This window comes from Aricia agestis, chromosome 15 (genome assembly GCF_905147365.1).
Source record: "Aricia agestis chromosome 15, ilAriAges1.1, whole genome shotgun sequence".
Lineage (NCBI taxonomy): Eukaryota > Metazoa > Arthropoda > Insecta > Lepidoptera > Lycaenidae > Aricia > Aricia agestis.
This window is the reverse complement of record NC_056420.1, coordinates 5,956,639-6,028,727: the sequence shown is the minus strand read 5'-3', so window position 1 is coordinate 6,028,727 and position 72,089 is coordinate 5,956,639. Positions and strand designations below refer to the sequence as shown.

At 38.2% G+C, this 72,089-nt stretch overlaps 1 protein-coding gene and 1 long non-coding RNA gene across 2 annotated transcripts; both read left to right on the top strand.

The window, feature by feature from the left end:
• Positions 1-32,002: 32,002 nt before the first annotated feature.
• Positions 32,003-37,558, top strand: LOC121734458. Its single transcript, XM_042125070.1, has one exon. The coding sequence runs from the start codon at positions 32,003-32,005 to the stop codon at positions 37,556-37,558; it is 5,556 nt and encodes a 1,851-aa protein (XP_041981004.1).
• Positions 37,559-37,898: 340 nt separating this feature from the next.
• Positions 37,899-63,165, top strand: LOC121734230. Its single transcript, XR_006036680.1, has 3 exons — positions 37,899-38,071; positions 55,919-55,923; positions 63,152-63,165. It is a non-coding gene; the product is annotated as an uncharacterized LOC121734230 (long non-coding RNA).
• Positions 63,166-72,089: the final 8,924 nt, after the last annotated feature.

Genomic DNA, 72,089 nt, shown 5'->3' with positions numbered 1-72,089 from the left:
CATAATCTGTGAAAATTTCAACTCTCTAGCTATTACCGTTCTTGAGTTACTGCCTGGAGACAGACAGACAGACAGACAGACAGACGGACGGACAGACAACGAAGTCTTAGTAATATAGGGTCCCGTTTTTACCCTTTGGGTACGTAACCCTAAAAAGTGTATCAATTTAACTTCAACGCTGTAAATCGTTAGAAATGAGAACCTAAAAGTGCTGCTTTTCTGTAAAAAGAAAGTTCATTTGATAAAAGAATTTTATAAAATTCTTTTATCAACCAAAGCTATCAAATGACGCTCCTGTAAAATATAATGAATGCAAATTTCCCTAACGAGCCAAGTAAAACGTCTTAAAAGCATGCTTTGAATATTAAAGAAGAAATTATCTTTAAAAACAACTATTAAAAGTTTGAAGCTGTTTATGGTTACTTCTTGAATATTTCTGCTATCCTAGTGCTTCTGCTGCTGAGATTGTTATATCTTTGTTGAAGGTTGCATTACTAGCTCTTAGGAAACTAAGGTTGGGTTGCACCAACTAACTTTGACTATAACTGTAACTTTAACTATAACTTTAACTACAATGCAAAAAGTCAAATCTTTGGTTAAAGTTAAAAATGGACGCCATCAAGACGCCATATTTAATCATAACCATAGAACTCGACAAGGTTTTAAATGCACGTGGCGAAAAAAGGAACTAACGCTGTCATCGTACAAAAACGCAATTTTAAACAGTTCTCCTTTACCAGCAGCGCCTCCGCACGTTCATTTATAACCTTGTTGGACCAGCAGCTGTCATCTGTCAATTTCTCCGGTCAAAGCTAAGGTTAAAGTTAAAGCTTAATTTAGCCTTAGCTATAACCATTTTTTTTAATGAAATAAGGGGGCAAACGAGCAAACGGGTAACCTGATGGAAAGCAACTTCCGTCGCCCATGGACACTCGCAGCATCAGAAGAGCTGCAGGTGCGTTGCCGGCCTTTTAGAGGGAATAGGGTAATAGGGGAGGGTAGGGATGAGAAGGGAAGGGAATAGGGGAGGGTAGGAAAGGGAATAGGGTAGGGGATTGGGCCTCCGGTAAACTCACTCACTCGGCGAAACACGCTTTCACGCCGGTTTTCTGTGAGAACGTGGTATTTCTCCGGTCGAGCCGGCCCATTTCAGCCGAAGCATGGCTCTCCCACGTATCTCTCACCATAACTTTAACCTTAACTTTAACTTTAACTACGCCTCTGGTGCAACCCACCCTAAGGGTAGTATAGATACATCTAAGGTTACTTTTACAGACTTTTTGTTACGCGTCGTATTAGTAGTTGTCTTACTCGTATAATAATATGACAAGTGACATTTGTAAGAAATATCACTTGTCATATAAGGACGAAATATTGTGCAGCTTATTTATTGTTTTTAAATTATTTTATTTGCAAGAGAAATGTGACAACGACAAGCTTATGAGCGTATGTTTTAAATTTAGACGCCAATTTAAGTTTCATATATTAATAATAAATTTAGCAACATGAGAAATAAATATTGTTCTCACTTTCCGCCACCCTTAATTCATCAACAAAGTTAATATTTATTCAATTCATAATGGTTGTTTCCAGTTATTTCCGGTTTCAGAGTGAAGCTGTTGACGCGTAGCAACATGAGTAATTATAGCCATAATGATGTATGCGAACAATACATTAAGTTGATTATAGTCCGGGAGCCCTAGAACAATTTTTTTTTTATTACTATCAAGCTAATTTTTAACCCCCGACAAAAAAGAGGGGTGCTGTCTGTCTGTCTGTCTGTCTGTCTGTCTGTGGCATCGTAGCATCCAAACGGGTGGACCGATTTTGATCTAGTTTTTTTTGTTTGAAAGTTGACTTAATTGAGAGTGTTCTTAGCTATAGTTCATCATGATCAGCCTGCTCCGTGCTGAAAAATCGCGGTTCATCTGGTTCGTGAAGGGCCGATTGGCAACTTGCAGTCGTTTGGTGGGCTTTATTGCATTCTAGTTCGTGACATTTATGAATATTTACACATTTATGGAAAGTTGACCTGGTGTTGCAGCATCGCCTGGTAATCAATAGGATACCCAACTCCTCACCAAGTTAGAGCAATGGTTTCGTGTTTTGGCTTATTTTAATTGCGACAACTAGTAAGACGTAGATAACCAATAAATTTTTGCATGATGCTGCTGCAGCATCACCTGGATTCTATAGGAGCTAAGTGGAGGTTTCATGTTTGGACTCATATTGATGGCCTCATCCAAAAGGAAATTCCTAGATGGTATTCATTGGGACATAATATGATCCTGTTGATAAGAATTATTCTGCACTATAACCAACACAAGCTTAAAAAGCATGAAATAAAATTAAATTAAGAAATTTAAAAAAAAAACCCTCCAAACAACTTTAAAAAGTAATGAAATAATATATTTTACTGGCTTTAAGTTTCAATAATTCCTAAGTGTTAAGTGATATTTTAGTCCATAATAATTGTTGTCAAGGTGTGTCGGGGGACCGCTAATGTAGATGTTTGATTTCACATAACATTATAGTTTAAGGGTCAGTTTTCAGCAAACCAAATCGAGACAATCAGTGACATGGCGATACAAAATGCAAAAGACACTGTTGGCGGTCCCCCGAGACACCGTGACAACAATTATGGACTAAAATATCACTTTACACTTAGGAATTATTTAAACTTAAAGCCAGTAAAATATAATATTATTTCATTACTTTTTAAAGTTGTTTGGCGGGAGTTTTTTTAAATTTCTTAATTTATTTGTGAGTAGCTTCATGTTGATAAATCGAACAACATTTTTATTTGAAAAAAATCTCGAAAGTCGTAGCTAACAGAGATAGAAAGGATTTCATACTTTGATTTGATGGTTCTAAAATATGGATTGTTTTATTTGTAGGAAAATGTAACTATCAAATTATATAATTATTAACCTACCAATATACAAAAAAATCATCAGAATAGGATTCCGTTTTAGGGTTCTGTGATTAACAAAACTTGGATGACTACGGAGCCCTAAAACGGAACCCTTACTTATACCGATATAATACAGAATAACCGATTTTGGAAAAAAAAAATAGTATGCAAATACTTTGAGTCCCGGGAAAGGACCTAGGATACTTTTTATGTGTCATACCTGTGTCATAAACGATTTTCGACGCAACGGAATAGCGGGATTCATCTAGTAAAAAAAATAAGCAATAGTAAACAGTTTTATTTACTTTTATTAGTTGCTTGCTCCATAATCCCCCGGTAAACTAGGAAACAGGAAAGGAAATGGGGTGAAAGAGGGAAAATTGACACATAAGGAAATGAAACGGAAAATTGTCGAAGCTAAGGCTTTATGGGTCAAGTAATTGTTGACACGACTTATTAAGGCATTTGTGGTGGTAATTAGGTACAATCCATACTTCCATATCCGTACTTGTATTATAAATCCTAAAGTGTGTCTGTCTGTTACCTCTTCACGCTTAAACCGCTGAACCGCTTTTGCTGAAATTTAGCATGGAGGTAATTTAAGTCTCGGGAAAGGAGATAGGATAATTTTTATCCCGGAAAATGTACGGTACCCGTGCGATAAACGTTTTTTTTTTGTGTTCAAAGTAAAACATTTTGTGAATTTTTAACCTTCAAAGAAACTTTTTATTAATAATTTAACGCTATTCCATAAAATTATATTATTATTATGGAATAGCGTTCAAATCCATGCTGATACATCATATCAAGCTCAATAATATAAATGTGAAAGTGCCTGTATGTATTTTAACTCTAAAGAGTTACGCCTTAACCATTTAACTTTGAAAACTGGGAAAAAACATACGATAATTTTTATTCTAAAACGTATAAGATTACTAAGCAATAAACGAAAGTAAGCTAAACAAAGCAGCGGGAATCATCTATATTTTATAGTTTAAAATAACAGTAAAGTTTATTCTTCACAGCAAAGCTGAATTCTGATTTGCTTCAAAATGAAACAGCGGCAGAAATCACAAAAAACATTTCCAAGTGTAACGGAATTAAAAACATCCATTGTGTTATTTTAATTAAAAACATTTTCTTGAAATCACAACTGTATTCGCGTTCTTATGAAGTCTGGAAAACTTAGAATTCTTAAAATGGATGCTGATGTAATTACCTCAATATAAAATTCGGGGTGGAGAAAATTCGTGAATTTATATTCTGAACTCATAGTAAAGTCATTTATATACAAATGCGACAAGACCCAAGCCAATGTTTTCGTGCAATACTCAATAATTTTGTGAAGTTTCACCATGTAACACGTTCTTATAATAAAAATAATTCACTCTTTTTTACGAAGTCAACGACTTATTTTTGCTTTGAAGTCTCTTTAAGAGGATTCCACACCGCCCTTTTTTCCATACAAACGCTGTCCCCTGTTTCCTCCCTGGATAATGTTAGTAGAGTTATAATTTTTTTCCTGAATATCTACGGCCACTAATACAATGTCCCTATGTTTTCTTTTTTTTCATAATTTAATTATTAAATAAGATATGAACGTTCAAAAACCCAAAAAAATGGCCAGATTTTCCACTGTGTTCAAACGTCCAGAAAACAGATTTGGCTAGATTATACAAAAAAAGCAAAACATAGGAACACAGCTCAAGCCTTTTTTAAATCTTTAATGAAAAAAGTACTTAAATCGGTTAAGTTTTGGAGAAGGAATCAGGGGACAACGAATCGTTGATTTTCTGGATTTTCTGCAGTTGTCTCTATCGCGTTCTGCGGTATAGGCTTGAGGTAAGGGAGACAGCTATAGATATTACACGTACTTTTTTTTCATTTCTCTACCCCCTGTTGTATCCTCTTAATTCGGACTCATAATTATTTTTCCCACGCGTTATTCAAAACTCATTCATTTTGTCCTAGAAAATGTGACTACGCATCAATAATATTAAGAAGCAATTTACATTAACTATTTATTATGTTTATTTAAATAAAAATGTTTTTTTGTGTGTCTAAAATTCGAGCTTGAAACAATTTGGCTCATTTTAGTCTTCTCAGTTAATAGCCTAGTAAGTAGCCTGTATCCGCCCCCGCGTCTACTCATTGCGTAAAAATCGATCTAGTTCGTGAGATAAGAGCGTTTAAATAAATAAACAAATTTTTCAGCTTTATAATATTAAAACCTTCCCTTCTCTTCCCATCCCTACCCTCCCCTATTACCCTATTCCCTCTTAAAAGGCCGGAAACGCACTTGCAGCTCTTCTGATGCTGCGAGTGTCCATGGGCGACGGAAGATTCTTTCCATCAGGTGACCCGTTTGCTCGTTTGTCCGCTTATTTCATTTTAAAAAAAACTAGAATGACGTCCTAAATTCCCTTGTGCCAAAATTCGTTTACAGGAAACTTACATTATTCCAGGATTAAAATTATCCTATGTCCTTTCTCGATACTCAAAGTGTATCTACCTTTCAGGAATATCAGTTCAGTGGTTTTGACGTGAAGTGGTAACAGACAGACAGACACACTATAGATTCGTACGGATGCGTAGATTTAAACTTAGTTCAAATTCTTTCAAATTCTTTATTAAGCATACAATAATATACAATAGTATTTAAAAGCTAGGTAGCGTACATCATGTCGTCTAATCCCATGCTAAGTAAAAACTTGTGTTATGGCAATCAGACAACAGATGCACGCCGAACAATTTTATCCTAATATATATTCACACACACACAATCACACTACACTTTATCACGTAAAGTCTCTTTCGGCGACGTGATGCGCGCTTCGTTCGGGAGCCTCCCCCGGAACCTCCGGTAAACTATACCGGCGGGCCAGAACTCCTCCACCTCGAAGATGAATAAAACTTGAGTTGGCATTCTCACCACAAAGGAACTGAAATTCACTTTGTGGCGAGAGTGCAGACGCTCCACCCTCAAGGTGTAGGTGGTCTTCTCGCGGATGTAGTTTACGACGTCTTCGACCGTCATGGACCAGTGCAGGCGCGACACGTAGAGCGGCGTCGCGGGCACCTCGCTCCGCAGGCGCAGCTTGGGCACATAAGGTGCGGTGCCGCGGTGGTTGCGGACGGTGGGCTTCCTCTTGTTCCTCCTCTCCACCAGAAAAAAACCCTTCTCGTCGCACGTCCTGCTCTCGTCCCTGTCGAGTCGAAGATTTTCAGCCTTGCGGCCCTCCTTTGCACCCCTCGCCTTTGCCCGCGGGGGCGGTGCGGGGCAAGCAGCGACGCTTGCATAATTTTTCGATTGAGTCGATGGCCACAATTTCGTGTCGACGTCACGCGGTGACGCGGACGGCGAGCTGACGGCGGCGGCTGTTGCTGATCCACTCGATTTCGCTGACGTGCAAAACGGCGAGTCACGCTGAGCTCCGTGACGCATATTTATCGAGTCGATCGGATGCTCGGGTGACCTACATAATGAATTATTACATTTTAATTGTAATAATTCACTACGTAACTCACTGATGGTGGATTCCGAGGCATCCAATCTACCTCGCATCTCGTCCAGCTCTGCCCTCATGATATTGAACTTCTGGAGCAGGCTGGAGACGTTGACGTGGTCCGTCGATACCGCCGGCAGTTTGTGGAGCTGCTTGGCCACAAACACCGGCAATTCCGCAGGATTAGTCTGCTTGAGCAGGGAGATGATGTCCTGCAAGCTTCGCTCGCTTCCGTCTCTCCTCCGGGACGTCATCTGCGCTGTCTTGCCGAGCGCTTCGTACAGCACGAGCCTGCCCTTGCAGATCTCCTCGTTGGTGTAGGTGGACCTGCACAGCTGCACGATGCCATCTTCGTCCATGGTGTTGACGACGTGTTGTACGAACGCCAGCAGCTCGTTGGATACGAGCGCCATGGTGTCGGTGCAGCGGCTGTGAACGTGCGACTGGCGAAATATTAATTAATTTTATTAATATTTGCTACGTGTGTTGCTGAGCGGTGCGCGACCGTTCGCTACCGCGATCAAAACAACACTCCTACACAAATAAAATATAGCAGGAACTCGTTACATATTTAATTCATAAATGGCGAAGTAGAACTTTTACGGCAACGCGCCGACGAAACTAGAAACGATTTAAAATTTCAGAATCTCTTCGGTTCCGTCAATTTATTTTCGTATAAAATTCGTGGATGCAATTTCGACGCTATATCGCTACAAAATGGAGGTTTCCTGCAGTCTTTTATTTAGTGCCAGAAATCATTTTACATACTAAGGGCCTGTTTCACCACTTTCTGATAAAGTGGCAAATAGGCTATTCGCAACTTTTTTGACAGATTCTCCATACTTGATCTGTCAAGTTAATTGGTGGCCTATAAAAAATAGCCTTAAATCTTTGTTTTCAAACAGGTATTTTTCCTGATTTACTAAAAAGGTCTATTATAACACCTGTTTTTAAAGGTGGAGACAAAAATGATATTAGCAATTATCGTCCAATATCCGTTTTGCCGGCAATTTCCAAGATTTTAGAAAAGCTTCTGAATACAAGAATTCTAAATTACCTCAACAAATATAATCTTATATCCCCTTCACAATTTGGGTTTAGGCGCGGGATGTCTACAGAGGACGCAGTAACGACATTAAGTCAAAAAGTTACTCAACTGGTGGATAAGGGACATAAGTGTTTAGCTGTTTTCCTAGATCTTAAGAAAGCATTTGACACTGTTTCTATCCCTATTCTGTTACAAAAGTTAGAAAATGTCGGAATCAGGGGAGTTGCTTATTCCTTACTAACAAGCTATCTGAATAGAAGAATGCAAAGGGTAAAGGTCAACGACCATAATATCAGTGACGATATGGTGGCAACCTACGGTGTACCTCAGGGCAGTGTGCTAGGACCGACATTATTTCTAGTATATATTAACGATCTATGTAAACTTACCCTAAAAAATGCCAATATTTTATCATACGCTGACGACACAGCTATTATATTTAGTGAAAAAAAATGGTTCCAATTAAAACAATGCGTAGAGCACGGTATGAAGCAAGTAGCGGACTGGTTAACAAACAACCTTTTGACCCTGAACACATCTAAAACGAAATATATATGCTTTAGTACACAGAACCAAAGGCAACCTTACTCTGACTTCAGTATAAAAATTCATAATTGCAAAATAGACAATATAATAACATCTTCCTGCAACTGTCCTGTAATTGAAAAAACTGATAAAATTAAATACTTAGGGGTGATGATTGACCAGCGATTATCATGGCAGCCGCATCTTGAACAAGTTGCTAGTAGATTAAGAAAATTAAATTGGATTTTTAAAATCCTAAGACAAGTTACGCCTGTAACAATTACAAATAATACTAATTCACCGCGAAATATTCTAAAAGACATTTACACAGCTTTAGCAGAATCAATTTTGGTCTACTGCATTCCTGTTTGGGGAGGTGCATGCAAAACAAAAATACTAGAAGTAGAAAGGGCGCAACGTTGTTTGTTAAAAATTATAAATTTTAAGAGCAAAATAACTCCAACAGATGAACTGTATCGAATAAGCAAAGTATTAACCGTTAGGAAATTATATATTTTACTTACAATTCTAAAAAGGCATAAAACTATTAACGGCAGCCAAAATCTTATACTTGGGCGCAGAAATAGGATAAAAATCGAACTCCCTAAAGTAAGAACCGAATTTGCGATGAAACAATACGTTTATAAGTCTATTATAATTTACAACAAAATAAACAATGTGTTAAATATTACTGACAAAAATAACAGAGAGTTAAAAAAAATGGTTAGAGATTATCTAAGCCCCTTAAATTACAATGATACTGAAAAACTGATTGAATCATTAAAGTTGTAGATTAATCGTACTTACACATATAAAATCACATTCATAAACACACACTCTCGCACACACACACACACACACACAAACACACACACACACACACACACACACACACACACACACACACACACACACACACACACACATACACACACAAACACATACACACACCACATACTTACAAATATATTATATCTAAGGATTCTTTGCTATAATACATAACTGCACAATCAAGCATGAGTTTATTAGTTTTGAGCTAAAATTGTGTATTATAATTGTTAACTGTTTAGTATTTTCCTTCTTGTGTACTTAAAGTAGTTTTAATAATAACTTAAATAGTCTGTTTATAATATATAATAAGTGATTTCTGCGGTTTTTTAGGTATGGAAGAGCGTTGTTACCTGACACAGGCTAAGGCCTACTAGGTGACTTCAATCTTGTATCTTAGTAATGTAACTGTTTATAAGAAATAAAGATTATTATTATTATTATTATTATTATAAAAAATAGCCTATTTGTCACTTATCGGAAAGTGGTGAAATAGGCCCTTAGAGTTTTTTTCTCTTACACGAATGCAGAAGAAGGGTTACGAGTATGTTTTTCGAAAGAATATTTTACAAATGCGATACACAGTGTCACCAGACATCGCCATTCGCCACTAAATGACAGTCGTTTATCTATATACGTGGGAGAGCCATGCTTCGGCACGAATGGGCCGGCTCGACCGGAGAAATACCACGTTCCCACTGAAAACCGGCGTGAAACAGCGCTTGCGCTGTGTTTCGCCGAGTGAGTGACTTTACCGGAGGCCCAATCCCCTACCCTATTCCCTTTCCTACCCTCTACTATTACCCTATTCCGGCAACGCACCTGCAGCCATTTTGATGCTGCGAGTGTCCATAGGCGACGGAAGTTGCTTTCCATCAGGTGACCCGTTTGCTCGTTTGCCCCCTTATTTCATTAAAAAAAATACTTTAAATAATTTCACAAACTTAGAATTTATTATCTTACTCGACTACAAAAACGGGGTTATGTTTTCCAAAAAAAAATAAGAGAAGCGAAACACAATCATCAGACACCACTTACTCCAGACTTTAATAATTTATTTCATGTTGTCCCAGACTTTCTCCAAGAAAAAAATATTTAATCCTGAGGAGTAAGCACTTAATTAATACGGCACACTCGTGGTTACCTCAAGTCTTGTCTTAGCCCTTATATTTTCCTAGCCTACTTTTGAAGTATTCATATTTTAATATAATTAAAAAATGTTTTTCTTAAGCGTTTTGCTTAGCCAGGTTTTAAGAGGTATTTTAAAGTTTCATCATTTACTGGCGATGAAAAAAAAAGTAATTTGTGTAATTATTTATTTGCTTTCATTTTCTTCGTTTTATGATAACGCATGGTTATCTGAATTAGGGTATTCATATTCAGGGTAGCCTGCGGAGAACTGAATTGGGACACTATACGATCGAGAAATCAAAACATGGAGTTTTGATTTCTGTATTTGAATTGCGAAATGAAATGAGAATTTCCACGTTTGGATGCGTAAAGTGTCAGATCGTAATAAAACAAACATTAAATAGCTACTCATAGTAATTGAATATTCTTCATACCAAAAAATATAAGGAACAAAAATTTTGAACAAATGTTAGTCAGGATATTTTGATGACTTTATTTTAAGGTAAGTCTATAAATGTTTATTACTCGGTCCGCAATAAAAAGGTCCCGACATCAGCTGCTCTGCTCGTTTATTACGGATAAATGAGTAAATATTATACGGCACTTTGTAACGAGTCGTGTAGTTTTATTTACTTTTCGTTAAACTGCAGTTAGTCTAGATAAATTGAGACAGACTAAGACCGGCAAAACTTAGATCTGAGTTTGCGAATTAACCAATATTTTTCTCGTGGTATTTTCTAGGATTCCTTGTTTTGTTTGTTTCTTTAGTACCACAATTTTATTACACACTCAAGTTGTTGAGATGTAAGCTTACAAAATACAATGAATTGGAACTAAATGAAACGCTGCAATGGATTTTGTAATTAGCTACAGTGCTCCCAAAGTGATAAATCTTCGTAATTTTTTGGAAACTGTCGTATTTCCCGAGCGTCGGAAGAAGTCGCTGCAAGCGCTGTTTTAAACTTAACTTTAAGAAAAACAGCGCTTTGCAGCGACGTAGAGGTGCCTGACGTTGCTTGGACGTTACCACGGTAACGCCGCGATAGCTTCCCGGTGAGTTATATAGCACTCATTGACGGACCGGCAATAGCGGACAGCCACCGGCTATAATATGATATTTACTTATATTTCCTTTGAACAAGGTGCAAAATGCAAGTGCATTGTTTGGGGCATTTACGTTTCATAGATTCGGGTGTTGTCGTGATTACGACAGTTAGCGAAGATTTCCATGCGCATTATTAATTTGGGAATACTGTACTCAAAATTGATATTTTTTGACAGAATACTTGCGTTGTAAGTTACAGCGTGGTGCGATGAACTATGTTACAACTTGTAACATAGTTCATCGCACCACGTAACACTGGTGCTCAAGAAACCTGGAAGAGCGAGACATCGAGGATCCTAACAATTGTTTTGTCAAAGATATTATTTACACGAGATTATACTCACAACACCGTTGCGCCGAAATCCATTCATCGCGCGGGAAACCTTATTTTTTCCGGGATATATTTTATCCTTAGTCCTTTCCTGGGACTCAAAGATTCCCAAACTTCAGTAAAATTGGTTCAGCGGTTTGGGTGTGAAGAGGTTACCGACAGACGGACACACTTTCGCATTTATAATAACTCCCACACCGGTTTCGGTGACGGTGGCCGGTTTCATTGAAACCAGGCCAGTTACGCAGGAGTAATTTTATAGTGCCCAAGTGTGTGCGCGGTACACAAGAGAACTCTCTATTCCTTTAGTCTCATAACCTAGTGGGACAGAAGACCGACACGACCGGCGAGAGACCAGGCGCAGGACCGACTTTTTACATGATGGATCATCTTACTTGTCAGACAATTAGGCGATCAGCCTGCATTGTCCTAACCAAACTTGGAAATAACATGTTTACAACGCGGGAATCGAACCCACGACCTCCGAGTCAAGAGCCACGCTCTTAACCACTGGACCACGGAGGCGTTCGCATTTATGATATTAGTATGGATATTATACGTCATGCGGCGACCAGCGATGCAAGAGCCGTTAGTTTTTTTATTGCGTATCGTCACGTTACGTCATTTCAGTGTGAACTGACCCTTCCTAGTGTCTAAATCATAATTGTGACGACGGCAAGTGATATATTAGAATACTAGCTGTCACCCGCGACTTCGTCCGCGTCAACAAAATGTGATAAGACAGAAAATTTTCTACTCTATTACAAAGACAGCAGCAGCCTGTCTGTATGTCCGTTTCTAGGCTGTATCTCAAGAGCCGCGCTAGCTAGACAGTTGGCACTTTCATAAATTACGTTTTTCTATTGCCACAAAAACTTCATAAAAACAAAGTAACGTAAATATTTGAAGGTTTCCATACAATCTAAGGTTTATACGTGGGAGAGCCATGCTTCGGCACGAATGGGCCGGCTCGACCGGAGAAATACCACGTTCTGACAGAAAACCGGCGTGAAACAGCGCTTGCGCTGTGTTTCGCCGAGTGAGTGAGTTTACCGGAGGCCCAATTCCCTTCCTTATCCTCCCCTATTCCCTTCCCTTCCCATCCCTACTCTCCCCTATTACCCTATTCCGTCTTAAAAGGCCGGCAACGCACCTGCAGCTCTTCTGATGCTGCGAGTGTCCATGGGCGACGGAAGTTGCTTTCCATCAGGTGACCCGTTTGCTCGAAAAAAAAAACAATCAATGCCTGTATGCACGGATTTTTATGCACTTTTCACCAATCGATAAAATGATTCCTCGGGAGGTTCAGGCACAGTGTGAACTGACCCTTCCTAGTGTCTAAATCAGAATTGTGACGACGGCAAGTGATATATTAGAATATGAGTAATGGTAGACCGATGATATGTGGCAGCTGTGAGTGGCGTCTAATATTCGCCTCGTCAACATTATAAATGAAAGTTACATTATATGATGTCACGCGTGAACTGACATATAAAGCCTTAGATGTATATAAAGGATTGAGATCGTCACAAAAAGTGTCAGGAGAGGCACCCACGATGACTCCATCTCAACGGAATTCGATGTCAAGTATTTTATATGCCTCTAGCCTTATTAACTTTGAAAACTACTTTATAATGAAAATACAGCAATAATCTACAGTATATGAACGTTCCTTTCATAGTTGTTAATTTCCTATTTTTGTTTTTTATACTCATGATATCATCTTCCAAAGTAATACCAATTTATTTAAATTCAAGCATACATTCAGTATCTCCCTAGTATTTACAAATTACGGTTATTTGAAACATACGCCAATAGATGGACAATTTCATTAACTACATACTGGACGTTTGAATTTTTTAGGTCAATTTTGAACTAAGATAAGTAAAAAAAACCGACCAAGTGCGAGTTGGACTCGCGCACGAAGGGTTCCGTACCGTTATAAGAGCAAAAATAGGCCAAAAATTGTGGTTTTTGTATGGGATTACATTAATTTTTTATTTTATTTTAATATTATTAATAATTATTGAAGTACACATACAATAAAGGCCTTCGTGAAAATAACATGTGCCTACCTGCCTGCCTGTTGCCATATAGAGCAAAAAAGCCCGAAAAATCACGTTTGTAAAATTTTAATTTTATTTTGTTTTTAGTATTTGTTGTTATGGCGGCAACCGAAATACACAAAGTCTGAAAATTTCAGAAGTCTAACTATAGCGGTTCTTGAGTTACAGCCTGGAGAGTGGAGACAGACAGACGGACAGACGGACAGACATCGAAGTTTTAGTAATAGGTTGCCGGTTTTACCCTTTGGGTACGGAACTATAAAAATAAGATTTTGGCGCGATCTCGGCAACGCGGCAAATGTATGGTCAAGGTCGTTTGCTTAGGGGATGGCCTTAAGGAAGCTCATAATGTCCGGTCACAGTCACGACTAACGTCACGGACCTAAGCATTACTGACGTATTTCAAGGAATGAGTTGAAAAAACAAAACTGTTTCTATTCCATAAATTCGACCAATTACCGTAACTCAGAAGGACCATTTGTCACGGGACAAAAAACGACCCGGCACATGTCCGTCAGACCAGGGACCTATATCAAAACCCTGGTTGACAGGCTATATATAAGGACTTGCGGGTAATACGAAAACGTTCAACGCTTTAGTCCTTAGGATAGTTTTTGCAAGCAGCGATTCGGACACCTGTTTCTTTGCCATTTGCAAGCAAGCATTTTAGTTTTGCCTGTGTAGCATATCGCTACATACCACAGATATCAGAAACAATTAATATCTCTATGCTACATACAATAATAATATTATTTCTAGTACTTATATGCTAGCTGACCGGGTAGATTTTATGGCTGCCATCTTTATTTCGATATGATAAAATTAATAGCTAACTAAATTTTCTGAAAATCAGCCGTTTAGAAAGTTTGGTGAATTTTGAGAATTTAATTTATATTGATGTGACTTTACTTAATTTATTGTTTCACTGATTTAAGGACTGGTAAATCACATGCAAATTATCTGGTGTTACATTTAACTCTTAAGAAGCGCTTACACGGGCAACAATTGCGGCAATAATTGCCCGGCGACACAAATGGACCGATCTGGAGCAATAAGTGGAGCAATATGGAGCAATTTCAATAAATTGCGGAAATTATTTCGGCGATATTGCTCCAGATATTTCATATCGCTCAATGTCGCCGATACGAATTGACGAATATCCGGGCTCGTGTATGACAGTATTGCCACAATAGACATAACGACCAGTAGTTCGACTGCAAAGAAACGGACAGGTTTCAATATCTGTCAAATTCGTCGGGTTTCACTAGGATTATAAACGAAATGTGCCTCGCGCTGGCTGATATAATTCATTTTTAAATATTTAAAATAAAGATGTCAAAATTGAATTCTGCCAATTTTAATCGCATGTGCCAAAACACAAACAACAATACGACCAAAGAGGAACACGTCCAGCGAATATGTCATAGTTTTAAATTCGTAGGTAACAATTTAACAACCCTAGCGACGATTTTCGTCATAATACGTCAATTTCAACATCAGTTCTAAGTCGGCATACTTTATCATTCTGTCTACTCTGGTGCGCCATATCGCTCAACTGTATTGCGATGTATTGCGCAATATTGTTGCTTGTTGCCAAATTTTTTTGATGTAGTCGTGACGTCAAAGTTGACGAGAATTGACTGTAGTAGAGCAATTTTAGTTGCCCGTATAAGCGTACCTACCTTTATATTATACACTGCTAATAGTATCGTGAGTGTGTGTGTTTACTTGTAAGTAGTAGCGGAGTTTTGCGGCTTCTGTAACAAAGGATGTTAGCTTATAGGATGTTAGTTATATTACGTTACTAGATGACCACGGCAACTCCGTTGCGCCAAATTCGATTATCCCTATGTCCTGTCCCGGGACTCAAAGTATCTCCATACCAAATTTCAAAACGACAAACAGATAGACACACTTTCGCTTTTATGATAATAAAGTATACAGTGTGTAACAAAAATAAGAGATAATACTTTAGGGTGTGTACGTGTTCCTTGTAGAGAGTTCACTGTGAAAGTAGCAGCGCTGAAAGACCAATTTTTTTTTCACTTTTGTATGGGGAAACTCGTGACGCTCGGGCCCTTACCCATACAAAAGTGAAAAAAAAATTCGTCTTTCAGAGCTGCTACTTTCACAGTGAACTCTCTACAAGGAACACGTACACACCCTAAAGTATTATCACTTATTTTTGTTACACACTGTATTATATTAAGTGACGTACCTTTCCTCGTTTGATCCACGCGAAAAGTTTTAGGTATCAGTGCGTAAAAAATCGGATTCTTTTTCAGAGTAATAATTTCGATGCCTCAACGACAGAGGTTCCATCAAAAACATATAACCGAAATTCTATTATAAAGTTTTCGCATAATCCTGAGCTTGAAGGTTAACGAACTTTAAATTGGCCTTAAGGTTTTTATAATTGAAATATCCTTGAAAATCATGTCAAATTAATATTTTTATCCGATAATATAAAAACAATATTATGCAGCGCAGAATTATTGTCAGTAAAACGTGACCTTTTAAATTTACTTCTACCACAGAATAGATAATAGCTTGTACGATCTACAAAATATCTATAAAAGTTAACTATTTACGTGATGTTGTATTACAGGTAAAGATTATAGTGGTTTTTTTAAGCTATTGCAGAGCTTTTCCTAAATCAAAAAATTTCGTAACGAAAAAACCTAACACCCCTCTCGGTGCGACGTTGCCAGGAGTTTTCACGGAGTTAATATGCGTGCGAAGTATGCGAATAATAATTGAATAAGTTGATAACAAAATGCTATGCAACAGCTTTACCGCGGCAGTCCCCGAGTGTCACATGTATTTTTTTCATATTGAAAGAAAATAGCAACATTCTTTAAGGCCCAGTAATCCCTAAAATAAGCAGGTCGATGTCTGTCAGTACGAATATCGACGTAAACGACATTAAAATAACATTCATATCAGCGCGCCTTGTACAGTGGCGGTTACGCGCTCGCCGCGTGCCTTGATAATAGGAAATAGGAGAAAAAAACCTTTTGTTTTTAGTATTACACAATCGTTTAGGTTAGGTTACGACACATGTACTACATTTTTTGTTTTTACTAGAAAGTGTGTAATTTAGCCATAAAATGATTTAATTATGAAAAACAGCGTTATAACAGTCATCTTTGAGATTTTTTTCTATCGAGCAGAATTTTACAAATTGTATACTGTTATACCTTTGCGTATAGGACATTTTCTAAATTTTAAAATGGTACTTACTTTATACTTAAATAATTACATTTTCTTTACAAAAAAACATGATTTAAAAAACTCATTTTACGTAGTTGCAACAACCACAGCGCCTTAAGACTGAAATTTATTTGGGAAGTTACACCAGTCCCTTATGTATTCTGGTCGGGTTAAAACAACACGACAGACTAGCCCGACTATCAACAATCCCTTTGGGCATTTTCATTCAAACACTAAGTACACAAACAGAGCCTAAGGGCTTAAAGTTTGATAGAAATTTTTCAAGCGAGTTTCGCCCAACAAAAACTCATGCATATTATTTGAATAAATTCTGGTTAACTATGCTGAAACCGGAATTAAGTGAAAAACGACGTGCAGGAAACGTTAATGATGGTTGGAACTTTGTAGTGAAAACTTCTTTAGGGGATTTTGGGATGGGAAAAAACTGTACTAAGCACCCGTGACCTGTAGCTCTTCCATGAGTTTAAAGCTATAGTATTTATCGATACTCGATATCGACTACGTAAATATTTAGTATGGCGGTTGTAGTTCCGCAAGTAACCGCTAGAGGCGTTGTAAAATTTGCCATACTAAAAATTTACGTAGTCGGTATCGAGTATCGAAAAACACTATAGCTTTAAACTCATGGTTGAGAGCCTGATCGAAAATTCGTAAGGAATGCAGGAGATTACGCTGCTGGGGTGGCGTAGAAGAGGAAGTAATATTCCAATTTCCAAGGCGCGTCGAAAATGTGCTCCTGGATCCTGGATCCAATCTGTTTTTTTTTATTTGCAACAGGTTTTAGGGTGATTTAAGCTGACAACGATGTTCATATATATATATTTTTTTTATAAATCACAAATTGCAAAGTCATCATGGGCTTCACCCAGACCTTTATTTATTTACTGTTTTTAAGGGATATGGTACCTTTAAGGAGTAAGCACACTGAGACGGGCCGTGCCGGGGCTCAGCGTGCCGGGGTTCATCGCAAAAATCCGCCTCCATACAATTTGTATGGAAGCGGAAATCCGCTGCGCCCCGACACAGTGTGCGATACGCGCATCCGCTTCCATACAAATTGTATGGAAGCGGATTTTTGCGATGAGCCCCGGCACGGCCCGTCTCAGTGTGCTCACTCCTTTAATGAACCCTTTAATTAACGTTCAAAATATAAAGACAGTTTGATTTCCGGTTCTACAAATATAATAATTATTTCAAATTTTGGAAGCGTTATTTTACGTTATTTGATCATGAAATAAAGGCAGCAATTTTTATTAGCACCCTCAACATTTTTTCGGAAAATTTTTTCGTCATTATTTTGAAGGGTATGCCTTGATGAAAAAGATAATATTATACTTTAATCAATTTAATAAGGCAGCCAATATTCTCATTTTACTTTTTAATAAATAAGGCTTAACTTTAACATTTTCTTTTTTGAAATTTGACACTTGTCACCTTTCAGACTAATTGGGTTTGAATAACGAAATTATACCAAAGTTAAATATAAAAAATACGTGTGGCACTCGGGGACTGCCGCGGTAAAGCCAATTTAAATCATTTTTATCAACTTATGCAATTATCATTCGCATACGCACACAAACACCGTGCCTAAGTCTGCCGATCTGAAACGACGTTGGACGACATAGGATCCACGGCAACACCGCACCGATCGGCACAGTGGTGGAGTAGATTTATTTTCGTTACGGAATTTCCTGATTCGGTCACCACGCTCAAGTCCTGAGAGAAAAGCTATGCTATAGCTTAAAAATATAATTTAGAAGAGTGTGATTCCAAATTATTGTTTTGCCTAACAAATATTTTTTTTGTACGAATATGGGTGGCGCCCCATATGGTTGCAAATCAACCCTAGGGTCCGATAATATAATACAAAAAATATTAAAGACCTTTTTATGACAATCGAAATTTTAATAAAAATTAAGGTGATTTAGACAAAAGACTTAACAGAGTTTTGAATCGACCCTTAATAATGTCTGACATTATTAAAAGTCGATTCAATTTTAATTCAACACTTAAGGCTACGGCGAAGATTATCAAATTTCAAGTCATTCATTGTACTGTGTAAATGTTTTTTTACAAAAGAAAAAGTATAAAATATAGATGGTGAATATTAGATTTTTGGGGTTAAAACTTCTTCAGCGTTGTTCACTTTTTTGGGTTTATTAAAAAAAGTCGAAGTCGGATTTGGACACGTGACGTTGCAAAACGGAGAGAAATTATCAGAGGAAGTAATACCCTTGTACGGTGTACCATTTGACAGAAACGTGTTTCGTTTTTACTTCTGCTGGCACTCTGGGTGTGCAACTCGTTGTTTTTAACGTAACATTTGTGGAAAAAAACTTGAGAGGTGTCAAGGGTCACCCGAATGGAACGAAGTTATTTCTTATGTTCAAAAAACCTGTAAGTATACATAATATTATACACTCAAAGAAAATATTTAAAAAAAAACGCCATCTAGTTGACGCACATGAATATTTACTATCAACGCCCTCTGCCCCTAACATGCAGGTACTAATAAAAAAGTGTCGAGGTCAAATCAAGGTCAAATATCGTTCTGTCTAGCCTTCAGATTTACGCCGAACGCGCGAGAAGGAACTTCGTTTCAAAAAACTATATTATTTATATAAATTTTGATGAGTTTAAAACGTTTATTATTCTACTCAAACCTAATGAATAATGATTATATATTTTCTTACCCACATTTATGCCCTTATTTTCTTTCCATAGTAACATAATACAACGTAAAAGGACCTTATATGTTTTATATTTGAAAACAATACCTTCGGACCCAAACCTAGGCTCAATGTAGCGTATAGTTACTTTATCGAGTGTACAACATTTCGTCCCTGCAATGAAGGTTCGATAGTATTGCAAGTAAGTACGAGGAGTTTCATTTTGGCGAAAGGATCTTTTATGTTTCAAGGAACAAATGTATGGACTGGTATTAATGGGAGTTTTGTTGTATTTTTCCTGTTTTCGTGAGTTCAGTTTACCGGAAACTGAAGACTCTTGTGATTTTCAAACTTTATTTATACTTTTTGGATAGAATTTTGCTTTCTTTCTCGTAACATCATACAGTTTGAAACTAGATTTTTGATTCCAATATTTTCTTATTGACTGAATACTTTATTGATGCCAAACCGATTCAGGAATCTTCAAACTTTTTCCATATACATTTTTAATAATACGAATACAGTATATTTTCCTAAAGAAGGCAGTTTTAATTACATCTTGTTAAGTGACTATGATTTTGTTACCATAATAAGCGAATCCCGTAGTAGGAAAATAAGTGACATATTAAGGAAACCGATTTCAATTGAAACAAAATAATCTCACACGTAGAACACGGTCATATAACGAATATTTGAATAATTTATCTGAGTTTCCGACGTGAGCATAAAATATATCACTAGCACGATAAGTACGACAGATATGACGAAGTTCCGCGAATCAGTTTTATTTTAGCCTAAATCAAAAGTTCAAAAATGTACCTTTTTATTGTAGTTTATTCATTTGAATATAATATTTATTTCAAATAAATTTTTGTCGTCGTTTGTCTGTTTCACCACTTCCTGATAAAGTACCGGATAGACTATCCACCACTTAACTTTACAGATAGAGTATGGAGAATTTGTCAAAAAAGTTGACAATAAAATTGCTCGTCTAGGGTCTCTGTCAAGTTAAGTAGTGGATACCTAACCGGCACTTATCAGGAAGTTATGAAACGTACCCATAAAGAAGGTAAACATAAACGGTCTTACTACAAAAGATTTAAAAATACCAGCTGTTGAACAGTTGATGAGAAAAAAAATCCGTACATAATGGTGTCAAAACAACTGTTCAATAGATGTTTAGATCTTTTGTGGTAAGACCATAAAGTTAATATACCTGGCGGAATAGAGCAACAATCTCGAGCTGTCAAACGAAACCGAAATTGGTTTCATCTGTGTGTAAAAATAGGTGTACGTATGTATACACTTATACAAGCATGACTGAACATGATTTCTATGAGATTAAATTGTCAACGTGCGGCACGTGCCGACTGAACGTCAAAAAAAAGAGTGCTGCTGTCATGTATCACACGTCTCATTTTACCACGCAGCGTTACTGATAGTGACATCTCTCTTGCTCAGGCCTTTGTTTCTCTATTCCGCTAGGTATATTAACTTTATGGGTAAGACCGACAATGTCTCTGACAGTAAACACAAAAACTACGCTTATAAGCTAATATTCCTGCAGATTGCAGAGTGCTGCAAAACAATATACATACAAACATGCACATTGCTTACTCTCGAAAAGCACAGCCTTCTTTTTGGAGAATTCGGCTAGAAGTAAAAAAAATAATATAATGTTGTATAATTATTAATGGTTTTATGTAATACATTAATTAAAACAACACTTCTTAGCTTGCACGATTCTGATAAAAAAACATATTTTCGGGTACTTTTTGATACCTATAAACTCCTTGGCTTGATAACGAATAATCAGGTAATAGCTATCAAAGTTTATATGCCAAGATAATCCCATGAACCCTCGTTCCCAATCGTTTGCATCAAACAATGGAGAGCCCAAGATATTTACCTAACATTAGGTTATTTGTATGCTCATGTAGCCCTGCCCCTACAAATTGAAAAAGATTTATCTGAAGCATTGTTTCAAGAGGGTTGCAGATGCTATCTTAAGATTCCATTATAAAGAATTGGGGCAAACTATAACGAACACTTTCTTTTTTTTTTAACTTGAAAACCGTTCCTTTTGGAAGTGACCGGTATCCGTATGTCACAAGGAAACTAAACATTTTGCAGTATAAGATAGTATGGATTATTACTTCGATCGCGGATTCCAGGAAATGCTATTGTATTCTAATGTTGTCGCGATCACCGGTGCTCTTATGGGGCTTGAACGGGGGTCCTTTTCCAGAGCATGAAATATCGCGAAATTTTTTATGAATACGTAACAGTTAATTGTTTACAAATGTTTAAGCTACATTAATGTAATATCACAGTAAAAACATTTTAATGGAGTATTAAAATGAAAAGTTTTGACTTTTAACAAGTAGTGTCTGGCATTAAAAACCCTCACACATCTTACTGTCCTAATTTCTTTTCTGAAATTACACTCTCCACAAAAATACGAATTTATATTCTACACAGCCATTATAAAATGTTGCCATCTCCCTAATTAAAATTCTAAATAGACTTAGTCATATATTTCAGTACATTTGAAAAATGTTTCGGTGTATTTTCGCTGAAATATTTGCGCTTCGCTCGCAACATGTTTTAGCCATCAGACATTCGAATTAATATCAATGATATAATATTTTTTTGTATACGCAATCCGTGCTTATATCAAGCTTTTCATTGAAATTATGAACATTTTCATTACTCTAATTATTTTTTATTGAGTCCGATGGGATTACTGTTTGGCCCGTATTGGGGACGACTTTTGAGTTTTTTCCAATATTGAACTCGGTATTATGTACAATTTTACAGTGCCAACATAATGACAGTTCAAAGTTCTGCATAAATAAAATGTGTGTTTATTTTTATACAGATTTGTTTATTCTTAGGAAGCGTGATTTATGTAGAAATACTAATTTGCACACAAAACCAGTCTACAAGTAAATTTACAACTTTTATTCATATGTTAATATGTAAGATTTACACTTATTGAAAAATATCTTCTTGAGGTTCGATTCATTGACAAGATGGCGGCGCGGAGGCGGAAACGCAAGCGTTGGGATCGACGCGCTAGTGATGGGATGGTCGCGCTAGTGATGTCTCGCGTTGGGCGTAGACATACTCCGGGCCGGGTTAAAGTGACGAGGCAGCTGGTGAGTTTCTTTCCAGGTGCTGCGGGGTCACCTCCAAGTAGGTGTAGGTGTAGTCATCGTTAAAGGTAAGTTTGCAGCTAGATATCTTGTAGAAAGTAGTTGTAGAATATAGTTTGCTGTAGTTAAGTAGTAGAGTTTATTGCAGGTTTCCAGTGAGCTTCTTGATGCTGTCAGGTTAGTATTTAGTTTTCATTTGGTAGTGGGCAGAGACGAGTGAGAGCTCTGCGTATTGTTCCTCTCGCTGTCCTTATATCAGCGACACGCGAGATTCCGTCCTTTCCAGGAATAAGTTTCTCAATGCGTCCGAGGCGCCAACTGAGGGGCTGGACGTTGTCCTCTTGTATCAAGACCATGTCATTTACTTGTAGCGTATTCATGTTTCGCTTCCATTTTGTACGCTGTTGCAGCTCGCTGATGTATTCGTGTTGCCAGCGTTGCCAGAATTGTTGGCGCATCCTCTCGATCGTTTCATAGCGGGACCGGCTGATTGTAATTTAGGCGGGAGATTGAAATACCTTTTATCGATAAATTGTTTAGGTACATTATCGGTGAGCTCAGGTAGTACGCCGCAGGCTTGCGTTACATTGTAGTCAGTGCAGAGAGAGTTCAGGCGAACTACACTTCGTTCTGAAATGGAGCCGCATGGGATGTTTGCAACACCCATAATTTTAATAGGCACTGTGGGGATAGAATTTAGTTCTAGTTTTTGTTGTAACGCCTTAGTTAAGAATGTGCCTTGGCTGCCTGAGTCTAAGAGGCATCGCACCGTAGATTTTTTGTTATTGTGAGGATTGGTTACCTTGATTATAGCCGTGGACAGTAAAACTTGATAGGCAGTCTGCGAGGCTGAAAAATTGACAGAAACACCCTGCGCTGGTGCATCATTGTCGTCAGCGGTGAGAGCTGACTGCGCAGAGATGCTCGAGCCTCCAGGCTGCGAAAGTGGAATGTGAAGCAGTGAGTTGTGTCGTTTACGACATTCACGACATGGACCTCGACGACATTCTCTGAGTGAATGACCCTTTTTTAAACAATTTAGGCACAGCTTTAACTTCATCACCTCCATCTTTCGTCGTTCTACTGATAGGGATAGAAATTTTGAACAATTGTAAATACTATGGTCACCCGAACAATAATTGCATACCCAGGGTGTTTGAATTTTCGCGCCATTATCATCATTGTTTTGTGTGGTACACGAAAATGATTTATAAGATCGCTCGTTTTGTTTGTATTGTTTATAGCATGATAGTTTGTATTATAAGATTGTTTTTTAGTATGGCAGGATTCTAACACATCGGCTCGGTCATGTAAGAACTTAGTCAACAGGCTGAGAGAAGGCATATCATTGATAGTATTGCGGTGCTCTTCCCAATCGCGTTTTGTATGATAGTCCAGTTTATTTGTGATAATATGGATAATCAGAGTGTCCCACTGCTGAGTAGGATGGCCTAAACTGGACAGCGCTCTGAGGTCCTTATTAACTTGATCGACTAAAGATCTCAATGACTTGTCTGATTCCCGCTGCACTTGTTCTATATTGAATAAAGAATTGAGATGGTTATTAGTCAGATAGCGTTTATTATCATAACGTTGGCATAGCAGGTCCCAAGCTTCCTGATAGCGCGCATTGGAGACCTCAAGATTAGATAGGACTCTGGCCGCTTCACCATCCAAATATGAATTGAGATAATGAAATTTGTGGACAGGCAACAAGCTGTCGTTCTCATGAATTAAAGATACATAAGTGTCCCGGAAATCAAGCCACTTGGAATAGTTTCCGTTGAATTTACCAATTTGTATTTGCGGAAGTTTAAAATTTGGTTGATGATGTGGCCGATGAACACTAGGAAATGAGCCAGAGCCAGACTCTGATTGATTTTGTATAGTTTTGTATTTGTCAGAAATAGTTCCCGCTAAAGCAATCACCTTTATGAAATGTGAGTCTGTCTTGTCCCTTTCATCAACTTCATCATCAATATTTTAAAAATTTATTTGGTCGATTTGATCTTGCAGCAAACTGAATTCTGTTTTTAAATCATGAAATGTTTGCAATTTTAATGATAGCTCATTCACTTGCAACTCACTTAAAGTTGGCATTTTTTGTAATAAATCAAGATAGTTTTCAAACTTAGTTAATCTGCCTCTTATACTAACTAGCGCGCTTTGTAATTAATGTTGTGAGTTCCGCAGACATTGTGAAATTCAAATTATGAAATAAACACTTGAATTAGAGTATATTGAATATGAAATAATAATTGTAACTATAGAGTTATAGGCAGACAATAAATATATAATAGGCAGACAATAAATTAAAAGATCTCACGCTCCTCTGGTCTGCAGTTACCGTCACTCCATCGGCGTCAGCGAAGCACGGGGGCAGCAAGCGGCGTGCGACGTGAAGCGTCGGGTGTGGGAAGCACGCTCGGGACTCGTGGGCAGGCACAGTACTCCTTTCTGGGCACTGGCCACAAAGATGGGCACGGGCACCTCTTGCGCTGAAATAGTCGGCCCAAACCGGGGTATATAACATGCAAAACAAGGCAGTGCAAAGGCAGAACATTCGGAGGCGCAAACAAAATGCAAGACTTGAAACAAATCCAAAGAAATGTCAAAATTTCAAAATGCAAGAATGTATTGTAAAACGGCGTGCATTGTTTTAAGAGCTAAATTATTCGATGAAATAATATTTAATGCAGACAAATATTTATTTACCAAACGGAATTATATGAAATAGGTCATGTAATAGGCAAAAACAAGGCTAAGTTATGATAGGCCACGAGGTGGTGGTGTAGAAGTAGGACATTTGGATATTTTTATAGGATAGGACTTAGCTTTTTATCGGCCGGGCAGCATACACGCAGGCTCCTTCCACAATATAGGTTGATATTCATCAACGAAAAGCCAATAGTAGACGTGCAGCGTCAGGTAGAGTTCCCGGGATTGCAGATTCGTGATCCAAACGGTCGCCAAATGTTTATTCTTAGGAAGCGTGATTTATGTAGAAATACTAATTTGCACACAAAACCAGTCTACAAGTAAATTTACAACTTTTATTCATATGTTAATATGTAAGATTTACACTTATTGAAAAATATCTTCTTGAGGTTCGATTCATTGACAAGATGGCGGCGCGGAGGCGGAAACGCAAGCGTTGGGATCGACGCGCTAGTGATGGGATGGTCGCGCTAGTGATGTCTCGCGTTGGGCGTAGACAGATTTATTAAAATTAGATTTCGTAGATGTGTGAATATTTAGATAAATTGTTTGTTTTATATAAACTGATCATTTCGATCACATGCAAAATGATGCTTGAATTTAATTTATATAGAAAAACGTGAGTGTTTAGTTGTCTATCAAGTGACACTTTACAAGATGGCTACTCTTTTCAGCCTCCAACTTTTATGCTAAGTACTCATATATACGATTTTGCTCGATCGAGCAATCACGTAGAATAAAAACCACGGCTCGGTCCACACATCTCAATACTCTATAGTTTTACTCCAAATCGAAGGAAATTAGATATATTTAATTCCATCGAACCGGCTCGATGCGAGCTTTCGAGCTGGCTCGATGCAAGTCTTCGAGCTGTAAGTTTTGCGGTCCACGCGGTGGTTTTTGCTTGACTTGGAGTAAAACTATCGAGTAAAAGCTTATGTGAGTTCTTAGCATTAGACAAACTTTGTTCGTGTTATTCTGATTTTGTGTGGATTGTTTGATACGCCACTGTACTTTTTCGAGCATGAGAATTCGATGTTAGCTGATTCTCAGACTTGTCGGATAAGCCCACAATTTTTTATCAAAATCGGAGTTTTGCAACAAACGTGGGAGAGCCATACTTCGGCACGAATGGGCCAGCTCGACCGGATAAATACCACGTTCTCACAGAAAACCGGCGTGAAACAGCGCTTGCGCTGTGTTTCGCCGAGTGAGTGAGTTTACCGGAGGCCCAATCCCCTAACCCCTACCCTATTCCCTTCCCTACCCTCAACTATTCCCTTCCCTTCCCTTCCCTACCCTCCCCTATTACCCTATCCCCTCTTAAAAGGCCGGCAACGCACTTGCAGCTCTTCTGATGCTGCGAGTGTCCATGGGCCACGGAAGTTGCTTTCCATCAGGTGACCCGTTTGCTCGTTTGCCCCCTTATTTCATAAAAAAAAAAAAAAACACAAGAGTTTCAGTTTCATAGGAAGTATACATTTTCAAGTTTGTTCACGTTTCGAGGAAACTTTCATTGTAATAATATTCCTCTTTCTGAATAACTTCTATAAATAACTGTTACTATTATCTTTCTATTGATTCTTGATTAACAACTTTTTATATAAAAGTTTTTGAAATATTCTCAAATAAAAATGTTCCAACAAATAGTTCTAAAGTGCTACAATATTAGTAACGTTCCTTGTAGCAATTTATATGGCACTTAATATTATTTCTTTGCTCGTTCGTACAGGTGATGGGATCGTAGCAGAAAATTGATAAAAGAGATAAAAGCAAGATTGTTGCAGGCTATCGTACACTCCGTTTATTATCCAATCGCGTTTGATATAGAAAGCACTTGAGAAATTTTATACTCGTTATATTTTTGAACGTAAAAATAGACGCCTTTTTTCTTCGTTAAAAAAGGAAAATATCGTTAGGACTTCTGTATTTTTCATTCTATAGCTCAGGCTACGAGACGTGGCGTAAAACTTTAGTTGACATTATAAGACTTCTAACATAGTACATAGTTCATATCTGAATAACTTACCTCTATTAACAATCTTTACTAGTGTCGCTTGTCTAAGCTAACAAGAATTTTAAATAAATTAATCGAAAATGAGACTCTAAATTAATCATTGACTGAAAAAGTAAAGTCTGTTCTATTGAAAAATAGTGTAGACTCTAAATGAAGATTTTAACAAAAGACTATCTATCAAACTATTCATTTAATTACTCAATTTAAAAAACTTAACCCATAGAATATTAAACATGGAATATAATATCCAAACCGCTGCTTTGTATTCAATAGCCAGTATCGATAGCACATCGATTTTGAGCTTATATTCGCTGTATAGTGGCCGCTATCCCAAATATCCTACTTTAAAGCCGAACATAAATCTTTTACTTAAGCCATTTGCTGCACGTGAAAATACACCAAACGACTAGTGGCTAAACTGTTACTTAAATATAGTTTACGTTTTACCAAATGAAATCTTTGTTACCACGTTTTTACAGCGGTGTGTTTTTTTCTCGTAGAATGTGAGTAAAGTGAAAATTTATTTTGTGTAGATGTTGGGTGAATATTTAGTTGATAATATTATAATAACTTATAAATCACAACAAATGCTTGTAGATGCAGTTAAATTCAAAGTAACGTCCTATATTAAAACTTATATATAATAGCTATGTCTACACTGTGCCTTTTTCTGTTCGTCAAGGGCATGCGTTATAGCGCAGTCAACACCGAACGTGAGGCATGCCCGTGACGCATGCCCTCTGACCGTATCCAAAATTTCAAAAATGACAATATTGGCGTTGCGTTCCTTGACGCATTCAATTATTGAATGCGCCAATATGAAAGTTGATGACGAAAATTGAAGATAAAAGTGCACAGTGTGGACATAGCTATTAGGTAACACGCTTTTAAATGTTTGTGCTACCCACAATTTTAAGCGTTTTTATTATTTTTCAGCGCGTACATGTGTACGATGAACTATGTAGTTGTGTTGTTTTGTTACGTTTTATTTTCTACAGAATGTTAACAAAAAGAAAAACCAGAACTAAAGAACCATTGTTATATTTTAGTTAACAAAGAAAATGGTAAATGCAGACAAAAATAACGTTACTGTTAATAGTGTAGTCAATAAAACGCAGATTTTGTTTGTCTTTCTGTACTACATTTTCGTAGCTAGGAGTAAAAATTGTGTGCAACATGTCCCAGCCACTAAAGTAAATAAAATCGGCCAAGCTCGAGTTGGTTACGTGCACGCAGGGTTCCGTACCATTATAGAGCAAAATTAGAGACCAAAAATTGTGTTTTTTGTATGGGAGCCCCGCTTGATTTTTAATTTTATTTAAATATGTAGCGAGAGTAGGCAACACAGTCGGGTGACGGTTGCTAGGCGACGGACTGTGAGGGATCGGAACTTGGTTCTTGGCGATATTGTATGTTTTGTAACCATTTCTAATTTACACTTTGTGGATTCTGTGGTAATAAACGATTGCACTGCATTACACTGGCGCCCAACCCGTGGCTATATTTTTTTTCAAAGAAATAACAGACCCAATCCCAGTGCTCCGTGAACTGTTTAGCTAGCCGCTAGCCGAACTGGTATCGAAAATGCCACGAAACACACGCCGACATCCCCGTTACGAGAGTGAAGAGGAGACACAGCAAGCAAGCGACGACGGAGAGCCCGGGAACGAGACGATGGTTTTCGCCGACCCGCGGCCCACCCCGTCTACATCCACCGCGGCTGCTGGAGCATCTACCACCACCTCGACAGAACGAGTGATGACGGCGATGTTAGAAATGATGATGCAATCGCAGCGTACGCAGGAGGAGACCAACAGAGCCCTCCTGGAAACACTCCGAGCCCTCCCACGGTATGACCCATCCGGCAATTTCGGAGCTTTCACCCCTAACACGGCGACCTCAATGCAGAGAAGCTCGACTGCCCCTGCTGCAGTCGCCGCCCCGCCGGGCAATTTCACTAAATGCACCGCGCGGTTCAACGGGAAATCACGCGACGCCGAGAAACTGGAGGCCTTCTTGGACGCCGTGGAGGTATATAAGGAATGCGCAGACGTCAGTGAACAGCACGCGCTACGCGGCCTGAGCATGCTGCTGGAGGACGATGCGGCTCTCTTCTGGCGCGGCGTCAAGGACAACGTCTCAACATGGGCGGACGCCGTCGTGCGGCTGCGAGGCATGTACGGCACCCAGCTGCCACCATACAAGATTTTCAGAGAAGTTTTCCGAACTGAACAGTGTGAGACTGAACGTGCCGACGTATTCGTGTCGAGACTGCGTGCCCTAGTAGTGAAGCTACCCTATAAGGTTCCGGATGCGATGCAGATCGATATGGTTTACGGGTTATTGCATAGGCGTATTCGTAAAAGACTGTCGCGAGACGATGTAACTTCTATGGACAACTTCATAGAGAAATTGCGAGCCGTAGAGGACGCGATCGCGGAAACCAATGGGTTATCTATTGTAATCCCTTCCCTCTCACCCGTACCCACAACCCCGGCTAAAATCGTAGATTTACCCGCGCACGAAAGAGGCCCTACTACACGTTCGGCCCCTACTACGAATTCGGTTCTCACGCCAAACTCGAATCAATTATTGAAACGTAAACGGATACGTTGCGCGTATTGTAAATTGTATGGCCATATTATTGACAATTGCCGCAACCTGCAAGGTAAAAGCGAGAACATCGGTAAGTCAGAGTCTAATGATATTTCTAGTACTTTAAGGTGTTATGGATGTGGCCAGCAAGGAGTAGTAAAGTCGAAATGTAAAGTCTGTTCGAACACACAGAGAGCTGGTTCGAAACCAGCTGATTTCAACACTTTTTCTTGCGATATCGATTTGTCAAATACTTCTTTAAGTACGGTCCCGAGCGAGAATAGTGTGAGTTCAAACTCACAAAATCTGGGGGCACGGCAGTGCCTCCGCCAAGTCGAGCACGATATATTTTTGAATCATAATAATCGCCCTTGCAATTTACTTTCGAGTAATGTTTATTGCGACGGCGATGACAAAGCAGCTTTTATAATAAATAATTCCAATGTAAAGGAATCCGAGGCTTATGATATTGATGCGACATCACTTCCCACCGTATGTATTAATGTTGCAAATCGCGAAGGAGTGGCTATTATTGATACCGGCGCAACTCATTCTATAGCTAGTACTAAACTGTACTCCGTGTTAGTTGAACAGGGTGTTCGATTTAAGGAGACAGAGCGCACAATAGGATTGGCTGATGGAACGCATAGTAAAAGAAGAGTACTTACCGCTGATGTAAAAGTCACTATTGGAAGTCGCGATGCAATTATTGAGGACCTGCTTGTCTTACCAGGAGCCTCAACTAGGACGTTGTTAGGACGTAAATTTGTTAAAGAGGCTAATATTATCCTCGACATTCCGCACGATGTATGGTATTTTAGGGATAAACCGGATCAGACTTTTGATTTTGTTAAGTCTTATTTCCTTATCAGTCCCGAGCCGATCGCGGACAGCAGTGGATACGGTTTGAGAGCGGCTTTAATGCAGGGGGAGAATCAGGTAAAAGATCCGCATATTAGGAAAATATTTGAAGACATTAAATCCGAAGATCCAATCCGTCGTAGACTATGGACGGATAAAGGTCAAACTTATTTTGTGCCAAAGAGGAATAGCCCTTATAAAATAAACAAGATAATAAATACCTATGAGTTGGGTAGTTTCAGTAATGGCACCTCCATAGGCGAATATCACGCGTCACTTCTCATCCCATTTGTTGGTCCCATCCAAGCTCCTCTAAGGGACAAGCGTAAACGTGGGCGGCCACGAAAGGATCCTATCCCAAACGCGGGGACGTCAGGTTCGGGATAGAGGGGGAGGATGTAGCGAGAGTAGGCAACACAGTCGGGTGACGGTTGCTAGGCGACGGACTGTGAGGGATCGGAACTTGGTTCTTGGCGATATTGTATGTTTTGTAACCATTTCTAATTTACACTTTGTGGATTCTGTGGTAATAAACGATTGCACTGCATTACAAATATTATTTGTGCACGACAGACAGTAAATAGTGTATGGACTATGGACATTTCAGTGAAAAATAGTGCCATTCAATGGGATGGGTTTAGAGCCAGTGTGGTAGTGCCGATTTCTGTAACCGAAAAGTGAGGGAGATAGTATACATCTCGAGCGGGCTATCCTTGTCCCAGACAAGGAAGTCCCGTGCGAAAGGGACAGCCAGAGGCGACCGTTATGTCGGGGGGCGACGAGGTAGTATAAATATAGGAAAAATAGATTTTTTTAATTATTTCGGTTACGGAGGTCGGCACGAACATGTTTATTATGTAAAATTATAGCTAAGAGAATTGTACAAATAAAACCAATGTATATTTTGTAAATTAATGTAATTTTCGTGGAAACTCAATAAATTTTCCTTCCAAGGGGGTGAGGCATGGAATGTTCTAGAAGCTGGGTACCGGGGCCGATATAAATATGGGTCGGCCGCCATAATACGACACTCGCTCTCCAACGTTGCCCAGCTTCGGAACTACTGTGTGCTTGCTACCTGGAACAAGACTGAAAAAGTGTTTAAATTCATCTCCTCATCAAATAGTCATCATCATCATCCTCATTACTACAAGAAACGCTGACCTAGGCGATCTACGGGGAATTAGCGCAAGCTGTCCCCCACATTGTATGGTCCTTCGCAAAGCCGGATTCTACGGCCGGATTCTCTCCGAGGAAAAAAGAAAATCAAGAAGCCAGTGCGGTCAGTGAAGAAAGATGTCCAAATCGAAGGCTTCAAGCATCGCCGATGGGGCCGAACGAGCGAGTCAAACCGGAGTCCAGACGAGAAGCGGAGCATCAACGCGCCCCGCGGCTCCACCGGTCGAAGAACAGGAGGAAAACTCCAGGGAAACCGCCGAAACGTCCGAAACAGAACAAACCTCGACGGAACGAACCTCTACCACCGCCAGCGAGAAAACAGCAGTAGAAGAGGACTCACGACGGAAGAAGCGTGCGCCTCAGGGAAAGGAAAGCAGGAGGAAAATTTTGGAAGCTGAGGAAAAGCTGGCGGAATTGAAACTGGCAGAGGCACGTGCATCGCTCGCCCTCGCAGAAGCCAAGCTGGCCAGGGAAAAGGCCATGCTGGCCTGCGGAGACGAGGAGGGAAACGAGGTAGCAGAAAAGGAAACGGACAAGGTGGAAGAGTGGCTGCAAGGGCAAACCATTAACCCTGCGGCCGAGGAAAAAGAAAAGCAGAACGAAAATGAAGAAAAGAAAAATGAAAATTCGGAAAATGAACCGGAGCACAGAAAAGCTGAAGAAAAACAGAAGAGCAGCGACATCACTTCGCTGGCGGCGGCGCTCACACAGGCCGTCCGCATGTCAAGAGACGCCCCCAGGTTTCTCCAAGAGCTTCCCCCGTTCGCCGGACATTCGACGGGGTGGCTCGGCTACAGGGCGGCGTACTACGAAACTGAAGAAATGTTCTCGCACACCGAGAATACTATGAGGCTAAGAAGAAGCCTCAAGGGAGCAGCCCTCGAAGCGGTCGAGAGTCTACTCATCAGCCAACCGGAGCCGCGAGCAGTCATCCAGGCGCTGGAAAGAAGATTCGGCCGTCCAGACACACTGGCGATGGGTGAAATACAGAAAATCAAGGCGTTGGGCAGGCTGAGTGACAGCCCGCGCGAACTCTGCATATTTGCTAACAAAATAGCGAATGTGGTGGCCACGCTGGAGACACTTAAAAAGGTACACTATATGTTTAATCCTGAATTAGTGAAAAGTATTGTAGAAAAGCTGCCGCCCATTCTGCGCAACAAGTGGTACGATTTTGCCGCAAGAAGAAAAGAAGATACGTCGGACTTGAAGAAGATGACCCTGTTCCTCAATGAAGAAGCCGACAAATGCAGTGCGTATGCGCTGCCCGAGGAGACCGAACCTCACCCGGAGAGGCCCCAGAGAAGAAGACTGGAACGGGCTTTCGCTACAGAGGTAAGTGGCAGGAAAAGGTGCCCGATGTGCCAGAACGAACACCACTTGACGGAGTGCAAGCAGTTCCTCGGGACCCCTGTGAACGAGCGCTGGAACATAGCGAAAAAGAACCGCATCTGTTTTCAATGTTTGCGGAGCAACCACCGCCGAGGGGGCTGCGGGGCAAAGAGGTGTAGTGTCAACGGGTGCGGCATGGCGCACCACCGCCTGCTGCATCACTCCAGACCACCGGCAGACCAGCAACAGCCGACGGCGCCGCCACAGGCCATGGAAGCAGGGGAGGCAGCGACCGTGGAAATAGTGAGCAGCACCAACTGCCTTCAGGAACGACAAGCCTTCCTAAAGGTCGCTCCGGTCACGGTCTTCGGCAAGAACAGCACCAGAATAGACACCTACGCACTCATGGACGACGGCAGCACAGTGACACTCATCGATGAAGACCTGGCGGAGCTCCTCCACCTGGACGGGCCTCGCCACGACATGTGGGTGCAGGGCCTCAGTGATACAAAGAAGTACGAAAACAGCAAAAAGGTAAGCTTCAAGATAAGGGGGCGCCACTGTGAAGAAGAGTACGGCGTGGGGAGTGCAAGAACAGTAAAGAAGCTGCTATTCACGCCGCAGAAAATTCGCAAGGAAGACCTGCACGACTGCGCGCACCTGAGGGGCCTTGAAGACCACCTGATGTACGAAAATGCGCGCCCGAGAATCCTGCTGGGTCAAGACAACTGGGAGTTGCTGCTGGCCCTCGAGACGAAAACGGGAAGGAGAAACCAGCCGGTCGCATCCCACACACGACTCGGTTGGGTGCTGCACGGATACAGGTCGTCACATACGCAAACTATAGCCTTCTGTGGCCACACAGTAGCCAAAAAGGAGGAGAAGACAGATGACAATATGGAAAACATGACGAAGAGGTTTTTCGACCTGGAATCACTTGGGATCGAAGCCAGAAAACAGAAAAATGACCCAGAAGAGCGTGCGCTGGAGATACTTAAGAAAAACAGTCGAAGACTTCCTGATGGGCGCTTCGAAACCGCGCTGCTCTGGAAGGACGAGAAGGAAGTCATTCCCAACAACTACAACGATGCCTGGAAGCGTCTCAGGTCCCTGGAAAAGAAGCTGGATCGAGACCCGGGCCTGAAAGAAAAATACGAAGAAAGAATAAACAACCTGCTGGAATCCGGATACGCAGTGCCAGCACAGGAGCCACCGGCAGCAGGGAGAACATGGTACTTACCTCACTTCGCCGTGTGCAACCCAGCGAAACCAAAAATCAGGTTAGTACACGACGCCGCGGCCAGATCCCATGGCCGCAGCCTCAATGACATGCTGCTCTCCGGCCCCGACCTTCTTCAGTCGCTGCCAGGAGTCATCATGAGGTTCCGCCGACACTCTGTGGCGGTAACCGCGGACATCAAGGAGATGTTCATGCGCATCCGCGTCCGGAAAGAAGACCGGGACGCACTCCGCTTCCTGTGGAGAGGTAACGAACGAGAAGAAAAGCCGCAAGAGTACCAGATGGCGTCCCTTATCTTTGGGGCCACGTCATCGCCATGCACGGCTCTGTACGTAAAAAACAAGAATGCAGAAGAGTTCCAGGAAAAATATCCGCGTGCTGTAGCGGAAATCAAGAAGAACCACTACATGGACGACTTCATATCTAGCTTCCCGAGTGAAGAAGAAGCACTGGAGACATCGCAGGAAGTCGACATGGTCCACCGGCACGCCGGGTTCGAGCTGCGAGGCTGGACATCGAATAGCGAAGCCATACGCCGACGTCTCGGGAACGACCGAGACTCCAAGGAGGTCCCTGTGGGAGAAGACTGCGCGGACAAGACGCTGGGAATATGGTGGGAGGCGCATGAAGACCTGCTGCGCTTCAACCTGAACGAGGCGAAGATACCTCGCACCATCATGAGCGAGGAGCGGGCCCCCACGAAGCGTGAAGCCCTCAGTGTCGTGATGTCATTGTTCGATCCGCTCGGACTACTGTCACCGCTCACCATGCCCGCCAAGAAGTTCATGCAGGAGACCTGGAGGTACGGCACCGGATGGGACGAGCCCATACCGGAGCAGCTCGTCCCCAAGTGGACGGCGTGGACAAGAGATCTACAACAAGTAAGAAAAATAAAGATTCCCCGCTGCTACAACCTGCAGCCTGAAATGGTAAGTGAAATGCATACCTTTGTCGACGCGAGTGAAGAGGCATACGCCGCAGCTGTCTACATTCGTATGGTGCGCGAGGACGGAGCAGTACACACGGCGCTCGTGGCAGCCAAAAGCCGCGTAGCCCCGCTGAAGCCGACGTCCATCCCGCGCCTGGAGCTGCAAGCTGCTCTACTGGGTACCCGCCTCGCGAAGACTGTGGAGAAAGAACTAGAAGTCGAGCTGGTAAGAAAAACATACTGGAGCGATTCCCGCACAGTGCTGGCGTGGATACGCGCCGAGCCGCGGGCCTACAAAGCGTTCGTCGCGCACCGCCTCGCCGAAATAGAGGAAACAACGAAAGTCAGCGAGTGGCGATGGGTGCCGACGAAAGAAAACGTGGCCGACGACGCGACGCGCGCCACACCCACGGACTTCGGAGCCGCCCACCGATGGTTCAGCGGGCCCGAATTCCTGAAAAAAGAAGAAAAATTCTGGCCGAAAGAAGGAAAACCGGCGGAGAAAACGGACACGGGTGAAGAAAAGTGTTTTGTCGCACGATACATCGCGCTACAAGACAGTTTACCCGACATCGAACGCATAGGAAGATGGAAGACGTTGATACGAGCTACAGGTCGTGTACTACAGTTCATTGACCTCTGTCGTTCCCCGCGAGAAACCGTGGCAGCTGTGCGACAACGCACAAAGAAGAATAAAGAAAAGGATGCGGCCTGGGACTCGCGGCGATCGAAGAAAGGAAAATCCGCGACACGAATGGATCCAGTTACGCGAAGAAAATACGTCGCACTCGACGCACGGTACCTCACTCGTGCCGAGGCACTCTGGCTACGCCGAATGCAAGAAGAATCCTATAGCAAAGAAAGAAAACGAATAGAAGAAAACCGTTCTCCAGCGGCGGGAGACCGCCTCGCCTCGCTGAGTGTCCACCTGGAGGAGGGCCTCATCAAGCTACGGGGTCGAGTAGCAGCCGCAGAAGACATCAGCCGGGAAACCAACAACCCGGTTATCATGGATGGCAGCCACAGGTACACGAAATTATATATCCAACAGATACACGAAGAAATGCATCACGGCGGAGTAGAAGCAACCGTGAACGAGATCCGGCAGAGGTTCTGGGTGACCCGGATGCGCCCCACAGTCAAGGGTGTGATCCGGGCCTGCCTGGCCTGCCGCATACGCCGAGCCAAGCCGACGCGTCCGGCCACGGGCGACCTGCCCGTCGCCCGGCTGGCGCACCACGCGCGGCCATACACCTTCACAGGGCTTGACTATTTCGGCCCTGTGGAGGTCACCGTGGGCAGACATCGAGAGAAGAGATGGGTGGCCCTCTTCACATGTCTCACCATGAGGGCCGTCCACCTGGAGGTGGTGACGTCTCTCAGCGCCGACTCCGCCATCGCAGCACTGCGGAGGTTCGTCGCCCGACGAGGACAACCGACTGAACTATGGTCGGACAACGCGACCTGCTTCAAGGCCGCCGAGAAGGAGCTACAACAAGAATGGGAAAAGTATAAGAGCGAAGTCAACGCCCGCCGCATCAACTGGCGGTACATCCCTCTGTCCGCCCCCTTCATGGGCGGTGCGTGGGAGCGGCTGGTGCGGAGCGTAAAGGAGTCCCTGCGAGTCACTCTACACGAGCAGCATCCGAGCGACGAGACCCTCTACACACTCCTTGTAGAGGCGGAAAACATCATCAACTCGAGACCACTTACCTATGTCTCGGTTGACCCCGAGGAGCCCGAGGCCTTGACCCCCAACCACATACTGCTGGGGTCGGGCTGCCATGTACCTGCTCCAGGAAGATTCGAAGAAGAAAAGACATCGGCGCGGCAGCTGTGGAAGCGCGCGCAGCACCTGGCGGACGTGTTCTGGCGGAGGTGGGGGAGGGAGTACCTCCCACTCCTCCAGCACCGCCGGGAGCCACATACCCGAGGCTCCGATCCCGCGGTGGGTGACGTCGTTATCATATGCGACTCGAACCTACCGCGCAACATCTGGCCACGCGGGAAGATCAAGAGGACATATCCAGGCAAGGACGGCGTGGTACGGGTCGTGGACGTGGAGACCGCGAACGGCCACGTTCTCCGGCGGCCCACCAAGAAGATCGTCGTGCTACCGGGGGTGTCGCCTGCGCGACCGGCGGGAGAAATGTGCACGACAGACAGTAAATAGTGTATGGACTATGGACATTTCAGTGAAAAATAGTGCCATTCAATGGGATGGGTTTAGAGCCAGTGTGGTAGTGCCGATTTCTGTAACCGAAAAGTGAGGGAGATAGTATACATCTCGAGCGGGCTATCCTTGTCCCAGACAAGGAAGTCCCGTGCGAAAGGGACAGCCAGAGGCGACCGTTATGTCGGGGGGCGACGAGGTAGTATAAATATAGGAAAAATAGATTTTTTTAATTATTTCGGTTACGGAGGTCGGCACGAACATGTTTATTATGTAAAATTATAGCTAAGAGAATTGTACAAATAAAACCAATGTATATTTTGTAAATTAATGTAATTTTCGTGGAAACTCAATAAATTTTCCTTCCAAGGGGGTGAGGCATGGAATGTTCTAGAAGCTGGGTACCGGGGCCGATATAAATATGGGTCGGCCGCCATAATACGACACTCGCTCTCCAACGTTGCCCAGCTTCGGAACTACTGTGTGCTTGCTACCTGGAACAAGACTGAAAAAGTGTTTAAATTCATCTCCTCATCAAATAGTCATCATCATCATCCTCATTACTACAAGAAACGCTGACCTAGGCGATCTACGGGGAATTAGCGCAAGCTGTCCCCCACATTATTATTAAATATTAAATAACACATGTAAGTAAGGACTTTGAAAAAAATTCAAGGACCTAACTATTGCCATTATTGACATAGAGCAAACAAAGCCAAAAAATCACATTTGTTGTATGGGAGCCCCCCTTAAATATTTATTTTATTTTGTTTTTAGTATTTGTTGTTATAGCGGCAACAGGTATACATAATCTGGGAAATTTCAACTCTCCAGATATTACCGTTCTTGAGTTACAGCCTGGAGACAGACGGACAGACAGACAGACGGACAGACGGACAGACAATGAAGTCTTAGTAATAGGGTCCCGTTTTTACCCTTTGGGTACGGAACCCTAAAAATTGTTTTGAAAGCAGAAATATTATGTATTTACGGTTCCCATTGGATGAATAAAATTGTTACGTACTATGTTGTGTGTAACGACAAGATGTGTTTTATCTTCTTTATAAATAAAAAAATATTTTTTAATTGTATTAGTCTCGCTAAGACTCGAGAACAGCTGAACCGATTTAACTCATTTTAGTCTTGAAATATGCGTAGAACTCCAGAAAGAGTTTATATTAGGAGGGAAATGATACGAAGATCACCAGGCAATCTAGAAAAATATAATGTTCCAAAGACTTAAAAACTTCACTATTAAATAAAAACTCGCGCCATTGATCAGATGTTGTCAACCATCAAACGCCTTTTCTCACTGAAAGTTTGCAATTAAACACTGTTTAACCACAGTTAGCGCTGTTCATTTCCGCAAAGTATTCAAGAAAAGTAACGGCTAACTATGGCAAACTGCAAACAGTTTGTTTCTTAGTCCCTTTTGTGTTCCTTAAATATTTAAATACGCTGCTTAAACGAAGCAATATTCTTTCAAGAGACAATTATTCGCGGGGAAAAATACAACAAAAGAACATCGGTATACTTTTCGTAAGTATTTGGGGCAAAGTAAGACAATAACGTACAGTCGCTCTTTTCAGCAAGACGAAGCCTGATTCTTTGTATTTTATCGCTCTGAAAACATAGCATTACCTTTAAGCTTAAGTAATAAAATAATACACTTGTGTTTACAGGCGTTTTTTTTATATAGTGTTACAATGTTTTGTCTTTGTCTGATACGTTGGAAAAGTAGCTTAACAGAAAATATGTTTTATTGTAAGTGTAACTTTTTTGAAGCATTTGCACTCTTAGCGCTGATGTTAAACAAGTCTAACTTTAAACACTGTTTTAACTATTCGAAACAAAATATAATTGCAACATGATATTGTATTACGACGTTGAAATAAAAGCGTAATTTATTATTTAATACTTGAAGTAAAAGAAATCAAATATTAAAATTTTCATTATGAAAAACTTGGTAGATTGCCTTAGGCACCTTAAACCTTTAAACTATATTGGATCTTGTATAATATTATGTCTCGTCTATATTTATTTGAAATCACAATGATCAATAGTAATTCAATAGTAAATTCAGCTCGATTACTCAGACGTATTACAATAATATTGTAGCAAACATATAGCGATCGGATAGCAAACCGCATTGTCCATTCCAGGATTCGAATGTCTTGGACGTGAATTTTAGTCCCCGTATTGATGGCAGGTTGGGAATTGCTGCAATTCTAGTAGACGGCAGCAATTCTTCGTTGCAGTCCAATACGAACGTAACATGTGGGCTTAGGATACAAATACCTGTCTAGTGTCTACCCTTGAATGTTTGTTGGGAAAACAGGAATAAAACGTTAGAGCGTTTACGAATATTAAATTTTTGTGCAGAAATTTTGAAATTTGACGCATAGATTTGAGTACGTGGCGTAGGAAGAATGGTAAATCAAATGACCCCCGCAACTCCGTTGTGCCAAAATTGAGTGATCGCGTGGGAACCGCTTGAACGCGCTAATCTCAGGAACTACTGGTCCGATTTGAAAAATTATTTCAGTGTTAGATAGCCCATTTATCAAGGAAGGCTATAAGGCTATATTTTATCACGCTAATACTAATAGGAGCGAAGAAATAGAGGAAAGTGAAGAAAAACGGGGGGAAATTATTTGGAAGGGCTTATTTGAACGCGCTTATCTCAGGAAGTACTGGTCCGATTTGAAAAATTATTTCAGTGTTAGATAGCCTATTTATTGAGGAAGGCTATAGGCTATATTTTATAGCGCTAAGACTAATAGGAGCGAATAAATAGAGGAAAGTGTTGAAAAAACGGAAGAAATTATTTGAAATGGCTTATTTAAACGCGATAATCTCAAGAACTACTGGTCCGATTTAAAAAATTCTTGCAGTGTTAGATAGCCCATTTATCGATAAAGCCTAGAAGGCTATAGGCTATATTTTATCACGCTAAGACTAATAGGAGCGAAGAAATAGAGGAAAGTGTTGAAAATCGGAAGAAATTATTTGAAATGGCTTATTTATTCGTATTTACGAATTACGAGAATATACCGAAGAAAATGAATCCGAAAAGGTAGAAAGAATTCACGCTTCATTTGTGTACTAATAATATTATTATTTCAAGAATGTACCAGTATCTTGTTGTAGTTTTTTTTAAATCATATTATAAAACATCATATTTTATCATATTTTTAATGATAATTATTCCAAAGATAAAATATACTTTATGGAATTATAATAAAATAATTGTAATAAATGATTTACACAATTCCTTTCCCGTAAGTATAGTAAAGATACGATTGGGTGAAAAGTTGCAGTCTCCTAGCTCAACTCGGAAACAAATTTTCAACCTAGGAACCCACGACTTCCGACTCAAGATATGCTCTATTCGACTACCATGAAGCCTAAATACGCCTATGCAAGACCTATAGACAATATAAGAGCCACAATACGGCTCGTATTGTGGCTCTTATATTATCGGTATTTAATAAGGCTATTGTCATGCGAAGGAGTGTAGTAATGGGGTGTTACATGTAAAACGAAAGGAAATCTTGTAAATGAGGCTATTTGTGTTACTGTCGCGAAGTGATAAGAGGCCATCCACGGTTATTTTAGCTCTAAGTTTCTTTGCAAATTATATTTGTCATCAATATAAGGATATTTCCCTTGTTTATGTTAATATACTTAATATTTCTTCTAGCTTTCAAAATATATTATTTTTAAAAGATGACGCCCGCAACTTTGTTGCGCCAATATTCGTTTATTGCACGGAAACCGTAAATGTTCGTGTCTCAATGTTAGTTACTGCACTCCTCCGAAACGGCTTTACTGATTTTTACCAAAATTTATATGCATATTCAGTAGGTCTGAGAATCGGTTACTGGCTACTTTTTATATTGATAAGCGCATTTGTTGAATAAATAATAGTAAATTATTACAACTCAAGACTGACGGCGACCATTGTATGTGAGACGGGATAGCGATGGACGTTACCATGGTGACATACATATTTACTCACTTCAATAAAATAATATGGGCGAAATATATGGCAAAACAACGTTTGCCGGAACAGCTGGTATTAGTGTAGATTTAAAAACTATTGTAAATATTAAAATAACGGATTATTGGCGTGGGCAAAACCATTTTATGTTATACTCCACGTTACAGAAAATACGGATCGTCCCACCACCACAGTATGTGCTCGCCTTTATTCTCCGTTCCGTATTTTCCCTTACGTTTCTATCATATTAGTCCTTATGTCCTTCGTATAAGAGCCTTATTAGAGATGGAATGGTGAGTAGCTATAAGCCCCTGGGACAAATTTCCAACATTACCAAAAGACGTGCATGACGCTTATGCAACAGCATAAATGATATGTCAACGCACTGCTCCAGGGATTTCAATTTCTGCTCGAAATTTCGTGTTAAAACGTGAGGGATTATTTTTAGAAATTACACTATTATTTTCATTCTCAGCCAACTAAGATATTATTGGAACGGAGTTCCTTATCGCGCGTTCGGCGTAAAGGAGGCTAGGCTTATGATTCACTAGTAGCTCATTAGTTGCTAGCTGTTGTATAACAATAGGAATTTCGAAACAATAGGAACGAGATTTTCGAAATTTTCTATGTTTATTCCTGGAACTCAAACTTTATGTTCTAGGAAAATGCGTAGAAAATTTCATCAGCTTAGAGGTTATAAACGTGAAGAGACTACAAACAGACAAACCAAACCAGACGCACCAATGATGATCTGGACTTGGGACTCGGAACATAAACTTCAACCACTTCAAAATCGGTCTATCGGTTTATGCTTATAAATATAACATACAGACAAACAGACTTATTTTGGTACTAAAATTAAGATAGATGATATCCGTGGAAACAATCGAATGCCAGTCATAATTATTATACCACAAAGTTATAAACTCTACAGTGTTAAACACTTATTAAGGTTAAGCACCCTGTACCAGGTACCTTTGTGTAAAGTTTGACTTAATCCTAGACATAAAATTAAATCGGCTAGACATCTTAACAGTATTATGTAGTTGGCTTACTAAATCAAAGGCCTTGAAGGACTCAAGGGAATAGTCTGATGAATACTTAAATTATTATTGTGCTGCACGAATTGTTTCTCACGACTTCAAAAATGTGGCCCTTTATAAAACGTACATTTTGCTTTGACGATCATAATTGTAGGTGCATGTAAGCTATGATTAGTAATGTAGCATCAAATGTAATAAAAATGTTACTAGTAGTAGTAGCGTAGTGTACACAAAATGGCAGAGTTCGAAAATTACCTAGTAATAATTACAAAAATCGGCCAAGTACGAGTTGCACTCGCCCATGAAGGGTTCAGCAGCAGCAATAAGGTTAATTTTTATGAAATTAAAAGGTTCTTGATTAATTATGATGATTAATAATGGTTTTATATTTCAGTTGATTTAATGACAGTTAAATTAAGGTTTACCATTTATGACTTATAAAAAAAACTACTTGCTAGATCTCGTTCAAACCAATTTTCATTGGTAGTTTGTTATAGTAATGTACATCATATTTTTATTTCACTTATCATGCCACTACTTCTGAAGTTAGTTGGGGGCACACATATTTTACCGCTTTGGAAGAGGAAGATGATTTTTTTTTATTTAAGTTATACCCATGGGGACCCCTATTTTTAATAATTTTTCCATTTTTGTATCAAAATCTTAATGCGGTTCACAGACTACATGCACTTACCAAGTTTCAATAGTATAACTCTTATAGTTTCAGAGAAAAGTGGCTGTGACATACGGACGGACAGACGGACAGACGGACAGACAGACAGACATGACGAATCTATGAGTGTTCCGTTGTTTGCCATTTGGCTACGGAACCCTAAAAAGGGTACTCAAAAGTTGTGAAGACGTAAGAACGTGCAGAAAATCGCTGGAATTTTTTATTGTCTTCTCCATTCTCTTTTGCATCACGCCTTTTCTATCACTGCATGGCAGGTAATACATGCCAAAATAATGTATCCAGATGTACCCGTGACGGGTATATCTGGATATATATTATATTCTACGCGAAAAACATTCCATCGCCTTATCATGAATGATTGGCAGTCCACCGTGCGTTTTTCGCGTCATTTTTTGCCACGCACAGTAAAACTCTGCAATGAACAATCCGCACCAATAATGATCTGCAAACCTACCAAAAGAGAGTGCAACTTGCGTAAAAAAAGTATCCTATGCCTTTTCCCGGGGCTCAAAGTATCTATCCGTACCCATAGTAAATTTCAGCGAAATTTGAACAACGATTTGGGCATGAAGAGGTAATAGACAAACAGACACACCTTCGCATTCATAATATTAGTATGGATATACCCACATCAAAAGGACAAAATGGCTACCTTTTGACACGGTCCCAAATGAGATGCAAATACCTTGAACCGTCTTCACACGATGTTACGTTTAACTTGATTGTTAATCTTCGTATGTAAAGTTTGTAACTCCTTTGAGGAGCAGGATGGGCGAGGAGTTAGTGTAATAACATCCTTTCATTATAATTCACTTCAGTTACACAGTACACTTGATTACTTTTAAGCGGGTTCCTAAACTAACATTGTGGTTATGCTTATTACGTTTGCATGAAAATAAAAATAAAACTGTTGCCCACTCTTAAAGAAATTAACGGATTCGATACGTTTATGTACTTGATGCAACAAATAAAAAAGATATACAGAGAGACAAACCAAAAAGTAGACCACACTTTCGACGCTTTTGTAATATTATACACAAATTAGCTGTCCCGGCAAACGTTTCTTTGCCATTTAAAGTATTTCACCCGTATTATTTTATTGAAGTGACTAAATAAGTATGTCACCATGGCAACGTCCATCGCTATCCCGTCGCACAAACAATGGTCGCCGTCAGTCTCTAGTTGTAATAATTTACTATTATTTATTCAACAAATAAAAAGTACACTGTAGCCGATTCTATGCATATAAAAATATTTGGTTAAAATCAGTAAAGCCGTTTCGGAGTACGCCTAACATTGTGACATGAGAATTTTATTATACACAAATAATGTTGCTTATGTTCTTACGGAATCTGCTACATTATTCTACAAACGTTTCCATTTCAGAAGCTAAACGCTGTAAAAGATTGAGAGTTGTTCAATTAATTTCCTGTGGCAACTCTTTTAACGCATACACCAGATTAATGTGGGGTAGTCGTGCAACGAATCGCCGATTTAACAGCCGATAAACTTGGGAATTCGTTTTTCCTTCCATTGCTGAAACATTTTCCCAGTTTGCTGATGTTTAAGAGAAACAAGATAAATTCAATCGCTAATCTTTGACCGAGTTGGCATAGCACTTGGGTCGTACGAGTAAAAATTTATGACTTCACTATCTTGTGCCATAAATAAGTCTACGGTGAAAAGGCTTTCAGTAAATATCGATTTATTAAGTTACAATGACGGCTTTAAAGTTATTGATAGATAGATATTGTTCGTTTGAAACGTATTTTTTTACAAAAATTATCCTGTATCCATGCCTTTGATCTAAAGCATTTCCACACTAAATTAGGTTCAAAATCAGTAGCGACAGTATCTTCGTCTCTTTGCATAGAGAGACCCACTATCACGTTTAAATTTAAGTATACAGATTTGTCATGAAATTCATCAAATAATCTAAATATATAAAACTCAAAGGTGACTGACTGACATGGTGATCTATCAATGCACAGCCCAAACCACTGGACGGATCGGACTAAAATTTGGCATGCAGTTAGATGTTACGACGTAGGCATCCGCTAAGAAAGGATTTTGATTAATTCTACCCCGAAGGGGTTAAAAAAGGGGATGAAAGTTTGTATATAATAATACTTGTTAACGCGAGCGAAGCCGTGGGCAAAAGCTCGTCAAATATACTTTCAATAGTATTAATTCTTATTTAATTCCATCATAGCTGACGTAATATTTATTATCTTGTATGTTTTCATAAATAAATAAAGGTATGTTCTGAACATTAGCTCCTGTTATTCTTACATTCTTTCACCATCTTTATATTCTTAAAATTACACAAAGTTTAATCTAGTCTGACGTCGAAATACGTATGAAGCTAACTTTTAAAATAGTGTAGCTTTTAGTATTTTTATCTCCGAGTAGGAAGCGATGCAAACGACTTCCCGCAAAGAGGTCTTATCTGAGTCAGACGTTTCGCCGAATTGGTCGGCCATTTTTGTTGCGTTGGATTGTAAAATATTTGCTTTGTTTTTGGAAAACTAAAATAAGACTTATTTTGATGCGATATTTGTTGTGCAGAGACATAAGATATCTTAATAGGTTAATAGTCTATATTTTATATATAAAAATGGATTTTCAAATGTGTTAGTCGCGCTAAAACTCAAAAACGGCTGAACGGATTGGGTTTTAGTCTTAAAATATTCGTAGAAATCCAGCGAAGGTTTTAAAGTAACACGAAGTTCACCGGGACAGCTAGTATTAAATAATTAGTATAGTGAAGCACCGAAAAAGTACAGGTACAGTGTTTTTCGCACTTTTACCGAGTATATGTTGTAAAAGTTGTCTTCTGTTGTTGATTTATCAAGTTTATAGCAGTAAAAGTCAGACCTTGTATATTTGAAAGAATCTTAGTTGTCAACAGAAACCTGAGGGAAGTTGTTTCCTTCACAAAAAGTGTAAAGAATCCTAACAATAAGTGTACAAATACACAAATAATTACAAATTTCCTCTGTGTACATTCTTTGTTTCGTACAATACATGGCACCAGATGAACTCGCAATTAAATTACAATTTCCAACGCACAAGAAAGATTGTTAATTATCATTTATGTATTTCCCCAATGGAAAATTTAATCACACAAGAAAGCAGCGCCGTTTCGCCGCCGCGATATTTGGTTTACAATTTAGTATGTAAATTGTGAACTTCGCATTCGTAAGTATTCGAAAGCGGATTAAAGGCTTGCTCCATAAAATCTTTTGAGTTGGCGTATATTACAATGAAAATTAAAGTACGCGCGTTGAATTAGCGTCAGAAATCAAATCAACTGGATATGCAAATCGGTTCTGTACTCTTCTACTTACCATATAACTTTGTGAACGAACGTGTGACTTAATTACAGGGAACTCTAACGAGCACCCTCTATAAATAATAACAATGTGTCGTGCTTAAATTAAATCTAATGCGAAACTTTAGATGTTTCACTTGAATTATTGTAAGTCTCACGTGGCTGGAGGTGTTAATTTTGATGTTTTCCAAGAATCATATTTTGACTAACACTATTTTCGTAGCCTCTGAATATCGTTTCTTATGAATTAGTCATTGTATCCATACTATTATACTTACGAATATTATATATTATCTAATATTATAAATGCGAAAGTGTGTCTGTCTGTCACTTCTTCATGCCCAAACCGCTGAACCAGCTTTGCTGAAATTTGGTATGAAGATACTTTGAGTCCCGAGCAAGGATATAGGATACGTTTTTCCTGGAAAAAAATACGGTTCGTTCGCGATAAACCAATTTTGGCGCAACGGATTTGCTGGCATTAGGTATCTAGTTCCAAATATCGTGAAGTAAAAAGGTTTAAAAGGCCGGCAACGCACCTGCAGCTCTTCTGATGTTGCGAGTGTCCATGGGCGACGGTAGTTGCTTACCATCAGGTGACCCGTTTTCTCGTTTGCCCCCTTATTTAATAAATAAAAAAATAAAAAAAAGTATGACGGGACGGGAAATCAAAACTTGAACGCCACGAGTACTATTGCAATATTAAAGTCGGGATAAAGCTATGTTAATCAATAAAGTTCAAATGTGCAATCACCCTTAATAATTTAAGGTCATTGGACATTTCAGCTGAAACTTACGTGGATACACATTCAAATGAGATTAAGGTAAACTGCTAAGGTAAACATTTGCTTTAGTTCCAGAGTTCATAATATTATGGCGAACGTCTTAGCCAGGTAGGAGAATTGAAATAGTCACATTCAGCCAAGTAGATTACGTTTGTGTAAAGATTCTAATTTTGTACTTGGAATTCTCGGAGAAAGTTCACATCATGTAATAAAAAGTTACACAGTAAGGTATCTGTAACTTTTAATGTAACTACAAAATGTTTTGAATGATATACTAATTTATTTTCTCTTTACTTGAAAAAAAATTAAGACCGTCTTATGAAATGATAATATCATTGCAATGACTCCACTTAAATATGTATTAATGATTAAACTTTGATTTAATGTAGAGTTTATCAGAAGATATTATAAAGAGTGTACTTATAATAAAATCTTCATATTATTATACGTTAAGTAATAATTAAGTATATCATATTAAATAAAATCTTAATAGTTTTATTTTCACTACGACAAAGATAAGCTAACAATATTATTATGTCGTGCGGGAAAAATGTCTGTATAGGTACTTAAGCGGGGAATTCACTACCGGGCTGTCCGCGGGCCGCCCGGTCTGGCACAAGTCTGCCGCTTGCCCCTATTGAACACACACAGAACAGGCAACTCAGTCGAATAGATAGAGGGCTGCAGCTCGGTCGTGGACTCATGGACTCAATCTTCTTTGTAACAAATGATAGATCAGCATCGGCATTGATTTCTTTGGATTTTTCAATAAGTTCGCTGTATTAGCGGCATTAGGTAGATCGGTGTTCATGCAATTCTTGCTTTTAACTTTCTACAAACAAGGATACGATAGACAGGTAAATGGAAATAGACGAATGTCAAAATTGTTTTTGTTCTTTCATTTCTAAGTTTAGTGTTTGTATTTTTTACAATAATATTTTAAGTGCACTCCAGTAGTCCAGTCGTTCCAAGTGGAAGACGCAAAACGGCGGCGACCATTCATGTACAGACTTGCCCGTGCCCGCGCGGGAAAAATGCGATCTCGCGGGCAGGCTGCGGGCACGGGCCAACGGGCATGTCTGTGCCCGTACCTAGGAATTGACGAGCAGACATGCGACAGACCTGCCCGTGACGGGCGGCCCGTAGCGGGCGGCCCGGTAGTCAATTCCCCGCTTTAGTGTTGTTGAACAAGAAAATACATTTTCATTTTTATAACAAAACTTTTCATTTTCTTTCAAAGACAGGTACGGATATTTATGTCATTAATCTTAGCAAGAACGAAGAAAATTATATTCTTGCTTGCTCGGTACATACTCTACGACCGTGTTTCCCAACCTGTGGGTCCGCGAATATACGTATGGGGGCCGCGAGTATACGTATGGGGGTCCGCGGTGTCGTCTCTGGACCATACATATTCAGATTTTTTGGCTGTTTATTTTATTAAGGGGGTCCCTAAATACTGTACATGATTTCCTAGGGGTCCATGACAGAAAATGGTTAGGAAACACTGCTCTACGATGACGAACTCTGTGACTCAGTTGGTGGGCTGTTCGTAGCTCAAGCCGGGGATCACGGGTTCAAATCCAGCCGACGGAACAAAAAGGTTTCAAGGTTCCCTGGGTCATGGATGAGTATTAAACATGTATCATAATATAACAGAAATCTTAAATAAGTATAATATGTATCGTATAAAAGTATTTAATACTAGCTGTTGCCCGCAACTTCCTCCGCGTGAATGTATGTTATTAAAATAGATATAGATAGAAGAAGATATTTCCATTGTGTGGTACCCGTAACACAAGTCCTTCAGGAAATTAGCACGGGGCAGACTGACGTGGTGTGAATCGTCCATAGATATTATTCTTTTACCAGAAAATAAATGACTTTTTATGGGAAATCAAATTATAACCAAATTACGTTGGAAAGGTATCCTAAAGGGAACATGTTCCGCCACCAAAAAAGTTTCAGCACTGCTGTTCTACGCGAACACGTGTAACATTCGACTTGACATCAAAAGTAACAAACTTATCTGGGGTTTTTATTTGATCTAAGTCTTGAAAATAAAATGTATTTAAAATATAAAAATGTGTAATCAAGGCTACGTAAACCGATTGTAATGTAGTTAGGTAGTATTCTATATATGGATAATAATGTATAATTTAAAAGGTCCAAGGCGTGATGGACTTACAGTACATTAAGAGAAAATGTAATCTTGGTACGTGACAAAATTATGTAAAAGAGACAAACAAAGGATATCGGCGACTGGCCCATAGACGACCCTAATTATTGTTAAAAAAACCGATTGTATTTATTTTAGTTCAACTTCAATATAGCTTTATTCCTTGTTCGATCCTTTTAACAGTAAAATATAAGGTTGCATGCGTCGCCCGAACGCGCGGTTTGGCGGCTACACCGCGACGTAAGATTACAAGCAAATATAAATAAAGCCTTATTCTCTATGCAAAATTTAAAACCACAACTGAATAATACAACTTGTATAAAGTCAAAAATAATTAAAACATAAAAAAAACCTAGATACTGTACAGAGATGAAAAAATATTACAACTTTATATTATTTCATTTATGTCTAATCGTATGATCCTTTTTTATCCGAATTTGATGGTTTCCTTTGCGTTTGGTCCAGTTTAGCACCAGGGACATAAATTTTTTATGATGATGAGACTGACGACCCATCGGATCTCTATAAATATCTCTGCCCTCCTAAATCAGTAATGGGTCAATTTTCGATTTTTTGTTTTGGCTTGGTATATTTGTGTCTCTCAAGTCTAAACAAAAAATGGGGACAAGATTTTGGACGCAGTCTTACAAAATAATAAATATTCACCCCCTTTTCATGGGGAAATTGAAATAGATAAAAATAATTGTGCATAATTTATAGCTAAAAATTTCGTCAAATTATACCCGAATTAATAAGGAAGGACAGAGCCAAGGTTTTTATAGTTACCAGTTACAATGGAACCCTAAAAAAAGAGACAAAAGAATACATCGTCCGATAAATTATGTATACTTTCTAGTAAACCCACACTCATAACTGTATGTTAATAAGGCTTTTATTTATGCATAGTGAATCATATTACCCCACATCGCATTAATTGGATAAACATAACACGCTTTATATGAAATTGGGTAAACATTCAATATATATTTTTAATGAGCAGTAAATTTTCAGTTACGTCGATACTGTAATATCTACGGAGCTTATGAAATATTGGTTGTGGATGGCTTAAAGTGAGAAATAATGTAAAAAATCCATAGTTTTATTATAAATGCGAAAGTGTGTCTGTCTCTCTCTCTTACGCCCAAATTGCTGAACGGATTTTGCTATGGTATGGTATGTAGATACTTTAAGTCCTCGGAAAGGACATAGGATACTTTTTATCCCGAAAAAATGTGCGGTTCCCGCGAGATAATCAAATATCGGCACAACGGAGTTGCGGGCGTCATTTAGTACGTTTAAGAAATAGATGCTGGTGTAAAAAATCATAAATCAAATAAATACAATCTATACCTGTTGGTAAAGGACGTATGGTATAAATAAAGTAAGAATCACAGAGGGTAGGAATATAAATTAAAAGAAACCTGGACAAAAGAGTAATGATTTACGACCTGAACTCGCAAATAAAATATACTGGTTAGTGAAAGAAATGCCCACAGTGCTAATACGTAGATAGGAATTGGTATCTTTCAAATGTCAAGCATTTTATGAGATATTTTCCGCAAACGTCGGAGCAGGGAGGGGGGGGTTGCACTTACAGTTTATAATCCGACCGAAATTCGACCGAATCCGATCTTGCACACTTTTTTTTTGGATTACATACTAACTGATCTCGCGTCAGAAAAAAAGCCAACACAGCTGAACCCACATGAAAATAATAATAATTTTCCTACTAAATTAACGCTGGCAACCCCTTGCCACCACCCGATTGCTTAAAAAAAATGGGTGCACAGGATATACAGAGCAACTGTTTGGAAAAAAAATAATTAAGTCGCTGAACCTACATTTTTTTTTCATTTATTCCTCCTCCCCATTACACCCACACCCACCGCCTACTGCCTGCCAACACGTAGATTATCAGAAAAGGTTGATCAGGGAAGTAGCTTACGGAGTTTTAATACAGCTGAAGCCACATGACCAATTTGGTCGTCAGCTCTTAGTCGACTAGTAAATTAGTAACACGTGAAATGTCAAATTGTGCAAAGCCTCGTCATTTCAATTATTCTAGTGATTGCCATCTGTTTACGTAATAGTTCTTGTCTCTTAGGCGATACCTTTGAATCGGGCCCGAGCATTATTTACGGGTCAATACAATACTACAAATAAAACTTCTTTTTAGGAATTGTGTGCTTGAAACTGAATGGGGAATTTCAAACGCCATAATACGCTTTCGAGGGACAGGAAAAGTGATGGGTTAGTTGTTCCATGAAAATCCATAAACGGTCAACACATCAAAGGTTTTCTTCGAAATAGAGGGAATATGTAATCTGTTGAGTCCCATTATTCTAAGTAGTGAAAACTGAAACGCCAACGATTTTATTGCTTTTTTATGTTAGCTAGTACGTTCTTCTTTATACAGCAAAAAAGGCCATGGAAAACCAGTATAGCATTGTGTCTTTCATATTTTTTTAAACATCCTCCAGCCTTCCTACTTATAAAGAAGAAGGATCTTCAAGGTTTTCTGTCGTGTCTGAATGTGATGAATTTTAACTTTTGTTAGTCTCACTAAAACTGGAGGGCTAAACCGATCTGGAAAATTTTAGGGACGGTTAAGAGCTTCCTTTTTACCCTTTCTTAGTCTTATATGATACGAAGTTTATGTCATCTAGTGCTAGATAAATTCATGGTCAATCGATGGAATTCTCTCAGCCTACTCTACAGTCTCCACCCAACGTGGGGAACACGATTTTATTAGAAGATCCTATTTCCTTGTCCCTTCCGTTATCATTTTACCTTTTTGTGAATAGCTTTTTGGCTAATTTGGCATCTAAATGATCGGTTTATACCCGGTTTGTAATGTTTGTGGCTAGAGTTGTTGTTCTTTTGATTTGCTTACGTGAAAATGTAAACCAATTAATATGGTGAGGAATATTATAGGTATACTCATGTCAAAAAAACTCAGAAACCATAGTAAAAGGGCATAAGTCATCCATACTAATAATATAAATGCAAAAATGCGTCTGTCTGTCTGTTACCTCTTCACGCCCTATCCGCCGAACCGATTTTGCGAATTTTTGGTATTGAGATTCTTTGAGTCCCGGGAAAGGACATAGGAGTATTTTTATCCCGGAAAAGTGTACAGTTCCCGCGCGATAAACGGATTATGGCGCAACGGAGTTGCGGGCGTCATCTAGTTGGTTTTTCATACTTCCTTTTCCATCAAATGTAGGTTGTAGTGGAATTTCTTGCCTTCCTTTTTCTTTTAATTGCTGCTCGATTGGACATAATATATAGCCTACTATACCCTGAACAATATATAGTTCCTCTGTACACTTTATTACCACAGGTAGAGCAAATGGCATAAGCTACCGTACCATTAGTCTTAAAAACATTTCTCACTCTCAAAGCAAGCAAGGAAAGCTTCTTGAAGTAAAAACTTATTTAGCGGTCTTGTTAATTTTTTTTTAATTTCATCAATGGGGTGAGTCAAGATCTTTTCGTTTTCGCTTCGCAATAGAATCGCCGATCAAAATGTAGTGAATTGACCTAAGACGAGTCGAACGTTAACGTCATATTCGAATTTCGAACGCTCATGTCAATTCCATACGTTTTGATCGACGTTTCTGTAACGAATCAAAAACGAAAAGACCCGTAGGACACATGACCTGATCGAAAATACGTAAGACAGAGAAAAGAGTACATTGCTGAAGTGGTGTAGGATAGGTGGTATTTCCCTTCCCTCCCCTTCCTTTCAACGAAAATGTATGCCTGATTCTCTGTTTCCATTTCAACCCGTTGTTTTTATTTTATAAGTGGTGTTCCTCGTATTAACCTTCAAGTAGGTTAGTGTGTCACGTATGACCGTACACAGTTCTGCTCTCAGTTCTAACAGCTTTAAATGGCTCAATTAGTGTTGACTTATGTGTTTTGTTTACTAATTAATACTGATTGTATGAAAATGTTTTGCTACGTTCACTGCCAAATTTACAAGAGCACTTCTAGGTCCTAGTAGTAACCCCAAGTGCCTTAAATAGTAAATGCTATAATGAAATTGTATTTTGTAGTCTTATTTTATTCATGCAGCTAATGTTAAAAAAAATAGGCGTATGGCACTCGGGCACTGCCGCGGTAAAGATGTATAGCATTCTTTATCAATTTATGCAGTTATAATCCACGCACGCAAACACCGCGCCGTAGTATGCCGAACTAAAACGCGATAAAAGATGTACAGCAATGCTGCACCGCTGCGCGCTGTGCCGGTTGGAACTTGGAGTGGGGGGTGTTTTTCGTTTCGGAACTACTTGATACAGTCGCCACGCTCAAGGCACGCGATAAAATCTAAAAAGGGTCTATTTATTAAATTTCTAAATTAACAGTTCCAAATTTGAATGGCTTGCAACAGCGCGTCGTAAGCCAGAACCACAGTACAGCAATATGACATATCCAATAATGCTATACTGTGGCCAGAACCACAGTATAGCAATACGACATAAATACTGTGGCCAGAACTGTTAGCCCAACACTGCAAGTTGTTCCGTCCAAAATAGTGTCTATTTTCTTATGTAGTAAATAAAGTTAATTTTTAATGGCTCGTTTAAAATCCAACGCATTGCGTCGATATATCGATATCAAAACAGGAGAAAAATTTTGCGAACCTTACAATATTTTATGATTGCAGATTCAGACAATCTAAGAAACACTTTGTAACCCTTTTTACGAAAAATGGGGAAACGTAGGTGCTTGAAATTTCGCACAGTTATAGTTTATATGGTGAAGGAGTGCATCGAGCTAATATTATTTTAAAATGATGCTTTTATCATATATATTTTTAACAAATAAAACGTTACACACACTACGACACTACTACTAGGAAAAATTACAGATTTTTGAGTGACAAGCCTATACATACGAATTATACTCTTTTATTTATGGTTGTTATTCTGTTGACAACAAGTTGACAAATTGAAAATGGATTATTGATTTTTTTTTTTATTTAATTTTAGATACTATTACACAATGCTTAAACCACATATTATGTCATATTGCTATACTGTGGCTTAAACGGCCAGTCTAAGATCAGCTGAGTCCCAGAGACAAGTCAATATTTTTTACAAAATATAGGTAGTAGTCCTAATGTCGTTGCAAGTAAGGTCGAATTTCGACCATTGGACGATCTCTAGTATTTTTAATACGTTGTACGTCTTTGATACTTAAAATACGAGTTTCTGATAATTACACACTTATGTATTTTTTTTTTTAATAAGGGGAAAAACGAACAAACGGGTCACCTGATGGAAAGCAACTACCGTTGCCCATGGACACTCGCAACATTAGAAGAGATGCAGGTGCGGTGCCGGCCTTTTAAGATGGTTTTGAAAGCCTGCAATAAGAGAATACGAGCTCTATTCTTGAAGGTTTTCAAAAATTTTCCTTATAAGGAAGTGTGACATTTTTGTTCACTTCGATCTACAATGTTTTATCCAATTTGTCGCGTAACACGATTTTTCGAATTTCAGTAGTACGTGATACGGGGGCGAGTATTTATTTTTCTTGGGCCATTTATGGCTGACGTAATAATTGGCCCATGCTTTTACCGCGCAAATCGAGCGTGCGCCCCGCTGTACGTGACGGGGACCTTTCGATAATCTGTTTTGTTTCTCTAAATGTACTTCGCACAAGGATCAACTTACAGCAATATGTTGATGCATTTTGCAATGAGATAAATGAGTAATTTAGAACTGAACTCTATTTACTACAAATAAAAATACACGTATATTTGACGGTCTGTAAAAGTCTGGATTAAACTGTCACCAGTAGTGTTTCCGGACCAATACGACCTTTAAGAAGAGAGCGTATTCCCTCTTTAAAGGCCGGCAACACACCTGCAGCTCTTCTGTTGTTGCTAGTGTTCTTGGGTGACGGTAGTTGCTTTCCATCAGTTCACCCGTTTTCTCGTTTGCCCCCTTATTTAAAAAAAACCTTGCCTTATTTTATAAAAAAAAAATTAAATGGCCCAATTAAAAAAGTGAAAAATTTTCAGAGCAAGTAAACTTTTTTGGGCGAAATTAACTTCTTTATTTATTTAAACAAACTATTACCATTTAACCTTGCAACTTAACTTCTTCAACATCTGGCTAATTTATCTGGCTGTAAAATCCACATTTTTTTATATTAAATTTATTTTCCTGGCCCTAAAGCCTAAATTTATGCAATAATAGTATTTTTTTTTATTGTTACTTACCTGCCTCATCCACTAACGTCTACAATAATTATATCAGAATATTATGTAGGCGCCCCTACGTGTTTCCTCACAACTCCATTCCAGAATTCGTCACGTGTTATCGATGAGGTTGTATTGTGGGTTGTAATGGATAATTTGATCGACGAAGGTTGGGCACACCTGACGTTAATTACTCAGGAAAATGGAGGATTTCTTCCCACAAAGGTAAATGGGCTAAGTGGTTTAGCTATTACATGTTACTATAGAATAATTCATAATTCATTCATTTTATTTTTACAATATCATACAAGATCTACTTAGGTCCTGCATTAGGCGCACGCAACCTGTCCGGCAGTCCCCAATAATTTAATCAATACATAATAATCTCTGTACATAAAAATCAATGCATTTTTTCATTGTAATTTTAGAACTCAAGAACGGGGTCTCCCATCCAAACCAAATGTTTAGGCTTTGTTGGGACTATTTAGTTGATGATATTTTATGTGAAGTTTGCACAAAAACGGTCGAGCGGTTCTTCATTTAACAATAAACGGCAGTTAAGCTTTTTGTTTAATATTTTGTTGGGGAGTGTGCTTTCAAATTTAAACTTTTTTCAGTGTTGATAGTACAGGCAGGTTCCATTTTTTTTATTATTTCACTTCATACGTTGTTATTTGTGTTTAATACCATTGGTCTCTACTTTTGTAATCTTGAGATATTTCCAACATAATTTATCCCGAAAAAAAAAGTATGTGAAACAAACAAATAAATAAATAAAGTCCGGTCATTCGGGAATTTCAGAAACTATTTTTCTCCAACAAATTATATCGGAACAAGTCGATCAATCTCGTATACTCGATGTCAGAGTTAGTACGTTTAGCTTTATTTTACCTGGAGCTTCAATTATAATAGTCCTTACGTCTTTGACATAGAGGTCCTGCCTCCTGGAAACAGGTATGTACTGTACCTGTGACTTAAGTGATAAAACGGTTTCGAGGGTGCTCTACGAACTTACTTAGGATTGGAGTCAAGTGGGAGTCGATATTTCGATGTTATTGTGTTAGAGCATTCACCGTTTCTGATAAATAATTATTAATTACATTATATTAACAAAACAATCTTATAATATATCTACAGGGTGTATAAAAAATAAAGTGATAATACTTATAATATGTGTGCCTTACATAGAGTTTACTGTAAAAGTCAATAATGGTTGGGTGCTGTACGTATGCAATATTATATTATATTGCTTTGTTTCTTAACAAATAAGTGGCGTTTTATATTGAAAACGATATTGTGTAGGTATTTTATTTTTTATTTACATTAAAGTTATATCAAATCATCAAAAATCAAGTCCTTCTCGCCGGGTTAGTTCCCGGCGGTAGGCAACACATAGGGGTTTCCGAAAGCATTTTTTTTACCATAAATGTAAGCTTTGACTTAGTAGAATATAGTAACAACTAGCTGTTGCCCGCAACTTCGTCCGCGTGAATGTATGTTATTAAAATCGAGATTTAGAAAATTTAACACCCATCCACGGCTATTTTAGTTGAATCTATATTACACACGAAATTTTTAATTTACATCAACGACCCAGGAAACTTGAACCTCAGATACTTATCGTTTTGAAAAATCCTTTCTTCGAAGACCGCTTGTGATGGAGGCCACAGGATAGGGGAAAGGAACATATTGTGACGGAGATAGAGGATAGACTATAGAAGACGGGATTTCATGCAGCATCTCTCTCTTTAACCTACCTCTTATTCTCAGATTCATAATCTACAATTAAATCACAATTTTGAGGAGTTTCTTCAATTCCATTACTTATCAAGTCACCGTTTTTGGGTTCCGTACCCAGAGGGTAAAAACGACCGGGACCCTATTATACTAAGACTTCTTTGTCTGTCCGTCTGTCTGTCTCCAGGCTGAATCTCAAGAACCGTTATAGCTATAGTTCTGATTTTTTTACAGATTATGTACATCTGTTGCCGCTATAACAACAAATGCTGAAAAAAAAAATCAATATTTAAGGGGGGCTCCCATACAACAAACATGATTTTTTTGGCCTTTTTTGCTCGATATCAATAATGACAACAGGCAGGCAGTGTGAAATTTTCACATAATCCTTAATTATATGCGTACTTTAATAATTATTAATAAAATTAGAATAGAAATAAAAATGTTTGGGTTCCCATACAAAAACACAACTTTTGGCCTATTTTTTCTCTATAACGGTATGGAACATGGTATCAAATTTGGGCAATCTATACAACAAAAAAAGAATTTAAAAAATCTGACCACAAACAGCAAAGTAAACATTAACTGATCCTTTTTTGAAAGTCGGTTATAAAAAAGTATCTAAGATGTTGACCAGGGATGTAAGGTATCATCATGCCAAATTTCATTGAAATCAGTCCAGCGGATTCAGAGATTAGCCTGTACAAACAGACAAACAGACAGAGAAACAAAAATTTCAAAAACAGTTAAAATGTATTCTACTACTCTTCTAATATGCCCCTGACTCGTTTTTTCAAGTTTATTTTCAATGTACAAAAATTTTACCTCTACGATTTTATTATAAGTATAGATAGATATAGATAAACCAATTTTACCATTCTATTAAATAATTTTACAGCAATTACTGTTACATTTTAATTTAAATAATTTATTACACAATAACCAATACGGTTTTACTAAGGGTCGTTCCACAACGGATGCTGGTATAGGTCTTCTTTGTAGCATATTTGAAGCTTGGGAGGAGTCACAGGATGCCTTAGGTATTTTTTGTGACCTCTCTAAGGCATTTGACTGTGTCGAGCATGCTACTTTAGTCAAAAAATTGCACCACTATGGCATAAGGGACTCAGCACTCAGCCTTTTGACTTCTTACCTCAAAAATAGGACTCAAAGGGTTGAAGTTAATAGTAAAAGATCCAATGGGACCAAAATAGAATTAGGTGTACCACAGGGATCCATTTTAGGACCATTTCTTTTTCTCATCTACATTAATGACTTACCTTATCTAGTTAAGGATAATGAGATAGTACTTTTTGCTGATGACACTTCACTTATTTTTAAAGTGAAGCGACGGCAGTCAAATTACGACGAGGTAAATAGTGCTCTCTCAAAAATAGTACATTGGTTTAATGTTAATAACTTACTTTTAAACTCTAAGAAAACCAAATGTTTAAAATTTACTTTGCCCAATGTTAGGCAAGTTCAAACCAATTTACTATTAAATGATGAGAAAATGAATTTGGTGGACTCCACTGTATTCTTAAGCATTACATTAGATAGTAAATTACAGTGGGGTCCTCATATTGCTAATCTTGCAGGTAAGCTCAGTTCTGCAGCATATGCAGTCAGAAAAATTAGGGAAATTTCTGATGAAGACACGACAAGACTAGTTTATTTTAGTTATTTTCACAGTAGAATGTCTTATGGTATCCTTTTATGGGGAAACGCTGCCGACATCAATACAATTTTTGTGCTGCAGAAGCGAGCTATACGCTCAATTTATAAAATGTCAGCTTTTGAATCTCTGAGAGAAAAGTTTAAAGAAATTGGTATTCTAACTGTTGCTTCTCAATACATTTTGGATAATGTATTGTATGTTAGAAAGAATTTAACTAAATTTAAAACTAAAAGTGATAGTCACGGTAGAAACACTAGAAATAGGCACAAGCTGGAAATACCAGTGATCAGACTTAGCAAAATAAGTAAATCTTTTAAAGGTCAATGTATACGCCTTTACAATAAAATCCCGGAAAACGTTCAAAATCTATCAATTAATAAATTTAAAAAAGTAATTAAAGAACGTTTGTGTGCCAAAGCCTACTATACGGTCAAAGATTTCCTAAACGATAGCACATCTTGGGAGTAGGATGGCTGCTTGCAAGGCTGCTTCTACATTTATTATATGTGACTTACAATTGTGTATTCATATTGTATAGATTAAGTTATTTACATTGTAAATTTTATTTTTTTAAAAGACAAATTTTCCACTTTTTTACTAAAAAGTGGCCCCGTGCGAGTTTCTTACGCCGGTTCTTCTCGCCGGGTTAGTTCCCGAACCGGTGGTAGGCAACATGTAGTTCAACATTCTGAAAATATTTGATTCAAATTTATTCAGAAATAAAACATTTATTTATTTATTTATTTATTCAAATAAATTGAGATCATACGTGATAAAAACAGGAAAATGAATAACAAATTATCTCTGTATATGGAACAAGCAAATCTGAAATTAATGTGTTTTGTCAGTTCAAAGACTCGCACTGGCTAGGTAATTACTTTTTCACTTTCCTGTTCTCTTTGTGATTCCATTCACGACCAATTACTGAATTGCAAAGCTTTTATAAACAGCCATTGCATTTGATCTCTATTTTCGGAGGCAAAAATGTTCCTGTTTTGAAAAAAACATTCTCTTTCATTCGCTTTGATTCTGTTCTGTGTGTTGTACGAATCTTGTTACTGACTGACAAAATGTCGTCGAGCAGTGGTTAGGTGTGAATGGTGTCGTTGCAGCTTTTGTAGTTGCGTTGTGGTACCGACAAAATGCCGACGTGGTTGCGTTGTCGCCAGTGGTTGCGATGTGGTTACGTACGAAAGTCAATGAAACGGAGGGGCGGAAGAGCGCGGGCGGTGTGCGCGCACTGTCATTGCATCGATGTAACGTTGTGGTTGCGGTGTGGTCGGTATCACACAAGCGGTCGACAACGACTGCAAAATGTGGTACGTGTGAATGGTCCAGTTCATTTACAATACGAAATATATGCCCGACCACGTGGTGTGGTTGTGGTACCTGTGGGTTGGCTCTAAGTCGCCAATTAACCGGGCAAAATAAATTGATACTAATATTATAATCACAAATTGTGTCTATTTGTATATCTGTCTGTTATATCTTCACGCACAAACCGCTAAACCGATTTTGCTGAAATTTTTATTATAGATGCTAATTTAATAGAAAGTACATTGGTTACTACTTACTATTTTCCCAGAGAAATGTATGGTTCACGTGAGACAATCTGATTTGGTGCAATGGAGTTGCGGGCGTCATCAAGTTATTAATTATGATGTCTTAGCGCCATTGAATAGGGCACATGTACACACACATAATATACTTGAATACATAGACACTTCTACTGTTGATGCAGCCATTTTCATTGTCTTACCGTCTTTAATATACATTAATATTGGCGATTGGTGGAAATATGTTATTTCGGAACTTATAAATGAAGACGTAAATAATTCATGAAGTGGATTGTATTACTAACATGTTTTAACATAAAGAGCAATTACTCTTTTTTAGGGTTCCGTACCCAAAGGGTAAAGACGGGACCCTAATACTAAGACTTTGATGTCTGTCTGTCCGTCTGTCTGTCTCCAGGCTGTAACTCAAGAACAGTAATAGCTAGAGAGATGAAATTTTCACAGAATATGCATTTCTGTTGCCGCTATAACAACAAATACACAAAAACAAAATAAATTAAATATTTAGGGGGGCTCCCCTACAACAAACGTAATTTTTTTGCCATTTTTTGCTCGATATAAATGATAGCAATAGAGGCACCTGAAATATTTACAAAATACTCAATTGTGTTTATACTTTAATATTTAATAATAAAAAAATAAAATAAATAATTAAGGGGGCTCCCATACAAAAATCACATTTTTTCCTATTTATGTTCTACTAGATGTTGCCCGCAACTCTGTTGCGCCAAAATTCGTTTATCGCGCAGGAACCGTACATTTTCCGGGATAAAAAGTATCCTATGTCCTTTCCCGGGACTCAAAGTATCTCCATGCCAAATTTCAGCAAAATCGGTTCAGCTGTTTGAGCGTGAAGAGGTAACAGACAAACAGACACAGACAGACGTCTGTCTAGACAGACAGACAGACAGACAGACAGACGGACAGACAGACAGATCCACTTTCGCATTTATAATGTTAAGTACGGATAATGGTACGGTACCCTTCTTGTGCGAGTTCAACTCGCACTTGGCCGATTATTATTTTCTTAATATGACGTATTTGAACAAACGCTTACACCTTCAAATATTAGGAACTAAAATTTGAAGGTGTAAGCGTTTGTTTAAAACATAATTCGAACACAGTCGCTAAAGAGAAGTGGAATATAAATAAAGAAATGTGTAAATCTACTTATTCTCACTCCAGTGAGTTCGCGAGATGCTACTACAAAAAATAAAATCATAAGACTGAATTTAGCGCGGCGAAAATTGGAGCGAGCGACTCTCTACTTGGAAAATGTAGATGGTAAAGTAAGCAATTTCCACGGAGGCCACTCTCAGCTTCTTAAGAACGTATGTCGATTCTTGACTTGCTTGATCTTATATTGAAGTCTTATTTTCTTTGTAACATATGAGTTGTAAATGTCGAATGTAATTAAGAACATATTTTTAATAGTGTAGGAAATAGTGCTTGGAATAATATTAAATGCTAAAGGGTAAGGGCCAGGCCCCAACACTGAGTTACGGCGTCGCATCGCAAAAGAACTACATTGCTTTACAAAGGTTGTTTTTGCGATGCGACGCCGCAACGCAGTGGCCTAAAGGCATCAATTTTAATAATTGCAAATCATACGCATTAAAAATATTTTTTTTTTCGCTTTTATATAAAATCCGGAATATTATATTTATTCCTAACTGGCATAACAGCTGGGCCCTGTTGTACTAATATTATTATATAACTATACGCAATGAGAACAGTCAACAGAGTACAACTAACATTGTCTCGAAATTTTCCGGCTAAATAAAGTCAGTTAATAGTAATACAAACAATAAACAATAAACAACTCTTTATTTCGCTTAAAGAAACTTACACGCTAATCTTACACATACTCTGATCTCCACACTAGGATTCCCTGTGTCGTGGAGACCAGTCTCTTCCATCATGCTCATAAATACTAGGAAACAATATTCAATTAAGTACATATTTTAACCAGCTAATGACATATTTGATATTACTACAGACAGACTACTACAAATATGTTCCAAGTCTTTTTAACAAAACAATGTAAGTATTTATAAGTAAAAAAAAGTAATTGAAGGCTATCTTTGATAAAATTACGTGATGTTTACAAAAATACCTAATAACGAAAATTGTCTAATCTAAAATAATAATATTATGTACTAGCTGTCCCGGTGAACTTCGTGTCACTTTAAAACCTTCTCTGGACGTCTACGAATATTTTAAGACTAAAATTAGCCCAACCCGTTCAGCCGTTTTCGAGTTTTAGCGTTACTAACATAATTGAAAATTCATTTTTATATATTTGACTTTTAAGTATTATCACAAATCTTTTGTATGGGAGTATAGAAAAGTGTTGTTTTTAGACTTTTTCAGGAAATTTATTTTTTTTTAGATTTTTTTCTCTCCGTAAGAACCATCCTCGTACTTCAAGGAATATTTAAAAAAAAAGAATTAGCGAAATCGGTCCAACCGTTCTCGAGTTTTGCGCTTAGCAACACATTCAGCGACTCATTTTTATATTATATTGCGTTTTCGCTTAAATGACGCCAAGCGAGTACAATTTCGTTACAAAAACAAATCATTATTGACAAATGTCCATTCTAAATACTTGTGAATGTTTTTTGGAAATATCAGGAGCATTTTTCAGCGGCAAAAATGTATCGTTAAACAATTTATTCTGCCGTTTCTCGCTCCAGGAGTCACGGACGCGTCAACGATCAGTAATTTTGATATTTATTGACTGGCCCTAGCCAGGAGTAGATGGTGCGTGTCGACTGTGGACACGGTGATATATGATTTAAACCGCTTTTATTTGAAAAATCTCAGTTTTACGAACACAGTAAAGCGAAAAGATAATAATAATAATATCTATGGACGCTTCACACCACGTTAGTGTGGCCCCGTGCTGAAGGACTGGTGTTACGGTTACCAGACAACGGAAATATATTTAATACTATACATAATATGTTTAAGATTTTTATTATATCATACACATATTTAATATACATCTATAACCCAGGAACTTTTTAAACTTTTTGTTCCGTCGGCGGGATTCGGACTCGCGACCCCTGGCTTGAGCCCACCAACTGAGCCACAGAGGTCGTCATAACCGGCTTGGTTTTGGCCACACATTTCCACCACTGCATCTCTTGTATCGCCAGGCTCGAAAGCGGTATCTAACTACAAAAACCCTTCGATATGATCTCAGAGAGCCCGAGGGATAGGCTAGAGCTAGCATGGCTGGCCGGCATTATTGGATGGCACCATCTTGTATGTGCGTATTGTTGTTGTTCAGTGTTATCTAATAATGCTTGGTTTTATCTTAAGAGGGCGACCTATGACAGAAAAAAATCGGTTTTCACCCGCGCACTTCATACCCCCCGCACTCGCCCAACGCATTCAAAATGTCACCGCGACTATTATGTGTAATTATTCTCGTAATCACTTTTTGTACGAACGTAGTATAACTAAATATATCAGATAACATTTTGAGAAGTTCGAGTCACATTTTCTATCTGTACTTTGAGAATCAAATTAATACTTTTTGCCATAAACACTAGTAATACTTTATGATATGTTTCTTTATCGAAATCGAAGAGGCTCTGACACTACTGGATCGATTCTGCTGTAGTTGTTACAAAAATATTATAACTTTATTTAATATAATCTACTAGCCACGTCTTCGTCCACGTCCGAATTTGGTTAGTTTTTGTGTGTATATGCGTAAAATATATTAACATTTGTCAGATTAAAATACACAAAATTCTCATGTCACAATGTTTGTAAGTGAACTGGTCAACCGATTCAATGAAATTTTGCATACATACATTCGTTAGGCTTGAGTATAATTTTTTATCTGCTTTTTGATATAATATATTATTGATACTAGAAATAATTTATGTGGCAAACTGACGCTTGCCCGATCATCTGGTCAAATATGTATAGAAAATTCTCGGGTCACAGAGTTTGTGCGCGAACTCATCCAAAACGGTTCAACCGATTATAATGCTAATTGCTATGTACATTTGTTAGGCCTGACAATAGGTTTTTATTTACTTTTTATATTGATACTATAAAAAAATAATAATTGGCAAAACATTGTTTTCCGGGTCAGCTGGTTTCCTCCTTTTAGCTCCCCTCGATTTCTCATGAATTGCACCATCGATCACCACTTTTGTTAACATGTTACGAAATTCGGACTACATCTTATACAATAACATAAGAATTTTGCAAATCCGTCAACTAACGGCGGAGTTACCCACCATGGTATCACTAAAATCGTCTCTGATGCTGGCGCTGATAAAAACCCAGCTCAAATTTCATCTCGATATACTAGTAAAATCACGTGTTCGGGAATGTCAAAGATTTTGTGTAGTCTGCCGTCCAGCTGATATTTTCAAGAAGAGCATCCATACACTGCCACTGCGTTGGCAAAGGTGCATTGATTGCACGAGTGATTACTTTGAATAATAGAAATAAGTAAGTTCGAAATAATCAGCCAAGTGTGAGTCAGACTCGCGTACGAAGGGTTCCGTACCGTTATAGAGCTAAAAATAGCCCAAAAATTTTAATTTTTGAATGGGCTCCCTTAAATATTAATTTAACTATCCATTATTAAAGTACAAATAAAATTAAGGATTTTGTAAAAATTTCAAGTGCCTATAGCTATAGCAATTATTGATATCAAACAAAAAATCAGATTTGTTGTACGTTAAATATTTATTTTATTTTGTTTTTAATATTTTTTGTTATAGCGGCAACAGATGTATACATTCTGTGAAAATTACAGAAGTCTAGCTGTAGCCGTTCTTGAGATACAACCTGGAGACAGACAGACGGACAGACAGACATTGAAGTCTTAGTAATAGGGTCCCGTTTTTACCCTTTGGGTACGGAACCCTCAAAAGAACATTTTTCAAACAAAACGGCAATATCATAGGTATAAAAGACCTCATAATATATTATGTAGTAAGTATATTATGTACTCTTCTAAATCCTTACATAAATGTTCCGTCAACTTTGTTCATACTCTTATTATTTTTTATTATCAAGTGAATGGTCGAAGTAGTGAATTTAGCATAATATAATATTATAATGTTATCACTATTTGACAATTTAATCTTATCATTTCAAGACCGTAGCGTTGTTCCGAAGAAATTTATTCGATATTTCCATAGTATCGAGTACGACATTCATTGAAACCAAATCGATTTTCAAATCGCTGTCATACACTAGTTTTTGTCAAAACAATATCGATTTAAAGCCGATTTATTTTTTCAATCTCTATTGCGCGGCCGCTGATTCGTCTATCGTCACGAAGCTTCGTGCTATGAGACGATACCATTGGACGATACACGCAGATCGTCCAATGGTATCATCTCAAGCACGAAGCACTACGTATTTTTGTAATTGTTTTCTATCGAGAAAATTTTACGATATCGTGTTTTCGCTCAGATCGAATTCTCGGAAATATAATGTAGTGTATCTGTGTTTAGAAAATTAAACAATTCGGGGCTTATTATCAAGTACAAAAATGATTTATAAAATCGACAATTTTGGATTAGTCGCCTTCTTAATGAGCTGTTAATAATAGCCCTGATATCATAAAACGAATTAGGATCAACGAATCATTAGTATTTACTTTTTAACCCACCAATCAAGCGGCACCCGGCTGTCGTATAACAATTGAAAATCTATTGTATCTGCGATTACCACGATCGAGATATTACGATGCTGCTCTTACATTTTATTATCATAACTTTAACTGGTATTTATGCAATTATAAATTGTAAATGCGAAAGGGTATCTGTCTGTCTATCACGGCCAAACCCCTGAACCGATTTAGCTGAAATTTGGTATGGAAATACTTTTAGTCCTGGGAAAGGACATATCATATTTTTTATCCCAAAAAATGTACGGTTCCTGTGAAATTATTGAATTGTGCCGTAACGGAGATGCGGGCGTCATCTATTCTTATACACTACTCATTCATAGGCAATCACAGTAAGTAAGTAAGTAAGTAATTTAAATATTTCAACAATTAAGTAACTCATATTTGGCTACAGAAAGAAATTATTTGCTGGAGTGTGCTTATTAAGCCGCAAAGTGTTCAAAGAGCTTAGCGTAATTTGTACTACTTGCGGTCGGCAAATTTATTTTATCACCTGCAAATACACTTTACCTGCGAAGCCATTATCAAGTGATTTAATTACGAAAATACTTTGAAATACTGACTTTAAAGTGTGTTTTTGCTTTGGCTTATAATTTATAAAGTTAAAGTTCAGAGACCTATGTTTTGATTATGTTATAAATTTAGATGGTACTTATTACTTTATTGATCATTTTTATAAAATACAAAATCACTTTTATACTTTAGCATTTCGTATGAAATTATGTCTTTTTTTATTAAAATCTGTTTTACCTAAATGGAAATAACTTCAAACTAAATATAGTTCAAATTAAAGAACAAAGTCTACTCAAAATTTTAATATTCATTTCTCAAGAAAACAATTCCATTGACGTACATTGCAAATCGTTTTTTACGTAAATTAAAATTTTAAACTGTCTATTCTTTATTAGAAAAACAGTTTTATTTTTTATAACAATAATTATTAAAGTATACAGATGTTCAAGAGATAAATAAAAGTAAATAAATATACTGATATCCACACATATTACGCAAATAAGGTATACTTAAAGATGCAATTAGCATAAGTTATGTAACGTACATCTTAAATGTTTGCTCTTAATTCTATATTAAAACCACGCGTATTTACTCCAAGAGCGAGATGGCTAGCAGCCAACAATAGCAAACAGAGCATTTGGTTTTCAAATGAAGGTTGCCACATTTTCGTTTTGTTACGGTAAAAAGTTGTTCTATAAAAGTAACAAAGTCGAATGCGAAGTTTTAAAATAATGCGTTTGCGTGGAAAGTTGGAATCATAAATAAAGTGTCGTATAGACAGTAACTAGCTGTATTTTGTATGAAATTATGTGCGCGCATAAAAAATACTAAGCGCGCAAAACAAAGGTTTGCACTCTAGGAGTGCCGCCGGAAGTGCAAACGAAACAGCATGCGAAGCATAGACATAGATCAAGATAGATACCGCATGTGTATGTACTTCGCGTGCCATTTCGCGTTCCCAAACGACGAGCAATGCTCGTCTTTCGAAAGTCCGTTCTTTAGTCTGCTATCGAAATCGGAGGTCAATCGGAATTTTAAAAGTGCCGTATTGAGCTGTAGAAATTCAAATAGAAACGTTGGCCTAGGTAACAGATACGTTTTTTTTATCATCGGTACGTCACAGTAGGTAGGAAAAAAACGGAATGGAGCGACATGCGGTATCTATCTTGATCTATATCTGTGATGCGAAGGCATTTTCGTCGTACCGTAAAACGAGAAGGAGATAATATATTTTCTACTTTCAAGCCATTCCAGTCTCCTCTTCCTCTTTCTTTCGAATATTCGATTAGACCACGTCATGTCCTAATACAAGCTTAACATATTTTTTACCTATTAATAACTTGAATAGTAAAAATTTTTCAAATTAGATTTATTCGATTTCAATACATTTTTTTTTTAAATTATTTATTCAGAGTAAATTAACATTTTACAATATACACTAAAATTTGCCAAACTGCCCAGCACACAAGTGTACGGAGGAGACGAAAAATCGGAAATTTTCTTTTTTCTTCAATTTTGAATGGGCATTATTATTATAAATGCGAGAGTAGAACAGCCGCGTGTCAATTCGCAATAGTTTTTATTCTACGAGTGACTAAAGTTTAGCGATTTTTTGCGGCCCGGAAGCGAAAAATCCATATATTTCCAAAATTTTTACGTAATAAATTAAATTTTTTATTCCACCTGAAAGCCTATTAAAAAAAAGGTATATTTCAAGCTTTTTTCCTGATCCGCAGTGTCGATATTTTACCTACAATGAAATAGTTTTCATTTTTAGGTTTTTATTTTTTTAATCCAAAACCAAACAAAAGATGCAATCGAAAATATCGACAAATTAAAGGTATACAAGCATTCTATACGCGCAAAAATCACCTGTAAGATCCGTTTACAACTGGAGATTTGATCGTGAAATCCTACGCTAGGGCTGCCACCATACGTCTTTCAATGGATGGCTGTCAATAATGCAATTGAAATAGTCACATAATATATTGATATTTATAGTATGAAAGTTATATACGCTTTTAATGATTATATTTAAAATTATCAAAAATAAGTCTTAGAAAAAATATAAAACCTCCTCTTTTTTTGGAATTCGGTAAAAAAATCGGTTGTCAGTTGGTAATACTTCAAACAATTAATATTATTTCTAGTATTTATTTAAAAAATCAAAGTAAGTGATGGTCACGCGAAAACGAAAAGACTACAAATAATACAGCGTTGCGTCGTTTGATAACCCTGTTGACAATTAAGTTTGTGAATTAAATAAATTGATTTAGCAGTGGTAGTAAACGGATCTCACGAGTGATTTTCTTTATGCGTATATAATGCTTGTATACCTTTAATTTGTCGATATTTTCGATTGCATCTTTTGTTTAGTTTTGGATAAAAAAAATAAAAAGCTAAAAATGAAAATTATTTTATTGTTTGTAAAATATTGATACGGCGAATCAGGAAAAAAGCTTGAAATATGCTTTATTTAATAGGATTTCAGGTGGTACACAACATTTTATTTATTACGTAAAAGTTTTGGAGAAATAAGGATTTTTCCTTTCCGGGCCGCAAAAAAACGCTAAACTTTGGTAGCTCGTAGCATCAAAACTATTTCGAGTTGACACGCGGGTGTTCTACTCCTGCATTCATTATATTAATGCCTATTCAAAATGGAAGAAAATAGAAAATTTCCGATTTTTCGTCTCCTCCGTACACTGTGCAGCAGTTTTTTGGCGACAAATTACAAATTCGCTAAACATGAAAAAAACGCAACATAAAAACTTAAAAAAGTAAAACAAAAAAAAACTTAAACTACACAATTTTTCTATCTGATTCTATGAAACATAATTCCAACTTCTAATGTCAAGTAGGAAATCATCCTACTAATATTATAAAGGCGAAAGTTTGTTTGGATGTATGGATGTATGGATGTATGGATGTATGGATGTATGGATGTGTGGATGTGTGGATGTATGGATGTTTGTTACTCTTTCACGCAAAAACTACTGAACGGATTTTAATGAAACTTTACAATTATATAGCTCATACATCAAAATAACACATAGCCTACAATTTTAGCCAATTTTCAAAATGGGGGAGGTGCCATTCTATAACGAAGCGAAAACGATAAGATTTTGGCTTACCCTCCTGATTCTTTATAGATACAAGTTTGGGAGTTTCGGAGTTGTTTTAAGAACAGAAAGCTTAAGCTACTATGCAAATTACATTCATCATCATCACTATATTATACCATTTCATAGTCTTTTAAATCGAGTTTGTCAAGCGATAATTAAAAAAAATCTATACCTACCTAATATTATAAACCTGAAGAATATGTTTGCTTGAACGCGTCAATCTCAGGAACTACAGGTCCAATTTAAAAACTTCTTAGTGTTAGATAGATCATTTATCGAGTAAGACTATAAGCTATATTATATTATCACGCTAAGACTAATACGACCGAAGAAACTCAGGAAAATTTGGGAATAACGGGTGAAATATTTTTTATGGGAAAATGTACGGTTTCTGTAAAATTCTTAATTTACGCGGGCGTAGCCGCGCGGGACAGTCTTAGATAATTCCATAACACAGTAAAATGTAACAAAGATAGGTTCCTAACTTTTTTTTATAATAAGCCTCGCGGTCATTATTATAACATTATGAATATTATCTGTAAGTATCATTTTTAAGTATCATTTTTAAATATTATACAACTGCTAATACAATGTCCATTATTATTTTTCAAAAAATATTTTCTAAGTCTTTTTTTAAAGTTAACTTACTTGTTTTATTGTCATCATCTCTTATAAAGTCTATTTTGTTAAATAAAGTAGGAGTCAGGTATTTTCTGGTTCTTTTACCATAGTAATTTTTTACCGATTTTTTGATTCCATCTTTGTTGAAAAGATTAAAGACGTCTAACTTTCATTTTATTTACTTGTGTTAATATTTCCACACCATTTTTTAGATATTTGAGGCTTAGTATCAAAGAAAACACCATTCTCGTTATTTCTACGTGGCATTTGACATCTCAATTTCCAAACACAGGTTTACTACAAAAAGGTCTGTTGTTGCCATAATTCTTATCCTATGTAGGCGTAGCCTGACATTTCAGCACGATGGGTATGATAGAAAACAAGTTAAAACCACACTACACCGGCTTGTACCGGATTTTACCGAAATGCCTTTGTGGAATAAAAGCCAGTGTGAGATGGTTGATGCTCAATTTTTAGGCATGCTATTTTGGAAAAAGTATTAGAAATTAGAAATTAGAAACCATTTATTTGCAGAAATAAGGTACAATTATAATATTTTTTATACGAGATAGTCTGTCAAAAAAGTGAAGAAATTAAAAAGTGGCAACATCGTAGTGTCATCCCTTTTTAGGGTTCCGTAGCCAAATGGCAAAAAAACGGAACCCTTATAGATTCGTCATGTCTGTCTGTCTGTCTATATGTCTGTCTATCTGTCTGTCCGTATATCACAGCCACTTTCCTCCGAAACTACAAGAGCTATACTATTGAAAATTAGTAAATAGATGTAGTCTATAAACCGCATTAAGATTTTGATACAAAAATGGAAAAATTATTAAAAATTTTAGGGGTCCCCCATAGGTACAACTGAAACAAAAAAAAAATTTTTTCATCTAACCTATACATGTGGGGTATCTACGAATAGGTCTTCAAAAATCATATTGAAGTTTCTCATGTCATTTTTTTCTAACCTGAATAGTTTGCGAGAGAGACTCTTCCAAAGTGCTATAATGTGTGTCCCCCCTCCCTCTAACTTCTTAAGTAGGGGCATGATAAGTCTAAAGATAATATATGATGTACATTACTATAAAAAATACCAACGGAAATTGGTTTGAACGATATCTAGCAGGTAGTTTTTTTTAAACGTCATAAATGGTAAACCTTAAACTAATAAAAATTTGTTTAAGGTATATTTATTTTTGCGCCTTATGTTCACAAAATCAATAGTAATTAACGTTACTTTATGAAGCTATCCTTAACAAACAGGTATAAAAAGGGTATATTAATCTGTTGGATATATATTTCTTACTAGCTATTGCCCACGACTTCGTCCGCGTCAAATATATGAATAATTTTT

Coding starts and splice junctions, on each gene's coding strand:
- LOC121734458 (XM_042125070.1), top strand. CDS start 32,003: ATGTCCAAATCGAAGGCTTCAAGCATCGCCGATGGGGCCGAACGAGCG.